Consider the following 72,089-nt stretch of genomic DNA (forward strand, 5'->3'; position numbering starts at 1 on the left):
ACGTAACATAACGTGGCCGAGATGCGAAGACAACGATCCGCACGGCGTAACCACTGAGAATACTCCGCGAGACCCTATCGCCTTTTACGCTAACCTAACGTAACCTAAGCTAATCTAAATCTAACGTAACGTGTACGCGACGAAAAGCCAATAATCTTCACGGCGTGACGTAAGGCAATCGCGTTCAACCCTCGTTGCTAAGGCCCTGTGCGCTTATTTCACTCAAACGGGACCACTCAAAGATGCTGCTCCCCCGGGAAAATGAATGCTTTTTTTTTTCTTTTGAAGGTAGAGTGCCTTACGGCACTCTACCTCCAATGTCATACCTGGCATGACCTACTGACCTACTGACCATATGACTGACTGTAGGTCAGTAATAACTGACCTACAGAGTCATAATCTGGCATGACTGAATCAGCACCGGCACCACACGCATGAGAAAGTCTATTGGCGTTTTTCACTGGTCGATTCGGAGCAGGATTTCTTGCTCCGCGGCAACGAATCCGAATTTCACTGGTCGATCTGGAGCGGGTTCGCGCGTTCCAGTGGTCGTTTCGGATCAACTCGCTCCGCGACGGATCGCTCTCACTTGCTCCGCTGCCGAGGCGCGGATTCGGGCGGAAATAGCTAGCGTCACTTCCGTCTTCAAGCGAAATCGGTACCCGGTTGGTACGCACAACATTGTGTTGCTTCGCAAAATGGCTACGTTCGGTGCTGCTGCAGCGCTCGCGTTTAGCGATGAGAGCTCGGACGACAGCGATTAAGAAGTGACGCAGGTGCTGTACGAAGCCTTCTAGGCACGTTGTCCATGCACAGTCCTTGCGGGCGCGACATGGAAATGACGGACTCTGCGACTGCCGCGGTGAAATTACGCACGGGGGACGGCGAGTTTGGTTGCCGTGGAAACGTACAGAGCGGAAGTCGGGCATGGTTTCCGGAACCGGTTTGTGCGACGCTTACGCAGACTTCCTGTGCGATCCCACGCGGAACGTTTTTGCGCTCCGCTGGCAGATTCGGATTTGTGAAATGCGAGCGCTCGCTCGAGGATTTCGGCGGCCGCTCCAGATCGACCAGTGAAATATGCCACATCCCACGCACCTTCACACAAAGCAGACGCGTAGTCAGCGCTTGTAGAGCTTCAGGCGCCCCCCCCCCCCCCCCCCGAAATTTTTTCTTTGCTGCCATGCGCCGCCGACCAAAACAACCCCCGGCTCCGGAAATCATGCTGGATTTTGTCTAGAATGTCCTTTTCATGCTCGAAAAGGCATTTTAGCGCGAACATTGCAAAATCGGTACTGGACTTCGCGGCAACGCCCATGCACAGGGAGTCACATATCGGAACGTAAGAGCCCCTTCCGGGGAGCTTCAAGGTCGTTTTGACGGCGAGCGGGCTCATCGCGGCGTCTCGCAGAAGCCGCGGAAACTACGGCGCGCATGGATTTCAATTCTGAAACTTCATGGACATAAAATTCTTACAAAATTGTGATGCGAAAGGTGCACTGACATTTACAAAGTCGTGCTTTAGATTTTCAATATGGGAACTTTGTGGGTTTATCGTTAAACATTTGACACCAAAGGTACATTGACTGTTATAAAGCCGTACATCGGACCATATATTGGCAAGCCAGATCAACACACTATCAGTCAAGTTGGCAAAGCACGCAGCGAGGTGCGATGAGACGAAGCGTTGTGGGGGTGCATTTGTGCCCTCATGTCACAGAAAATAATATCAACATTTTTTTTTTCACCTGCGCCAACGCATCCATGTCAAGACACTAAATCCAGCAAAGGTAACTACATTCTAATTTATTTTTCTACTTTGGCTTTTGTTCGCGAGGACACATTGACCCTCTCCAATTTTTTTTTTCTTTTCGCTACCCGCTGGCTTCCGGAACAAGCCAAAGAGCAGGCGTTTTCTCGTGTTGCCCTGACCACAGGCGCGGCGCACTCGATGGGCGTTCGTTTTTCTTTGGCCGAGTGCATTTTCGCCTGGCAGAGTTTTGGACGCTTTCTCGCTAGCATACCACAGAAAGAAACAATGCATTGTCGCTCGTCACCATCACTGCGGGGACTCGACGGATTGCAGCGCGTTTGCTTGAGCGCAACCTCTCCGGAAAATTTTCTCTCGCCGGTGTAGGATACGGAGCAGTATGCGTATGGTTCTCTGGACCAAGTGGCTCACGTTTTCTTCGATATTCCTTCGGTAGACACATTAGGTGCCCCAAGTAGCCATTCCATTGTGGCCAATATGCTTTCCTTGCGCTTTTTTTTTGTTTCCCTGCCCCCACCCCACAAACGAAAGATATTGTGTAAAAGTTCTATATTTTTCTTCTGCGGAAAGCAATGGGACACGGGACGCCTCAGTTGTCGGATACTCTTACTATATTACTGCGATAGCAATTATATGGACACTTCGGGCGCAGGCCTGCCGTCGCCCTCATGTTCCGTATAAAGTCCAAGGGCGATAACATCGTCACCGCGGGCCGCATGCTTCATTCACCTCACAGAAAAATTTGAACACGCGAGTCGAACCGACGACCTCGCAGTCGTGGAGCAATGATTTCGCGCGACGCCAAGGAACCCAGACAGTTTATCTGCCGTGGTGCAGTGCGCGTATCAGCTCGGCTGGAGATTTGTTCTCGCCGCCAGACAAATTGAGAGTTGCGCGCGGAGGCACATGTCCCAACGTTTACAGATGTTGAAGCGCCCGCAAAATGAAGTTGAAGGACTGTGTTGAAGCGCCCGCAAAATACCCACTGGTAATAAAGTGCCGGCTGCCAGCCCATTATATAGAAATGGTAAATGCCACGCAAAACAAAACACACTGCCATTTCCTCATCAATAGTTTCTTTATAGTTGTCGCGCACCAAGATCAGGTATTCTAGGCGGTGTCATGCGGGACATGCTGCACGAGACTTGGTGTGGTGGCGGAACGAGTGACATTTCGGTTTCAGCTGTTGCGAGCTCTAAATCATAGACACGACACCGGGACCCGTTTTACAACAGTGTTGGAAATAGCATAGGCTTTCAGTCGACGTGTAAAAGAGAATAATTAATTTTTCAATGATTTTGCATTGCGATAGCTTTAATATTCAAAAAGTGTTCATCTTGTAGTTGCACGTGGGAGTAGAGCAGCTAGCGCCTCTTTGTAAACGCCAAAGCATCCTTCGTTATATTTAGCAATATTATTTAAAAGAAAGTTCTAACAGGGTAGCAAGCAAATAAATGTGGAATGCGCGACAGTACACAAAGAACCCACGAGGGCTTAGCTCATTGGAATATAACCGTAAAATAGAAAGCAGGAGAAAAAGAGACGTAAGACAAATTAATAAGCGCTACGAAACAAAAAACGGTCGCATACAACTAGTCAAAATATGTTACCTGCACCGCGTGCAGGTTCGCCGCATTAGGCCTAGCTGGTAAGATGCGGCGCAGCGCACGCGGCAGCAAAAATAATAAAATAACAAATATGGTAACAGGAGAAAGAAAAATAGAGTAGATTATTCAAGGTACGTACACGTGTGATCCGGATGACGTCGGACCGAAGGTATTGAGCTTAATGGAGCTCAATGCATGGCAGCGGTAGGCATGTAGTCCCCTTGTTCCGTGCACCCTGGCGAAGGTCGACTGTACGCGCACGCGTAAATTCTCTAACTCAGCATTAGAAACGTCAGCCACTCAGCGGAAGGAAAGGCGACACTTCGACAGCGTAGCTGATTGGTCTAGTTGGGGTTGATGCACCTTTCGTGAAACCACAAACGTTTAACAGCGAGACGAGAGCAAGAGCCGCACGGTAAAGGCAGAAGGGGTGCGTCGGGGGGGAGGGGTGTGGGTGGAGGGTGGGGGTCAGAGCGTGTATATACCGTATATACTCGTGTAATGGCCCTACTTCTTTTTTTCGAGATATGGGGTGAAAGTTGGGGGGGGGGGGGGGCGGCCATTACACAGACAAAAAAACGCAACATTCCTTTTTCGTAAATATTTCCGGTGGTACGTGCCGTTCTTGAACGACAGTACTCATTTGTACTGGCGCTGGCTATTCTTGGCTGTTCCCGTCACCTGCCTGCTGGAATGAATCGTGACACCCCACGGACCAGCGAGGGCAGCATCTCGTAGGCAGCCGATAAATGCTGGAGGCTGTACTTTTGCGACCTGGAAATGCCGAAAACTAGGCACGGTTTCCCTGTTTGGCCACCATTTAAAGAAAAAGAAAGCTGCGGAATTCTCGCAACACACAACAGATAACACTGCCAACTTTCTAAAAAAATCAAGTGTGTGGCTTATACATGGGTAATTCTAAAATATATATTTTGGGGGGGATATTTTAGAAAGTTCTCGATGCGCCTTTTACAAGGTTGCGGCCATTACGCGAGTATGTAAGGTATATGGCAGGCGCGTGGCCGAGAGGGAAGTCGACTCAAGAAACTGGTTTTGGCGCTTTCACCGCGTGCCGTATGCACAATGCCGTCGGGAGCTCCCTGGTTATGGCCAGATTAGCCTACCCACACCTGTAACGATCCGTGACACCCCTCGGAAGTATTCCAGGAACTGCGTCTCTTGCCATTGTGCGCGTAGTGCGAGCCGAAGGGCGCTCCACTGGTTTCTGCTCGAGGTCACTAACACCAAAACCTCTGCGCTTCGTCGTACCCCCCCCCCCCCCCCGCCTCCTTTCAACTGCAATCTCGGGAGTCAGGCCGGTCATACTCCCCCAGTGTGAGTCATACCAGCCGAACAGCGCCCTTGCAGCCATCCCATCCTTTCACCACAACCCCCATTCCCGTCTGTCAGTTGTCTCCCCACGTGCCGTGCCGTACTCTCCCCTCCTTTTTATGAAAGACTTGAAGAGCTGCACACCGCAACGCCCAAGAAAGTAGCAGTACCCCCTGAAGAAGGAGCTGAACAGGCTACGAAACCGCGGGCTAATAAAATTCACTTCTTTGGTTGCAGTCAGTCTGAAAGTCCTAATAAATGTCCCAACCAGACAGGTAATTCTGTGGAAATGTTTAGCTTCAAGCTTATACGTGCACACTTCGGACTAGAGGCAGTAGAACTTGCAAGGAACTGTATAAAAGCCGTGAAAGGAATATCCATCTTTAAGACTCATCTAGACTTCACCCGGAAAAGTCTCCAGCTACGCCGACCGATCAACACACCAGAAGGCCGAGACATCATCAACAAGGCCCAGCAAAGCTTGGTGACAGCACGGATAAATGAGTGCCACACAGTGATTCGGGAGAAAGAAGTCGACGCGGTCTTCGCCAGAATGCAGCTTGAACAGCAGGTACCCCATCTCTTTTTATCAATTGATTCGTTTGTAAAGGCCATCGCTTCCTGAGAGGAAATGAAACATCGTGAAACGCAGAAGAAGAAACTGCCTTCCCTAGTCAACGAAACCGAGAAATTAGGAGTGTTAAACAAGCACACAGTAACCAATTTATCATCGAGGAAGCTCACGACCGAAGAAATTTCAATCTTGGCAAAATGTCACAAATTCAATGTTACCACAGACAACCCAACCCTCCCCAAGATGATCGCCGCCCTTGAGAGCGGCATCCAGCAACTGGACCCCAAAGTGCGGGAACAGGTCAGACTGAAAACAACCAGCATAGTAAGGTCCAATAACAACCGCAGAAGCAAACGAAGCTTGTCTTCCTACGAAATAAGAGCACTGAGAATACTGAAAGAAGGTACAAACATTGTAGTCCTACCGGCGGACAAGGAGAACTGAACCGTTGTTTCGAACACACGGAACTACGAGGAAATAGCGTCCGCCCTACTTAACAGTCATGACTAGGAGAAACTAAAGAAGGACCCCACCACGAGAACCCAATCGGTGCTGAATAAGACGCTGGTTGGAATATTCCGCAGCCACCCAAATTCTCGAAATCTCTACTAAAATAAATGTGTAGGAACGGATCCACCCCACATTTTTATGACTTGCCAAAACTGCATTAACCCGGAATCCCCTTACGACCAACCGTAGACGTTTCGTGTTCTCAAATACGATCTCTATCCGTGTATTTGCACCAGATTATATCACCACTCACCGGAAGTAAAGCATCCCACGTGCGCCACTTCGAAAATATAATTGGACTCGCATCAAGAATACATCTCAAAGATGATGAATGCCTAGTCTCTTTTGATGTGATCTCTCTGTTCCCCAGAGCAACCATTAAGTTGGAGCTAGGGATACCCTGGAACGCGACGATACACTCGGCAAGAGCATCTCCTTGAGTGTAGGCGAGACCGGCCGCCTTCTCGAACTGTGCCTGTCAAATACGTATTTCAGCTTGCAAGGCAGCTACTACCAGCAAGTGAAAGGAACTCCCATGGGGCCTCAATTTCCGTTGCCATAGCTAACGTGATCGTGGAGAATATCGAAGAGCTCCGAGTACCTTTTTCCCGGAATCAAAAGTCTTCCTCAGGTACGTCGATGATTTCTTCTGCATCGTGAAGACGGGGCGAGTTGAAAACCTGCAGAGACACTTAAACTCCATAGACTCGGGTATACAGTTCACATATGAACGCGAACAGAACGGATCGCTCCCATTCTTAGATGTGCAAGTTACACGAACAGGCGGCAGTCTAAAATTTGCAATCTACCGAAAACGAACCCACACGGGCCGCTACCATCACTTACAATCCAACCATCCGGCAAACCAGAAGACGTCTATCGTAAATTCTTTATTCAAAAGAGCCGAATCTCATTCCTGTTCAGAATCCGATCAAAAGAAAGAAAAGAGAACGGTTCTAAACGAACTTAAAAAGACTAGCTACACAGAGGACTTCATTGGAAATACAACCAGACAACAAACAGGAAGAAACAAACTACGGGACATTCAACCGTTGACTCCTCACCTACCCCGAAAACGAGTGTCCATCCAATATTTCAAAGGTACTATCTAAGCTCTCAGCCGTGTATTGAAAAAAGAAGGCCTCAAAGTTGCGCACAAACCGATAAACACTTTCAATATCCTCCTCCTTAAACCAAAAGATCGCCCACCAAAACGACAAGCTCGAGGCGTCGTCTACAAAATCAGCTGTGCCGACTGTGCGGCGTCGTACATCGGGGAAACCAAAAATCTAAAAAAAAGCAATCGGACTTCGGAATTCGGAAAATTTAGAATACGGAAGAAGCAATCGGAATTCAACTGAATTCGCAGCGCCGTCGCTGAACACTCTGAAGACGCCGACCACAAAATTGCTTTCCAAGAAACCCGAATCCTTCAAACACATACGAACTCGCAAAAAAAAGAAACTACTGCTGGAGTCATGGCACATTCAGAATACGCGCAGTAACAAACACCACGCGAAGGGCAACGTACCCTTGGTGTATATCCATGCCCTTGGCGACAGGACGAAAATAAGAAAAGGACGCCCAGCCAGATAGCTTCCCGCTCGAGGTCACCAGCAACGAAACGTCTGTGCTCCCCCGTGCCCCCCCCCCCCCCACCGCCTCCCATCGACGGCATTCTCGCACCCTTGCAGCAATCCTACCCTTTCGCGCTCCCCCGTTTCCCGTCTGCCAAGTATCTCCCCACCTTCTGGACACTCCCCTCCTTTTTAAGAAATACCCTTTCAAAGCTGCACACTGCAACCCCCAAGAAAGAAAGCAGTACCACCCTGAAGAAGCTGAACAGGCTCCGAAACGTGGCGATAATAAAATTCACTTATTTGGTTGGACTCAGTCTCAAAGTCCTAATATTATATCTTGTAAGACACCTCAAATCCATTTCGAATGTTTTGTCTTTCAAATTACAAGTGTTAACGGTAGTCTTTAATAACCATGTACATGAGGAAAAAAACTACATTTGACATACAACACTCATATGGCCAAAGCCTTGTTTGAGCTTTATGAAACGCTTGAAAACAGTTGACTGGGCGGATAGCTAAATTCTTGAACGAAACCACGCAAACGCAGAGGGCGCCGCGTTATTTAGTAGTTCGCAGGTGCCAGGTAACATATGACTGGGAGTTGTCCCCGTTGTTGCAGTGTTGTGGAGTGGACATGAAATGCAGAAGTCGTTCAGACGCGCGCGAACAGACCCCGAGTTCTAAGCCTACCGCTGACTGATATTATCCCACCGATAACAAAGCTGAGGGGATTCGTGTGCTTCTACTTTCCCTATTGTACTAAAAAAAGCTCTGAGACTCAAATACACACATTTTAGCTTTCACCAGCTACCCGCGCCGAGAGCGGTCCCCACCGAAGCTTAGGCTTAGCTTATCCGCCGAGTTCGTCTTCACGCTATCGGCGCGTCTAGGCTCAGGAATCAAGAAATCTAACAAGGATAAATCACTCTATGTTTCAGCTTTCGCATCGGTGTCCTTAAATAAACAATTTTTTTATGTCTACAGTGCCAGCACAAGAAGCGATGACCGCCGATGTGACGCGTCATACAAACAGGTATACGTGCTATTGCCGAAGGCTCCCAGCACTAGCCTGTGCTTCTCTGACGAAGATATATGACGAGACGGACGTGTTGACTAAAAGGCATCACTGAACTAAGAAAACGTTGCATATCCCTCGCGTGAAGAACAAGAAACGGCTATCGAAATCGGCAGTAACAGCCCATACAGAGTCCCGGGTCGGCGGTTCATTTGGGACTTTTTTCGAAGTTGCAATCGCAAGTGAAAATCGATATTGTGGCACTTCAGAGCAAGCTACTGAATACGGACAGCAATTTTTTCTTTGTAGTACAGGCATGAGTTTTAGTTGCTGGGCGATAGCACATCTAACATGTCTGTGCGAGACGTATCTCTGCGAAACTAAAACTGCTTTTCGATTTCGACATGGCAAGTTGTCCGTTGATGTTCATGTGCTAGCGTGGCGTAGCGGTAAAGTAGCGGGCTTGGGATCTGTAGGTCGGACTATGGAATCCTGATGGGAGCAGTTTTTGTTTTACGCTTTTTTTATTGCACTAAAACGCTATATGTGGCTTTTTGTTTTCAAAGAAATATATATACGGTGTCCAGGCACCGCATATTTAACGCAGTATAGAGCTGTTTTTCGCACCAGTAGCCAGCGCCACCCAGTAAGCCGCACGTGCCCAGCGCCCCAGCATTCAGCGCGCGGCACTGGGCCCATAATCCGGCGCACTGAGTCCCAGTGGCACTGGGTTTTGCATTAGGGGAGTACGGCTGAGGTGTTGCTTACCTGAGGATTCTCATGGCCATGTTTCTAATTTCGTAAATACTTAGACATATGCATGTTAGCTCCACAGCCTGTACTGTAGCACAAAAAATAAACCAGATTAACCCAACAGCCCGTATATCATCCTCTTAATGACTAGAAATACAAACTATAGCACATGGTATGTATTCATATTATATGCTGTTTGTATGTATGGTGAATTGCACGAGGCATTTTTCTCACCCTTACAACCTTGACTGATGCTGTCTTTTCTTATAGTAATGAAGTAATAATCCTACTCAATGCATTGCTGTGTGAAGGATAGCTGGCTTCATAGTAGCACTGTACACGTACTCACATGCGGCATCATATTCGTGCATCTTTAGATATTATAGGCTAGCCACAATCAGCATGACTTTGAAAGTGAGCTTAACAGGGTGCGAGTTCATGCATATTAAATAAATATCTGTTCCATTTAGAAGCTGTATGTCTGTCTGCGATATTATTATCAATTCACAATTCGTATAGCCGAGGAACAGAATGCACAAGACAACACAATCAAGTTCCCTCTGAAACGCCATTTCTTGCCACTATTATATGCAGCAAAGTGAGACTTCAGAAAGCACGATTGCTTTTGTGCATCTTTTTGCATTGTGTAAGAAATAGAAGTGGGCGAATGTAATATTTTTCAAATATGAATTGAAGAAAAACAGTAAGTATCAAATATAGACTAGTCATAGGACGACGTACGTACTTGTAGTAGCAATATTTCTTTCCATATAATAAGGTAACACACCTTAATTAGCTAGTGCACAACAGAGTTAACTATTGGGGACAAAGGATAAGTTTTGAATGGAAGAATATTAATTGTTATATAAAAAACTACATTAGTACTCTATCAGCAAATTTAGAGCCTGGTTGCAAAGAAGCTTTCCAAGATAGAATGGCTGCTGTAAGAAAAGCTTTCAAAAATGTGCAGTAAATAATTGGAAAAAACATCAAAGTTGAAAAAAACTGATGAAATACCTACACCTCGCTCACACATCTAAAAAGACTCGTTGCAAAGAAAACAGCACATACTTGTAGCATAAAAGATAAACCTGCTAGATTTAGAAATGTGTGGTCGGCTTTTGCGCAAGAAAGCTTTATTGCCAATATGACTGAAATATACTTTCGTCAAGGTGTTGCTTATGGGAGGCTACATACGCACGTGCCTAATGCGAATTCATGGTTACAGAACGTCAGTTCATATAACATGGAAGCCTCCTTTGACCAGGAAAATATAGTTGTGTTGCTATATATACATAACATTTAGAACATCAACGTGCTTTTTTCCACGTTATGCGAGTACTCGTCAAACACAAGACTGCAAAGATCAGAGTAAAACTTTTGCACAATCTATAACTGATTATGTCAGTGAGATTCCCATTTCATGTGGCAAAGTAGTATTGCGTAGGGCAGGTGGGATGTGACATCTGCGATTCAGAGATGCGTCATTGAGTCTAGGCACAAGCATATACAGATGATCATTTTGGGACTAAAAATAACAAACATTAATTCCCAGCATGTCGTCATCCACTGGTATCTGAAAACTAACTCATTTAAGTGATCGAACTTGCACTTGGCATATTTGTTTATGTTTGTATGTATGTTTATGTATGTTTATGTGCCCATACATGCGTACTCCATCTATAATGAACCGCTGCTTGAAGTTATGACCCACATCATCTCACTCTTGCACACATTTGTGGTTTTTCTAGTTAGGCATCGATGTTTGTAGTTTGCGGTAGTGGTCTGAGATGGCGCCCCTCGGTGGCCCGAGTATCAACAAGGGACTGAGGAAGGGGTGCCCTTTATACCCAAAGTGGTGTATGATGTACATGGTGAGGATCGAGAGGGCGCTAGAAGGAAGTAATACCGAGTTGAATCTCTCATACAAAGAAGTGGGTACAGCAGTAGAGCAGCAGATTCCAGGTTTATTTTATGCGGACGACATTGTGTTGCTAGCAAACAAGCAAAGTGATTTGCAGCGTCTACCTAATATCTGTGTACTGGAAGGCGAGAATGCAGGTATTAAATTAAGCGTTAGAAAATCGCGTGTTGTGGTATTCAATGAAAACAGTGAACGCACAGTGGCAATACAGGGCCAGAGAATATCTCGGGTGAATAAAAATAAATATAGTGGTATATGGATAAACAAAGGCAATAGATACAGAAACACAGGAAAAAACAATAACAGTAAAGGGGAAGAGAAATGCGGCCATAATGCATCACGAAGGGCTATGGGTTTACAATAGGTTCCAAGTGCTAAAAGGTATGTGAAATAGTGTAATGGTTCCAGGACTTCCTTTTGGAAAGGCGGCTGTTTGCTTGAAATCAGGGGTAGAATCATGACTGGATGGCAACCAAAGGTCAGGGGGACTCATCGCAGTGGGCGCCCACCGGAAGACTACAAATGAAGCTGTGCAGGTTGATATTGGCTGGACAAGTTTTCAATGGAGGGAAGCTCACACTAAAATTGATTATGAAGAACGACTGAGGAATGTTGACCCAATCTAAATGGGCTGGGAGAGTGTTGAGATATTTGTACAGAGAAAATATTGATTCACAGTGGAGGAAAAGAACTAGCAAGCTTATCAGCAAGTATGCGGCATGTGGGGTGAGCAACACAGCAACAAAGAGCGTCAAGCGGAAAGACAGAGATTCTGAAATTATCTCACGGGTGGCGGCGGCAATGGAAAAGAAACCTGCCATGAGTTGTTACATAAGAGGAAAAAAACGAAATCAGGAAAAATACACAATTTATGGTAATTCAAATGGAAGCTAATTACTTTTCGAAGCGAGACCAGGATGCCTTAGAACATGTACCTTTAAAGCGAGATACAAGCACGCAGAAGAAGCATGTGCTTGCTGCGGTAACGCTGGGGAAACGATGGAGCATGTTTTATTACAATGTGAAGCTATCTGCCCAGCGCTCAATTTAAGCATCACTGGTCTCCTTGAAGCCCTTGGGTTGGTGCAAGAAAAGTAGGGTAACGACAAAAAAAGAAACGGATACGTACAAAAACAATGTTCCCAATACGGGGTCAGAAAATTGGGTATGGGAATTCATCGTGCGTTCTTTTTTTGGCCTAGGTAGGACATTAGACACTATAATAGCAAGAACTTGGTGGCTCAAGCCACCGTCTCGTTCCAAAGCGGACGCTTATAACATCCATCCATCCATCAATCCAGTACACGCTAGCAACGCGAAGGAAGTGACAGGGTTTGGTTTAGGAAAGTGCTTGTTTCCGCAGCAAAGCGTCGGGCTGGGCTGCGCCCGGACAACGTCCCCCGTCCCATCCCGAGCGCCCATTTTTTAGAAAAAACCGCAACAAAAAAGCGTACGTCTTCTGACCGTCTCCACTTTCCCCGGCACCTACAAGAAGATCATTCACTTCGTCAAAGGCCCTAGGCGTTTTCTGTCACTCGCTGCCGATTAATTGCCCCCCCCCCCCCCCCCCCCGTCGTGTCCGCTTGAGCATACCGCTATCGATTGGTGGCCCTCTGCAGCAGCATGGGTTGAAACAGCCACATACAGCGAAATCCGCCTTTTTCGTTTTTCTGTTCTACCCTCTCCGGCACGCCGCTGAAAACGTTTTGGAAGGGTGCCGGGGCTTTCGCCGATTGATTTGTGTACCTGCGCCCACGTTGAGTGCGCGCAGGTATTAATGGCTTCTTCGGGGCAACATTTCGTTCCTGAAGGCCATGTAGCACTCACCGACTACTCGGTGAGGAGGCCTCTGTTCGCTGTTGTGCAAACAGTGCAGCCGGTAAAGGCATGCTGAGTTCCGTTTGCCTATATGGATGTCTTAGAGTTTGTTGTCGCTGATTTCTGCACTTGGAGCTCGCTTCTTGTATTCGTTTTTCAATTATTTTGACATTCCGGATTTACAAGAAGTCTCCGAATTTTAATAAAGCGTGCATTGTTTACCCTGACATCTACAGCCAGAAATCGTTGTTAGCTTCAAATTTTGGAGAAAAGGTGCATTGCTGATGTTAAATAATGTCAAAACGTAGTACAACATGCATATCTGCGCATATTCGCCGTGTCACTCCACCCTGAGGGAAGTCAATATGAGCGGCCAAACCACTTTAACAACGGCAACTGTAATCCCGATGGAGATATCACGGGCTGGTAATTTATTACGGATTCTCGCTTTTTTGAGCCACTTCATACAAACAATTTTCGCGTGCCATAAAGCATTATTAGGGAAAACTGTTCGCATCAGTGCTCCGTGTCGCTTCCTCGCGAAAACGCGGATGCCATAGCTGACACCGTTGGTGACTGGGAGAGGTGGTTATTTATGCTGCTGTGTGCAGAATGCACTGTCTCTTGTTTCCGATTTGATGTCAAGGTGAACACTTCAGCTCTCAAATTGCGAAATGTGTCAGCATAACAACACGTACAGACCCACCCATCTATGTAGCGAATGCGACCGGTAGCCTACGGGTACGGTGATGGACACATTTCCAGTTTGACGCCAAGGTGCACACTGCAGCTCTCAAATTGAGAAATCTGTCAGCATAACAACACGTACAGACCCACCCATCTACGTAGCGAATGCGACCGGTAGCCTACGGGTACGGTGATGTACACGTGTTGGTAGAGCGCTGTTTGGCCACTGGCCGCATATTTTGTACGTGCCGTACGAAGTGAACTGTAGTTGATTTGAAATGGGTAAGACCAGAACTGAACTACAAAAGCAGTTCGCGTCTTTCTAATTGCTTACATTGCGCACGAACAAGACGGCGCCAGGTTTAACCTTCGCTGAATAGGATCCACATTGGCTAAAACTTATGTCCGTGGCTTTAGAGGGTTGAAGCTTGTGCATTTCAACTTGGTAGGCCCGTTTTGAACGCGATTAATTACACATTCAAGCGAAGACGCTTTCGCTATCGCATTGTCAGTTCGATGGCCGGTCGTGCGGGATTCGGTCGAACGATGGTCTGCACAGTGATCTTGTCGGTGTCGTCAACAAGAAAGCCCGTCGCTGTACGACAACTGCACTCACTAGCTGCGTCGTTGTCGGCCTGGTCTAATAAAATGGTTTCAGTAACGTACAATAGTCAATCAATCGTTGGCGTCAGCGTCTTGTCGGTCTCTTATCGACCCAGTGTTATCGTACCTTAAACGAGTACGTGAACTCAGGTACGCGCTACCACCACTTGCAAGAGAGGGTCAACGCTGCAAAAGTATTTCTTCAGCAACGTGTTTTTAAGTGTGGCTCAAGTGCAACGCAGGTGTTTTTTGTTAAATTTGATAGCTGTCCATCCAAGCCAGCAACTACGTGCTTCACCATGCAGTTGGCACGAGGCGCTGGCTCTTTTATGTTTCAAAATGGAGTTGCGGCCTCACGCTACGCATGTTTTCAGCACCGAAGCGACGTCGAGCTACCAGCGGAGTTTCAACGCGGTGCCTCCGCATTGCGGGAGCATATACAGGAACACTACCTCCGCACATCTCGGGCAACACGCTCGCACGTTCCCTTTCATAAAGGACCCCCCTGTACAAGGAAAAGTAGTGGGATACCGACCAAAAGTTTTATAGTTGTAGTCAGTTTGTGAGTGAAGGAGTTGGGGCATTTGCTACGGTTCGCCGTGCTCTTCTCAGCTTTCTTCAACACTGGATGCAGCTGCAGTAGACTTTGGCTGCAATGGCGCCGAGCATTCAGCAATGCACACGGAGGCCGTCAGCAAAATTATGTTGAAAGCCGTGACGGCGTCCCCCAAGACGGTGCGCAGAGAGATGACAAAGCAGGCGTGGAAAGTGTGTTTCGTGGAATTGAGCCGTGACAGCGAGTCCTTAAGCGAGACCGTTTTCATGGCACGACGGCGCATGCCCACTGCCCCAGCGGATTAGTCGCCAAATGTTTTGAAAGGGGTGCGTGCGTTGCCGCGCGCCGAGAAGTCCCCCGAAAGAACAAAGTGCTCGGACGCGCGCTGTTGTGACCTTGCGCGGCAGGCCGCGCTTCTTGCGCGACCATCATGCGATGTGTAGCGGAGGGGGGTTCCAGCGAATTCTTGCAGACTCTTTCCTATCGGCCGTACCTCGTTATTCTGGCCACCGATAGATGACGCCACAAGCGGACGTGCTTCTCCTTGCTGCCACTTGCTGGCGCTCTACTGGTACGTCCACACTAGCGACAAAAACGCGCGCGACACGCCGCGCGCGGCGAGCGGTGCTGTCGCGCGCGGCAAGATTCACGAAAAACGGCAGCAACGCGCGGCAAACGCGCGAATGGGTGCGAGACCCATTTTTCGCGGCAGACGCAAAACGACCACCAATCAGAAGCGAGCCGCTTTACCAGCCGCGCTGTTGCGGCGCCACCTGTGGCATAAGCCAAGAATCATAATATGTGGGCTCCGTGACACGCACGCCGTAAATCTCAGACACGCACGCCGTAAAATCTCAGAGGCCATTTCCAGTCAAGGCGGCTGTGTTTGTTAAGCCTTCCCACACTGCCACCGAGCAACGCCTCCTTTATTATAAAGGAGGCGTTGCACCGAGACATCGTCGAAGAAGTCGCAATGGAAGCGTTTTTGGAAACTGTTCGCGACTACCCGTGCCCGTATGATGAATCGAACGTCGATTTCAAAGATAAGGACCTGCGCGCCACCCGCTGGCACATTATTGGACAACAGTTTGGGATGACAGGTGAGTAATTGGTGAAATTTTCTTAATGTTTCGGGAACATGTGTGAGCGTGTCATTGTGTTTGTACATACCATGCAGGCGAGCAGGCAGCGGGGAAGTTTAAAAACTTCCGCGACCGTTGGCTTAACGTAGCGGTGGAGAAAAAGAAGGCCTACAAGAGTGGTGCTCCCTGCAAGGAAGGGAAAGCGAAAACGGAGTGGACGTACTAGTACATTCTTGACAGTTTTCTGCCGAAGACACCCTACCACGCGGAAAAGTAAGATTCACTTGTGAAGTCTGTTTCACCTCTGTTTCCGCTCGCACAGGGACCTGATCTGGTGCATATATGGGAATATTTGCTCCCTGAGTAAATGTATGCTCGCTAGTGCATGGGTGCATTTACTACCGTATTCAGAAATGCGACTTAGCTTTGCCGTGGCTCACGCGAACGGCTGATGCGCCGAAGGAAACGAAATGACCCTCTCGGGCATGTTCATTACAGGCGGTTCTTTAATCTTATGTTGACCCAGTCCAGCCGCGACATTAATTTCTGAATACGGCCGCTCTCTTATCTTGTTCAAGAATGGCGCTGTTTTGTTCGATACATTGAAGAGGCATGTGCCTATGCGCCGGGCGCGAGGCGCATTCGTGCGGCGCACGGCCGGACGTATTTCTGTATTTCTTCGTTAAATAAGGAGTTTTCATCCTAGAACACATTCATGCATGTCATTTTCACGTAGAAATAATAAACTCGGTTGCTCGCGGTTTTGTTTCCTGCCGGCCGTGCGCTCGCCCTTTCTCCATTTCTTTCTCCTCCTTTCTCCCAAAAGTGACTGCATCTGTTGCCACATACCTACCTCTCCAATTTTCAATATTTTCCTGCCCCCGTCTGATGGCTGCGATATCCCGTGCTTGCAAACTCATATTTCACTGCTCACGCATAGGCGACATTATCGAAGCAGTTATTATAAAACTATAAAATTGCTCTGACTTTTACGTTTCATTATTTTGTTGCTCGGGGGTTTTACGGTACGATGCAGGACAGCGTTTGTTATTTGCATATAGCCGCATAATTGAGAAATGTTAACCTATGTGTGTGTATCGTGGAATACAATATTCGCTGTGTGGTTGCTTTCCAGATTAACCACGAATATCCCACTGCCACAAGATGGGTAGGTGCTAATCCTATATTTAACTATGTTCTTGAATGCTTAAATTAGGTGTTTGCATAAGGATTCCTGCCCTCACAGACACCTGCAGCAGGCCGAAGAGGCACTGTCAACCAGCAGTGCTGCAGGCGACTGGTATTTTGTTTCTTTCTGTTTACGTACTGGGACCTGCATGTGGTAATCTGACAAATATTCATTCAACATAGATAAATCTTATATGCAGTTGGCCCAGCCCATCGCCAGCTGAAGAAGTGCTGGATGAAATGTATGCTTTGTCACATTTTGTTAGCACTACCATGTATCACGTCTACGTACTTCTGTTTATTATTTGTTAATGTCAATGCAGATGCTCTGGGAGAACACCTATGTTCAATTCAGATGATGAAGAGAGCTGTGGGTGGGTACTTGTGAATTTATTGTGAATGATCAATCATAGAACACACATGCATGAAGCACACTTGCTAAATGAAATAGTTTATTACTTACAAAGACGGATAATGTATTGCATAAGTTGTCTTGCTGGCAGTAAAATGCTGTGCACCACATACTGGACGTTTCATATCCTGTTGTCTTATCGAAACACACACTCTATGTATTTCAGCTTGCTCAGTCCAACCCCGACTGAGGCTGCAGCATCTTCCGGGTGAGCTTGTCTCAAGGAATGTTACATTGTATCTCTCTTAACAGATGATATTCTTTTTTCATGCGTCACCAAGGTCCAGCAGTGGCACAAACAGAGCCCAGCCGCCAGTGCAGCCTCTCCAAGTGCGACTTTCCTCGGCACCACAGTCTCGGTAGCTCTGCTGTTCATTTTTCCTGCAAAACATTTTATGTGTGTGTAACTCCCCATGAAAACTGCGGCATTGTCATTACAGTAAAAGAAGAAAGAATGACACATTTGAAGAAGCTGTACAGTAAGCACTGGGTAGTTGCAGCAGCACACTAAGCAGAATTGAGAGTACTAGGAAGCTTGGAGTACCCAGGACCGAAAGCCCACCAGACGAATGCCAGGAGGCGGCCAACTGGATGGCCACAAAGCTGCGAAAGCTTCCGGCAAGGAAACGCTCAGAGATGCTATTTAAGATCCATTCAATTATTTTTGAGGCCGAAATGGAGCTGCCCGAATGAATACCGTGCTACATTCCGGCAATAAAGAATGCTCTCCAATTTGTGCAGCATTATTGTGAATTTTCGCGCCTGCAAAATATGTTTTGAGCAAATGATTGAAAACTGCATCATTACCTGTATTTCCGCGCGGGTCACTATCCTCTCCTGCCATGGCACCCGTCCTTCATTCATAAAGTAGTTTGCCAAGTGGTTGCGCATATCCATAGCTGTCCTGCAAAAGCAACAAACTGCAACACCATCAGTGGCCAAACAAGAGAATCCTGATTGTGCATGCTTTCACTTGCGAGATAGTTTACCTTGCTGAATTATAACCAGACATAGTATTGAGGTCCCCCATGCCCAGCAGGCTGTCACTGCCAGCTCTCCAGGATCCTTCTACAATGTTGCCTTCCCAGTCCTCATGATCAGTGAAACCCGGTGGGCTGTATGCAGATCGTGATTGCGGCGCACTAAGCAGGAAGTTGTGCAATAAAACACATGACTTCACAATATTTTGTGTCGTTTCCTCCGATGCCCGAAATGGTCGCCGCTAAATTCTCCATCTGCTTGACATGATTCCAAAGGCATTTTCAATCAACCGTCTTGCTCGGCTCAAGCGATAGTTGAATGTGGCCCTTTTCAGGTACTCTTGCCGCTGAGCTTGGTCATTCCTGAACTTCTGCAGCTCTGAGAAAAAGGAAAACAGTACACCTCAAGCAATTCTTCATTTTACTATATGTGCGAAGTGGCTAAACCAGTCTTATCTATCGTGCAGACTTATATCTCACTGATTTATGTCAACTGAAAGGTTTGCAATTTACAAGCAGAGTTCATCATCATCAGCCTAGTTACGCCCACTGCAGGGCAAAGGCCTCTCCCATACTTCTCCAACTACCCCGGTCATGTACGAATTGTGGCCATGTTGTCCCTGCAAACGTCTTAATGTCATCCGCCCACCTAACTTTCTGCCGCCCCCTGCTACGCTTCCCTTCCCTTGGAATTTAGTCCGTAACCCTTAATGACCATCGATTATCTCCCCTCCTCATTACATGTCCGGCCCATGTCCATTTCTTTTTCTTTATTTCAACTAAGATGTCATTTACCCGCGTTTGTTGCCTCACCCAATCTGCTCTTTTCTTATCCCTTAACGTTACACCGATCATTCTTCTTTCCATAGCTCGTTGCGTCGTCCTCAATTTCAGCAGAACCCTTTTCGTAAGCCTCCAGGTTTCTGCCCCATATGTGAGTACTGGTAACACACAGCTGTTATACACTTTCCTTTTGAGGGATAGTGGCAACCTGCTGTTCATGATTTGAGAATGCCTGCCAAACGCACCCCAGCCCATTCTTATTCTTCTGGTTATTTCAGTCTCATGATCCGGATCCGTGGTCACTACCTGCCCTAAGTAGATGTATTCCCTTACCACTTCCAGTGCCTCGCTACCTATCGTAAACTGCTGTTCTCTTCCGAGACTGTTAAACATTACTTTAGTTTTCTGCAGATTAATTTTCAGACCCACCCTTCTGCTTTGCCTCTCCAGGTCAGTGAGCATGCATTGCAATTGGTCTCCTGAGTTACTAAGCAATGCAATATCATCAGCGAATCGCAAGTTGCTAAGGTATTCTCCATCAACTTTTATCCCCCATTCTTCCCACTCCAGGTCTCTGAATACCTCCTGTAAACATGCGGTGAATAGCATTGGAGAGATCGTATCTCCCTCTCTGACGCCTTTCTTTATTGGGATTTTGTTGCTTTCTTTGTGGAGGACTACGGTGGCTGTCGAGCCGCTATAGATATCTTCAGGTATTTTTACGTATGGCTCATCTACACCCTGATTCCGTAATGCCTCCATGGCTGCTGAGGTTTCGACTGAATCAAACGCTTTCTCGTAATCAATGAAAGCTATATATAAGGGTTGGTTATATTCTGCACATTTTTCTATCACCTGATTGATAGTGTGAATGTGGTCTATTGTTGAGTAGCCTTTACGGAATCCTGCCTGGTCCTTTGGTTGACAGAAGTCTAAGGTGTTCCTGATTCTATTTGCGATTACCTTAGTAATGAACATTATAAAAGGATCAGAACACCATACTTTACTTGAAAAGCAGCATAAAGAGTGTGTTAAAGGCGGAGATATGAAGTGGAAATAACTTCCAACTGACCTCGTCTTGGATGGGGCCTCATCATGAATGGCTTCAGCGGAAAAGCTTCATCGCCAGCCATGTGGTATGGAACGGGACCTATTGAGCCAATGCTCCTAGGCTGAGGAATGCCCAGCAAACCCTTTTCCAGCACTTCCAGCAGAGGTGATTGCTGAAAGATCCCGCTGTCACCTCCACCGCCGTAATAGCCAATGTCTACATAGGTGAACCTAGAAGTAGACTCACATTAGTACAATAAAGAATACACCCCTGTACATCCTCTATTTATTTTACAGTTGCCTACGGAATTGGGTACTGAATTTGTTATTCTAAATTTATAATAAACACAAAGTTTGCAAAGGCTTCTGTTGCAAATTGGAGCACACTGACAGTTGAGCTTGCTGTGGTGACATAAGACCTCTTGAGTGCAAGCTGAGGAAATCAACACAGTAAAGTTCCAAGCATTCAAAGAATTGACCTACTTGTAATGTGCATCACACACAGCTAGGAGGACCACACTGAATGTTTTCTTATAATTTAAATTAATTGGTCTTGAGTTGTCTGGGCATTGGATATGCACATGTTTACCGTCGATGCTTCCTATGCAATCGGGAAAGTGACAAAATTCTTCCATATCTGCAGCGATCTGAAAATAGCAAAGGCAAACCTATCACCCATATTACGTACTCGGCCATTACAAACTCGTGATACAGAACGATGTCATATTGAACTATTGCATGATATCCTTAGAAAGCACTGCTATACCTTGTTTACTCACATTTCAGACAACATAAATTACACAGCTTCTCTGCTTACCTTTAGCCACTCCTGGGAAGTTGCCGGAAACCTTAAATATGTTGACTGAAGAACGTCCTAAAGGGCGGAATTTGTTTGTCTGACAATTTCACATGCCGTGGACCTCCCTGTGAGAAAAGTTTACGATAAGCTCCTGAAGGTGTCTCCGTTCACAAGGAACCTGTAAAAAATTCATATAAACCTTTATTTTGAGATGAACAATCAACACTGTGTTCTACAATATATTATCTGGGTATTCCACGCTAACAATGCAAATTTAATTTCAATAATAACATAAACACTTAAGCAAATAATTGCTGACCAGCCTGTTCATTTTTGCACAAGCGAAAATACCGAATGATGTTAAACTCGGGCTTAACGTGCGAGAACAATGAACTGATAATGTGGCACGCCATAAGTAAGCGTGTGCGTGCGTGCAGAAGAGGGGGGGGGGATTTTTGGTCGCGTACGGTTCTTGAGCGTACACCAATGCACGGGACAGAGGCATTTCGGTGCGTTGATCTCGCACTGAAACCACGGGCTGTGCGCTAAGCTTCCCGTGCGTAAATAGGATTTCATTTAGGTGTCGGTACAAGTGTAGCATAGACATTCGGTATTCCTGCATTACAGAAAGAAATAGGATTGAAATAAATCTTACCGTATCGTCATTGCTAGTCGATCATGAGCAGAAATGGGATCCCGGAACGGTGTCGCCTGCCGCTCAGTCAGGGGCCGCACGACACCGAGCAAAGTGTCGAAGACACTCGGCGGCATTCGCAGGTAGCTACAAGAAACGGCACAATCATTTGTGAGACTTTACGATCTGCAGGTGGCACGCACCTAATAGAAGTAGTTATCGATCCCACTTACTCTCTGAAGTATCCTTCGTCTCTCGCGCGCAGGAGTACGCGCCTGGCCCTCGGTGTCCCTGTACCACCATATAGGGCGCATCCAAAACCTTCTCGTCCGCTTTCTGGCACGTCGGCGTCACACAAGTAAAGCACAAATAAGTATTATAGTGTTCACAGTCACGAGTAGCTGCTCGTCCGTATCCGACATGCCTGAGCGTGGTCGGCAGTGGCGCAAGAAAACAGAGACTTCCGAGGGAACACGAAATCGGCAGAACGAAGAGCGCGTTGTCACGAGAAGTATCGAATGGAACGAGACAGTGCGTGACTCCACGCGCCGTTGCCGCGTGCCGCAAAACGCGACTGTGGACTTGCCTGCGCGTGTCGGCCGCGCGTGTTTTTGTCGCTAGTGTGGGCGTACCTGTACACGGCACGAGTGCTTACAGCACGCGTCCGAGCCCTTTGTTCTTTCGGGGGACTTCTCGGCGCGCGGCAACGCACGCACCCCTCCCAAAACATTTGGCGACTAATCCGCTGGGGCAGGGGGCATGCGCCGTCGTTCCATGAAAACGGTCTCGCTTAATTAAGGACTCGCTGTCAACGCTCAATTCCACGAAACACACTTTCCACGCCTGCTTTGTCATCTCTCTGCGCACCGCCTCGGGGGACGCCGTCACGGCTTTCAACACAATTTTTCTGACGGCCCCCGTCTGCATTGCTGAATGCTCGACGCCGCTGCAGCCAAAGTCTACTGCAGCTGCATCCAGTGCGAAGAAAGCTGAGAAGGGCAACGCGAACCGTAGCAAATGCCCCAACTTCTTCACTCACAAACTGACTACAACTATAAAAATTTTGGACGGTATCACACTACTTTCCCTTGTACAGGGGGGTCCTTTATGAAAGGGAACGCGCGAGCGTGTTGCCCGAGATGTGCGGAGGTAGTGTTCCTGTATATGCTCCCGCAATGCGGAGGTTGCTTAGAGCGCCAGCAAGTGGCAGCAAGGAGAGGCACGTCCGTTTGTGGCGTCATCTATCGGTGGCCAGAATAACGAGGTGCGGCCGATAGGAAATAGTCTGCTAGGATTAGCTGGAACCCCCCTCCGCTACACATCGCATGACGGTCGCGCAAGAAGCGCGGCCTGCCGCACAAGGTCTACTGTTAGGAAACAGCGTTGGGTACGCGAGCGCACTGGAAATGTGGAAGCACACACATAAGGCCGGTAGTTATCAGGTACCCCTGGCTAGCATTCGAGGGCAACTTCTCTCGTTACTTTGCCCGTCTGTCCGTGCGTTTTTCTGTCTGTAATGCGTGACACGATGCACTGCATGCATAGGTATACATAGTTCGTATGGATGTATACACGAGAGTGCCTTATGACTACGTATGACTAATGATATTTATGATTATGACTACATATACTGAGTACTGAAAGGTATAAGTGTAAGTAAGGTTAATAAAGACGAACAAAGTCAGTTAGGATAAAATTAGTTGAACGTAACGGTGGATAATTGAGGGTAATTAGGAATAGTGAGAGTTATTTTAATCAATGTATGTTAAATTATTACACTAATCAATAGTTACTAAGGCTAAATTAACGGAGCCTTATCAACTATTAAAGGTACCTTGAGATTAGTGAGACCTAAGTAATATTTATTATTTACAGTTACAAAGTTTTCGTCACAAATTTAAGTAGGGCCAATTAAATAAATAAGGAAATGCCATTATCGATATCACAGGCCTGAATAATTAATATAGAAATAGGTATGTTTATTTACCTAAGATAAAGTTTCACCTGAGTGTACTTCTTTCCTAAGCATCTCCGAATCAAGTAATGTTTATTCGTGCTATGGGGGGAGTGGGTAGCCACATTCGGTCAATGCAGCGACGCAGACGGCGCTACGCGGCCCTCCTACGAAGCAGTCACGCGGTGATAGAAATCGGCGACGCAGTTCGGCAGTTTCGTCATAGAGTAACATAGTAAACGACAAGAGTGGACACTCGAGCCGTTTCGCGGCCGAGCTATGGAGCTTCGCCGATTCCGCTAGGTGGCAGAGCATATCAAGAAAAATGCGGCTAGCAGCTTGACAGTCGGCATGACCCAACAAGTGCAAAACATAGTCAGGTCCCTTCGCCGGGCTCGCATTTCTGTTAAATGCGCCCGAAGATCGTTGTTACGTTCTTCTGCCAGCGTCTGGCACTACTGCTTCGTGGCCGTTTCATGGTAACGTCACAAGAAGTTCATTTGCATGTTGTTAAAGACTTATTCTTTTCGCATTTTGTTATGTCACATTATGAGACATGCGGTGTCTGGAGCGGCGCGGAACCCAGTTTGGCGGCGGCCAGATCCGCCGGAATAGCCCCTTCCGCGCCGAGCGCTCCCGGACCGATTTTTGCGGCAGCTGCCGCCGGATTGCCTCGCCGCCGCGCGGCGCCGACCAATCGGGGAGCGCGAAACAGAACTTCCAAAGATGGCGGCCGAGTCTCACGTCATGTCGCAGTCGTCGCAGTCATCAAAGTCCGCCGCGGCATCCACATCCGAAATCCTAATAGAACTGGTGCGCAACCACCCAGTCCTTTACGATAAGCGCCACTTGAAGCACAAAGACAACGCGCTAAAGGACGACTTATGGCACAAGTTCGGTGGTGAGCTTGGGTTGAGTGGTGTTCTGAGATCTTTGTTTCTTGATCATTTACAAGTACCAGCTGCGCATAGCGATGCTATAGCTTTGCGCTAGGGTATAAGAAAAGTTCTGAAATCGTCCATAAAAAGTCGCAACGGTTGCTGCTCGGCTAGCGAACGCGTTTGTTTTTGTTCGACGGCCTGCCAGCCGAGTGCACAAGTGCGCTGTTTACATTCTCTGAATGTAAACAGCGCAGGGCCACGATATTGTAGCGATTCCTTTTCCCGATGCTAATGCCTTTCAACGCTTTTCGCGTTCGCGAGTGGTCAAGAGATGCTCCGACCCCGGCGGAGCGTCGAACGAGACATTTGGCAGGCGAGTCATAGGGCAATATAATTACATTGTGCGCTATGGTATTTTGCTTTAGTCTGTATTTTGAATATATATTCTCCAAGGAAAATACTTTTCAGTGAATGTGTAGCCTAGCATTGCACGCATAGTATTGCACCGCTACATTATTTTATTGGCATGATAACAGAAGTAACAGATAACAGATATAAGGAAGTGTCACGATTTCACTTGTGAATGGCTAATTACATCTTTCACCAGAGCTACACCTCTGCACGCATGTGTCAATAAAAATGAAATATTTCCAGGAATGGCAGCTCAAAACAAAACTAAGAACATAAAGGACACGGTTCCAGAAGCATCGGAATAAAATAAAAGACTCTATGAGAAGTGGAGCAGCTGCGGCTGACGTGCCAACAGTGACGCGGGTTCACTTCGAAGCATTGTTGTCTCTAATGGGCCCGGTGATGCAACAACCGATGTAAGCTCAGCATGACTGTTTTGGCCTGCTTTTATTACTTCAATTTCAGTCAACTACAACAGGATATGAACAAAGTAATTACAAAGAAAAAAACACATGCATAAGTCCTGTAGACACAACATGCTCTCTATTTTACATACACACAGTTGGTCTACTAATTTGCAAGCAAAATGTATATTGAATGCACTGCAACGGAGGGAAAAATGAATGACTTGGCATCAAAGTACAACAGTAGTACACAAGTGGTGACGCAGTGTTCACAGAGAATAAACACTGTGACCATGTAAAGGGAAGAATTGTAAATAACTGTGCAAAGATTGATGAACAACCTTTATATAAGTGGCGATGTGAACATGTGTCAATAGTCATGCAGTTACACTTTTAGGGTTTCAGAGCAACACGCACACGTGATGCGATGGCAAAGCTAAATGTTTCCTAAGTATTGATATGTTGGCCACATCCTCTCTTTTGCATAATATGAACATAACACTTAATGAGTAACTGCTTTGATGAACTACACATGCAGGAACAGCGAAGTACTACAATATGATTTTTGCATGATTGATGATAACAGTAGCATATTTTCTAAGCTGGCTATGAAATGATTTCATTAACCTATGGCATGGTAAGCATATGTATCATGTGTTTCTTATTATTATTTCAGCATCTGCACAAACATTGATTTCCCGAGCCGTGAAGGCTAAGTATGGAAGGCACCTCTCACAGCACTTGGACAGAAAAAAAAAAGTTGAGAAAGCTTGCAATGAAGCCCGAATTTTTTCTATCCGGGCAAACAATTTTAGTGGTCATAAAAAACAACAATGTGCAGGAACTTTTGGCCAGAATGATTTAGCTTACTTGAAATATAAAATATTATCCACTCAACCGAAATGGGATTTTACTGCACACCAGTGTAGTCTGATGCCAGTTGAAAATCGCCTGCAGCTGAACAGGACAATGTCTAACAATAACCACGTTTACCTTTCAGCACAAAAGATTTGTCAGCAAGGTGTAGGCTACTATAAAAGGACAATTTTTTAAAGTTCGACAAGGCAGACCTTGTTGTCCAAGGCCAATTCAATCTCTCTGGCTGGAAGAGGCTAAACTCAAACATTCCTCACATTTCCTTCTCATCGCGACCTGAAGCGCGCACTTGTATTACATAGGATCCCATTTTCATGAAGACGGAAAGCAACAAAACGGTGTCTGCAGTGTGAACATTAATTACTCTTCAGCAGGTCCTGTCACATAGAAGCATAAAACGCATGCGTACCTTCTGGACGAAGCGCAGACCATTACAGGAGCTCACATAATCTGCAAATCTCCACGAATAAAATAGCACTGGACGAACTATCCTCGTGATTTATCTTCCTTTGCAATTATGCGCTCCACGAGTTCAGCTCGTCTTCCCTCCTTAAAGGGCCGCTGAAACGGTTCGGACAAATTTTATCGGTGCCTAGGGTACAGCTTAAGTAGAACATTCGCACCACAATTTAAGTGAAGCGTTACGTATTAATGGAGTTACCAGCGATTAGAAGTTACCCTCCTCCCTAGCCATGCCTTTCCTCCTCAACTCGCTCGCCGAGCGAGCGGCGCTAAGTTCCGCCTTCACTGGTCCTGCGTCACGATGCGACGTCACATCGTCCACTTCCGGTTGTTGGAGCACGCCTCCTCCCGCGCGAAACCTCTCCGCTGGCCGCTTGGCCGTCGACCGAGAGCCATCGAAGCAGCGTGCGTTGCGAGCATTCTGTCGTAGCGCCGAAGGTGTCCGGTATTCCGGTAACCACAGGCAAGCTGGTCATTTCGACAAATGACTGGAGGCATAAACTCAAGCTGATGAAGGAACTTCACAGTAGACGTACGTGAGCAGCCTGATCGGTCTGCACGGTCCAGACACTTGTTGGCGCAGCGCTTAACCAGTCAAACGAAGCGCTAATGTTGCTCTAACCAAGTGTAAAACATTTTAAACATTTATAAGAAGAACGTGTTGATGATTACACTCCTGCGAAAAATACACACCAGCAGCAAAGAAGAATGCACTTCGTTGCTGCTACTGTGTATGGTTGAGCTATGTGCCACAAGGTGGCTGCACCATGCAGACCATTCACATTTACCTTTCTGGTCATCTCATGGCTCATCCCGGCACAGTCAAGCGGCCAGACCCTGTCCCCTTGCGCTTGTGTTTGCCTTAATACCGGGCTTGCGAAACGCTATTGCGTTAGTAATCTTCCGCTGTAAAGTGACGGCCACAAACGCGCAAATCCTGGCGCCTATCGGATAGCGGCAGTCAGATGCGCAGCAGCCAGTTCGCTCGTATGCTGCCTTGCAAAGGGACACGATGTCGCAGCTTGACATATATGCCAGTCGCTAGGTTCGCAGTCCACAAGGCAACAAAGTCGAATCATAGTGCTCGCGAAAAGACTGAGACCGACTCTGACCGCGGAGCTTTCGTCAAAATGGAGTACGTGTAACACACGACGCTTGCTGTGTGCCGGAAGTACTTAAGTGTACTGAAAAAGTGTTCTTGTGCATTCTCTTTATGTTACTTTCTTTTTATAAAAACAAATGAACTAACATTCCAACTATTACAAAGATCATTGTTTACCATAATGCTGGAAAAATTATCGATCACGCGCCCTGGTCAGCCAATCGGATAGCTCGCCCCACTGACGTCATATGGGTGATTGCCGTCATATGGGTAGGGGCGGCTTAAAATTCCGCCGAGCAGCGTGCTGCGATCGGCAGCGATGTGCATTTTGAAAACCTTATAATAAATTACACGCTTTACACGGAGCACTTATATGCGTCAATTAATGATCAGAAGGACCTACTCTAACGACTCCGTACGTTTGTAGAAAATCGTCAAAATCGTTTCAGGGTCCCTTTAAAAGGTAAATGGAGTCGTATGGGAACAGAACCAAATAACTGCGCTGGAATTGCACTGAGTTCAATGTATTGTGGCTTCAGTGCGTATTTGCATTACTGCATGGCACATATTTTGAAAATTCAACTGAAAGATCTTATTTCTCAAGTTGTCCTACGTAATTTTGCGTTGCTTTAATAAAGCAACAGCCCATGTTCATTTCATGCAAACAATATTCTACAAAGCTGTGAGGAATATTTGAAGCTCAAAAGTGTTTCGCGTGCTCTTTTTTTGGTGAATGACACACACAGAACACCAGTCGTGCATCGACAAAGCACAAGCACGGAAAGCAGCACGGAGGTCGTCGAGCCAAGCCAGCTGGAGGATTCCATTTGTGATGCAAGTTCAGTGGACGAGTTTTCTGGAGCAGGATCGTCGCCACGTTGCGTGACACCTGCAGTCATCGAACCAGATTGGTGAAAGTATTCTTTTTAAGAGGTGTTGACCTGAAAATCTCTGAAAATAAGCTTGACTTCATTCTATATGTTTAGGTTCAGTGCAATCTATATGTGGTAACAGCAATTTCTTCTGCAGGTCAAGATACAGCGAGGATAGAGACCAAGATGCAGCGTTTTATGCTGAAAGGCAAGTAGTCGCATCAGGATCACATAAAAAGTCCGCATGCATGCGTGCTATCCTATCCGCAGATATTATGCGACTTTGTAGCACAACCTGTGATTGACAATGTAAACTTAAATTTTCTCCTCTGGATGAACAGGCCAGAGAAGATCCCCAGGATTTCAACCACTGATTCTCTAGGCAAGATAAGGACACACATTGTGTGAGGATTATGTTGCTAAACTATACACTATGTTTCTTTTTTTTCAGATCTGCACAATCAGTGTTACATGTCGACACTGCCTCAGAGTGTCTACATCAATTGCGTGCAGTAAAAGCATCCCAGTCAACGAAAGAAGCGCACGACATACGGTACTTCTTCCGTATGACAATCGCACAACAGCTGCGTTTACTTAATACACATCAGCAAATACACACAATAACGGCATTAAAAAACATTATGCACGAAAAAAGTGATGGAAGCGAAGCAGCAAAGGGGCATATGCGAAAATGAGCTTCGTCGCTGAATTTCACCATATCAAGGACCCTCTGTATGCCAATAAACTTTTTACTCACCACTGTACAGCGTTCTGTCCATGATCGTGGACTCTTCCTAAGGGATCTGGCCATCAGTGACGAAGTACTTGGCATGGTCGTCCCGCATTCTGTAGGCAGCTCTTAAGAAAGAAGTATCGCACAATTATGCATATGCAGGAGTAGCAGTAGCAGGTAGTGGGCTACGCAAAGGCATGGTATTGCATGCTTCCTGGAAGTTCTCCATAATCATGTATTTTGCAGGTTGACTATGTGAAAATAATGCTATTGATATTGACCGTTGAAGAAAACCACTGAGTGTGAACTTTGAATGACCGCATTGTAGCATAACACTGTGTTCCCGTGGTTTACTTCGCGTTGATGCGAGAGTAGTACGAAGGTCAAATCGCTCGCTGCTGCTGTCGCTGCCTTGCTCCGGTATTTTCACAGCGAATTTCCACGCACATCGAGTGAGATGTGTGTTCATGTTTGCTTGTGCGCGCGTGACATTATGCGTGTTAATTTAGTTAGTATGGCTATATTTACAAGGTTATACGTCCGAAAAAGCTGCAATCCTTAGTTCGTACAGCTATCGATTTATTTGCTATGTAAAGGGGGGTTTATTCGGGTCGTAGAGAAGCAGCGACCAACGCGGCAACAGCAGGTAGGGCGCAGCCAGCGTGCGAACTGGGCACGAGCCACGCGATGTCAATGGGGCTTTTCAGCCTGCCGATCTTCTTCGTCACAGCTATGACAATCCTTGTTTTACCTTTCGGACGAAACTGAGACCTTTTTTATTATTGCGAAAGCAATACTGCTCGCATTTTCGGCCCGTCGGTGGTCGTGGCGCCTCCTTACACCGCTGCGCATCACGTGACCATGTGACGTCACGCCAGACCGAGAGACGGGGCCCCAGCTCGCGGCATCGATGGTGGAGGCGAAGCCTTGCGCACCGCTGCTGCGGCGCTACCGAGAGGGGCGCTCGCTGGTGTGACGTAACGCCCGACCGAGAGACCGGGCCCCAGCTCGCGGCATCGATGGTGGAGACGAAGCCTTGCGTGCCGCTGCTGCGGCGCTACCGAGAGAGGGCGCTCGCTGGTGTGACGTCACGCCCGACCGAGAGACCGGGCCCCAGCTCGCGGCATCGATGGTGGAGGCGAAGCCTTGCGCACCGCTGCTGCGGCGCTACCGAGAGGGGCGCTCGCTGGTGTGACGTCACGCCCGACCGAGAGACCGGGCCCCAGCTCGCGGCATCGATGGTGGAGACGAAGCCTTGCGCGCCGCTGCTGCGGCGCTACCGAGAGAGGGCGCTCGCTGTTGTGACGTCACGCTTGGAGGATAAATGGGGCTACAGATCGGCTCCTCGCAGTGGTCGGCGCGCTGCCTTGCGCTATGTCGGATGATGTATAGCCATAAGTTTAACACAGGGCAACCATGTCCACACCATCAGCCGAACCAAGGCGCAGCCAAGGGTATTGCTTTCGCAATCTTCCAGGCTTAACCAAGCTAAGCCTTCAGGCAATTTTTTAGTTGTTTTCAAAAACGGGTGAATATGGGCAACCTGGGTTGCAACGTCACGTGCCAGTAGCAGCTCCGCAACATACAGCCTACCGAGCGGTGGAAACAGTATTCAGTAGGACATGCTGCAATTTCGCATTATCAATTTCACCACTCATCTTGAGGCACATGTGCCCGGATTACGACCTGACTGGGAACCGGCGCGCTAGAACGCATGAAGCGCATGCGCTTCTCTAGCGCTCATGGGTATGTATGGCCGTGTGGCCACAGCTTGGCTGGATGCATATAGCAAAAACAATCTTTGATACCGACGCGCGTCCTTTGTCATCCAAAATGCTGTACAACTTTCATGCCATCCCTATCGGATGGTTTCAGCATATTTCAGATGCGCAACGATCCCGCCGTAGCACTTCCTGGCCAGCGCTCGTTCTCCTTGTAGGCCCATGCGCAGGACAAACTTTCATCCCCGTATATTTCTACACGCTTATCGTAAGTAGCTGTCGTGCACGCAATTTGTTTACGTATTAGTACGCTACAGATGTGCGCTAACGCTTTCACCCTGACATTCTGAAGCCATCACGAAAGCCCCAATACAAACTCACTGGATCTTTTCACATGCTGCATGATGATCACTTTATAAACTGATAGTAAAGGAATGTTTTCGAAATTATTACGTTGTCCAGAACTTTTATTTATATATGTGTCGGTCGCGCCCACCTAGTACCATTCACAGGACAGAAGGATTTCGATTGATCACAAGATAGTCCATAATGCAACCTTGCAAACTTGGTATATTGAAGCGTGCGCTACACCAAGGATACACGCCATAATTACTGGCGTGTCTGCTCCCTCGTCAACAATTTTTCTTTCCAGTGGCTTCAGGCCGGGGCTTGTCTGATCTATGTGCTGGCATAGGCATCAGTGTCACATTCCTTATGATTTACGAAAAGGGAGCTCTATTATTTCTGGATCAAGAGCTGCTACGAGCGACCCACTCCGTAGAATAAAGTTTTCCCCTCCCTCTTCTGCCGAGGCAGTTTGCGACGGAAGACGTGCAAACTGCACCCAGACATGAACCTGCCAGATACGGGCGATTGCGCCAGAATGTTTGGGGCAGGAGAACCCGCGTTTCGAGCCCCGTTTAAAAACCCTTCTACAGGGGCGGATGAGCGCTTGGGTTAACCCTGCAAATTTCTTGAATACCAGTTTATCCACAATGGCTTGTGGGCACAAAGGCATATCATGTCCCTAGCTGGCCTGCACTCAATATGTAACCTTAAAGCCATACAATTGGCAGGATTGCATGTCTGATTGGATTAAATACAATTATGACTCTCACGTGGCCCCAGCCAAAAAAATAGGTTTATTTTCCCGACGCTTCGGAAGCAACTCGGCTCTTTCATCAGGGCAGAGCGATGAGGGGGATATCGTCCTTTTAAGTTTCTATAGCCGAGGTAGGGTAAGGGGGCGGAAGGAAGGGGTGAAAGAGATGCTGCTCAATTCTTCTTGACTTCTTGGTTGTAGGCCAAGTGCGCTGCGAGATGATTCTTTGCTTACACCGTGAATATAAGATAACACAGGTGTCCTTTGGAATAACTTAAGCCTTCGTTTTTTGTGGGTCTCGGTTGCTTCACCTTTTATTCCCTTTAGCCCTTTCGCCAGCACAGGGTAGCCAGCCAGTACTTGCACTGGCTAACCTCTCTGTCTTTCCTCCACTTTTCTCTCTGTATCTTTCTCTCTCGGTTGTAAAAATTTCGGTTTATTTGCAAGCAATTTGATTCCCCCGCCCCCAACCTAAGCCGGACACTGTGAAGACAGGGGTCATAAAATTAACTTCGCAGAAATTGAAATTTTTCCGCCTCCCGCTTCCCCCCCCCCCCCTGTCGACTATAAAATCTTAAAGGTTACGCCCTCTACATCGCCGTCGTCATTCACCCCCCCCCCCCCCCCGAAGGAGTCGAGTTCGTTCTGAAAGGTGCGGAAAATAAAACTTACTTTTTGCTTGTAGCCACTTGAAGGTCCTAAGATGCACCCTGCATAAAAGGCACAACTCCCCGAGTATATCCCCTTATAAGTCTGGGATGTCATTATTAGCCCTATTAATTGTATTGCGGACAGCAGAGTCGCGTAGCGGGCGCATTTGCCTGTTTTTCGTGCATCGGCCAGTGAATTCTCCCCTTCCTTTTTTGCTTACAACAGGTACAAGAACAGTGGCTTTTCTCCTACCAGGCTTCAGCTCACGCGAATACGCGTTCGGAATGCGCCAGAATGAAAAACGAAAGCGTCATGGTCCTGGTTTCGCTCTATAGGGTGTCTATGGTCTAGCTTGCTCAGCTTCATTTATATCGTTACTTTCTTTAGGTAGGTGTTCTATCAAGATTGTGGCAACCATGCTCGAAGTGAAGGAACACCTCATGTGACGTGTACTTGTGGAATGCAGAATTTTAGAGTGCGCTGTGGAAGCCAGCGCAAGAAAACGCCAATAACCTGCAACGCGCCTGCTAACATTTTATTCTGCCCATGAGCTGCAGACCGGTGTAGTCATTACGCTGCGGACTGGACTGCATTGACTGCAGGCAGGTTTTGGTTCATCCGCAACGGAGAACTATACTGCGCAGCACAGAAGCCCCAACCGATACAACGACGACGAACTGTGCCAGAGCACGGTCATAGTACTCACGGTCGATGCTGATGCTATAGGAAGCTCGCCCCAGCCTTTTTCAGCGTTTGCGATGACGCAAAGAGACTTGGAAGTGCTTTGCGGTGTACTCGCCCGAATGTCCACGGAAGAACTGCTGTCCCTGAAGGAAGCCGACATCTGGTGGCTACCAGACCTGACGGATGTTACGCAGATGCAGGCCACTCACTCCATTCGACTTGCCCTGGAAGATTTTTATGCGGATGAGACCCGTACCTTCCTCGTTGCCTGGCTCTACTGCTGCCTCGCGGAAAGGGAACTGCTGCGCTCGTGGCATTCGTATCGTGTCACCAGAGCACCCACTCCCACGGCGACGCTCACCGCCCACTTCATTCTGCATGAGCGATTGGCGACTGTTTTGAAGTATCCGGGTTGCCATACCAAGTGCGCTAAGACCGAGAGTGCAGGTGTCGTCTACGCCTGCGTCATGGCCACGCGTCCCGGAGACGTGCTATTGGAGCACGACGTTATCTGCTTGTGCGCTCCGCGTTCGCTGCCATGTCTGTTGGTCCACGCCACGACAAGGTGCGAGTTGCGCCTCGCTGCCGCTCTCCATGTCGCGCTGCAAAAGAAGCCCGAAGAATTACTAGGAGGTCACTTCGACAAACTCGGTTTAGCATTTGCCAGTTTCAGTGAACCCAGGGCTGACGTTTGTGGATGGTTTATGAGTAACGCGCCGGACAAGACAGGACGCCTCTTGAAGACTTGTGACCGGACAGACCAGACACTGGCCGACCAACCTGGCCATCCTTTTGGTAAGATACACTTTTGTTGGGGCCAGTGTTTCCGAGCTTTTTGCCTGTAATAAGTGTAGAATTCTGTTTAAGCTTAGTGGCCCAGCTTGTCTGAAATCCCCAAGTGCCCACAGCATTTGGGCCACTAATAATCTAATCCTTGTCGATCTAAGGGCATAGGGTACAAATTTTGCGCGTCCAATGGCTGTCCTACGTGTGCTGCTATGAATGCTTAGTCGAGGGATAGCTACCTGTGCTGAAGCCATCAAGCATAACCTCGCGACTTCAAATCCCATCATTCATTTTTTTACACGCGTGCACGCCGGGGAAATTAGTGAAGTGCAATCATGGCTTGAAGGACACGTACCAGCAGTGTCATTGTGCGAGCTTTCCGCGAACGGGGCCTTGTAATCAGTTTTGTTTGCAGCTTCAGCGGGGCATAAACTCTCTTTACTATAGCCTTGAAAGTATTTGTCCTGTGTACATCTTGTATCTTGCCTATGCAGTTCTTTTGCTTATGTTCGTCTTTGTTAAACGCGTGTACGCACTTGTTGAGCGCTTAGCCTTGATTCCAGTAGTAGTCCCGGCCAAGCATCACTTGTCAGACATGGCAGAATATTGAAGCACCCCGAACCACCTTCGATAATTCAATGAACGATCGCTTGCGCCTTTTCGGGATTTCTCGGCCATTTCTTTTCACGTTGTAACGCTGACACGGTCACGCACGTAACGTCACCCGGGCAAGCAATGTCGACTACTCTACATACAGGGGTGATAAATTCCCATAATTCTACTAGCATGCCTTGGCCGCCGAGCCATATGCGCTCTATTTAAGCCGCGGAATGAGGTTAGCCAGGGTGAGCCGGGCAGCGGTTAGTGAAGCCTGATTTCTCTTGCCAGTGATGCCCAAAAGACGGAACATTCCATCGTATATTGACTCTTTACACGGCGATCCCGTGTGCGCCACCATGTTTGAAATGGTGGTAACGCGTCCATTGCTTGACTGAGGTATCTCCGTTGCTTCCTAGTTTATAGCGGCTGTGCATGACGCCTGCGGCGAACAGTGAACTTCTGTTTCGTTAAGTTCTGTTTCAGTAAAGTTTATCGATGTGGGCACCGTCTGATTTTTTTTTTTTTTGCCTACTCGCTCGCAGGTGCGCTCAGTTGCGATAAAGTTGTTCTTGCCGCGCACAAGCGAGTTTGCAACGAAAATATTCAATGCTGTGTTAAGGCCAGAATACATGGAGCGAATATGCGACGAATAGTCGGCGTTCGACGCCCGGCGGCGTACGCGCGACGCGCGGCGGCGGAGAAATCGTCGTTCGCCGCCGATCCAGCTGGCGCAGAAAAGTTCGTCGGGCGTCGGCGATACCGGAAGCGGCAAACGAGCGGCGCCCCAAAGCGAGCCAATCAGGTCTCACTATCCGCCCCGACTTCCGACCTGGCTTCCCCGCTTGTCCGTGTATGCCGATCCCGCTCTATCGTTCACGCTGGTCTCCCGCTTTTCGTGTTCGTGGTATTCAAAGAGGCGCGGCTGGAATTTAACGACAAATTAATTTCGGCTGTTCAGAAGCGTGCCATCCTGTGGGACATTTCTAAACAAAATTTTACGCGTTTTTAGAGTGTTCCGCAATTCAAAAGCAAGAATAGTTGTCGTTAAAGTTTTTTTTTTTTGTCATGTGTTTCACTACAGCGCTTTTGCCTCATCTAGCCACACTGATAACAACGCAGCGGCTCGCCGGCGGCGGCCGCCGTGTCTTCGCTCCATGTAGCGCAGCCCGACGAACATTCGGTGTCGCGCCGCGGCTGATTTTCCGCCGCCCGAACATCGTCGTGAAAGTTCGCTCCATGTATTCTGGCCTTTATACCTTCTTGCAAAAATGTGTTATCGCTAGCCACCAGCTAACTCTGGGGGTCATCACGTTCAGGTATGAACATTAGTGGATTGTCGACGTAGTTACCGTCACCGATGCTTCAGTCGGTTGACTCAAGTGAGCGGCCATTCACTTTTTCTTTATAGGTAGCTGTTAGAGCGGGCGTAAGTTTCCGCGTGTTGGGGTGGTTCTGTGTATATAAAGTGCGATAAGCTTACTATGCCACGAAGCAGTGCTACTAGCTTTATCACTGTTTATCGAAGGGGCCTCACTATTTACGAAATTCCGGGGAAGAAGTTTGTTCTTGCGAGGTCAGCGATAGGACGCTGGTATATGACTTCATTTTGTTATCCTCTAGAACATCATGAATCGCACAGAGCCGGCCACACAGACAGTCCGTAGGAAGCAGCGCTCAGTGTACTAGATCACACATGTTTATTCCATTCCACAATATGCCAATTACTATTTCTCCAGCCAACCACTGCACAGGGCTTTACTCTACCACTCCACATTTTCAAGCAGGCATGAAGCTCAGTGCGTTAGCAAACACACATTTTGCGTTTCCGACAGCTGATCGTACATAAGCAAGGTAGAAACAGCAATGGATTGGTATTGGCGCACTTTTGCTGAGGCAACGTGCAGCGCGCCGCCGAAAGCTTTATCCGATTCCGGTAAAGTAAGCTGCTCAGGGAAAACGGGTTTATACACGCGAAGTGAGCGCCGAAAGATGCGCCACTGGTAGCGGTCTCGCTAAATGCACTCGGGAAAGAGGCAGCAGTCTTCCGGGATTTTGGCGTCATTGATCATACTTGTCTGTTTGATTCGCGTTTTCCGATAGAAATAAGCAATCCCCGTCCCATGTGTGGTGGTGTAAGCTTCAAGGCATGTCGAAAAAGAATTGTTCCATAGCAGCAACAGTTCAACATGCGCGAACACATCCATGAAACGAATACAAAACATCAACTGCTCGACAGCTTATGCTACGGTTTAATGGGCAATAGAACAAACTAAATCAGTCCTTGCAAGCCTCAGCAGCTTGTACATACAAAAGGAACTTGTTATATATACATGGTAAAGAAGTGGCAAACGGCATTTAGAACCCAAGCGAAATGCCTAGCTTTGACCCGCATGCTGCCCGGCTGACAAAAAAAAAAACATGTATAGACCGTATCATTTCCATCGGTTGCCCGTGAATACATGTTCAAGTGCTAGAGAAAAAGAGAGGGAAATCATAAGGAAAAAGTGGGGAGGTTAGCCAGGCTGAGCCCGGAAGGCTACCCTGCACTGGAGAATGGTGAAAAGATATTGAAAGAGAAGAGAAAAAGAACGTTACACTTTGCATTTCAAGAAACGCACCAGCACCGTCTTGGCCTTGCACATAGAAATACGAGGCCACGCACCCAAGATCTTCTTTGTGAAAGGCCGGTTGTATAATTGACCCAAAGCTGTCCGAAGGGCACTCCTCTCATCTTCCATCATGCATGAAATGCCCTTTGCTTTTTTTACATATGTAAGCCACCAAAAATGAGGCATCAAACATGTATATAAAAATCTAATACTTGCACCTTATAAACTCTACAAACAAAATATAACCTTAAATGATGTGCTCAGCGAGGAAAGAAATTCTCACTTTGTGCAAAAAGGTTGCGCGTAAGTGGTTAACTTCATGCAGCAAGGAATTGAAGGTTAAGCAGTGAGTGTAACGTTCATCACCAGTGGCTTAAAAGCAATTTGTATAGCGGTGACCTTATGCAGATATATACTCATGAGATGTTTCCAATAGGAGTATTAATTTGAAATCAAATAATTTATATTGCTGATAAAAGAACTTATTTTGACTGAAACCAGACAATTGCATTCTTTCTAACTGTAACTTTCTAACCTGTGGCACTTATTTGTTACTTGTTATTGCTTGTCTTACGTTCTCGTTTTTTACATTCATATTGCTTTTTGTCAGCAAACGTATAATTTGTACTTAATAAGAACGAAGTATCCAGTTCTTGCGTATAACGTTTTCATCTACCATATCACTGGTGTCTTCACACACAGACTCGGTGCTTAGTCACCAGCCAAAAACAAGCAGTTAGGATTTTTGGGTATGTAAGCCGCTTGCACCCCAAAATATAAAGCAATTAAGTTCGTGCAATCTAGAAATTCTTGCTATTCACACCAATGTCCACAGAATAAAAAGCAAGCCTGCCCGAAATTTTCTTTCATGACATTGGCGCTGCCAGGCGTGTGTACATTTCAGGACAGCGTGGTGTGTCCTGTCGGACGTAACTATTATGATATTCCCAAAAAAACCCCACAATAGAACCACCTTCAAAAGGGCAGTAACTTCTGAAACAAGCGATACATGCACGAAGCAGAAAAGGCTGGTGTGATAGGCCTTATCTATAAGGGTACTGCATATGAAAGCGTGATCGGCAACACTTCTGCACAATTCACTTCTGAGCATGTGCACATCGCGTAGAACGAGCACTCCTACACAACGCTGTGACACATCGCACGTATATATTACGATTTGTAGCTTGAAACACACTTTATTACAGCAAGGAAACAGCTCGAACGTGGCGGTAACCACGGCGCATCGCAGCCGGCAAAACAGCTCCCACACTGTATAGAACACGCGGAATGGCATCGATAACGAGGCAATAAAAACTTATCGCTACTGATCGTATCATTACTTCTGAAAATTGCGAAGGGCAGGAATTCAGCACTTCGCGGCAGCGAACCGCATACACAGCACACATACCAATCGCGTACGCTGGGTGCGCCGATCACACACTACTTATTTCGCCACGCACTGAACATGTGTGCCACTCAGATTGCACATGTATGCGATAGACTTCTCGTTTGCGACGCGCACGCGAAGCATGGCACAAAAAATTACCGACGATTACGTTACTTCCTAATGCGAAATTTGAGCGCAGCAAATAAGCTGTTTCACCTTTTCGATAGATTGAGGCAAAGAAATCGAGCAACACATGTATGCGCTATCACAGAATTTTTTTTTTATTTTTCACACGTATTCCTTTAACAAAGACTCCACTAACAGTTCTTGACAGTCATGAAGGAAGCTTTGTGGTCGGAGAAATAGACTGATATATGTTCGACTTGGTACACCAATGCTTGATTCTCAAAGACGAGATCTATACAAGTGCCTCGCGAGGTTGTCACAGCCGTGGGACGCGTTACGAGCGAGAGGAACGGGATGTTCTCCCGCATAAGTGTTAGGAAATTGCTGTTTGTCTTTAGTCAACATTAAAGTCCCCCACTAGTAACATCGGTGTGGATCGATGGACGGTTAATGCGAGTTGCAGGAAGTGCACGACGTCTTTCGTGAGTGCGGTAGCGGACTCACGAAAGCGGTATCAGTCGGTCGCTGCTAGCGCTGGGGGGATGAAAGGGGGGCGGAGCTGGTTACGAGGCCGACGACAACGCCGACGCGAAACCCAGGAACGGACGCCAAAGAGCCATTTGTGTAGCCAGCCCTCCTCCACAGTCTCTCCTCCTCCCTTCCATCATCCTCCCTCGCCCGGAGAGCCGACAGCGCGCATGCGCGGCGGCGGGGCAGATTCGTCGGCGACCTGGTTACGAGGCCGACGACAACGCCGACGACAACGCCGACGACGACGCGAAACCCAGGAACGGACGCCAAAGAGCTGCGCTCTAAAAATCACGAAGTTCACTTCAAATATCCCCCCCCCCCCCTCGACGATCTCGTAAATACAACACACTTCCTGCGCTCCGTCTGTTTCTGTCGCCGATGTCACGCACTGAGGCCTGGAAGGGTGCACCGGCTTGCTGCCTTCGGTGATTCTCTCCGTGGGTGCCAGGTAACTCTAGTAAAAATCATGAGAAGGCGAAAAATAGACTATTTCTGAGGCGGCTGTAGCGTATGCCTCGCGTCCCCGCTTCACTTCGAGCAAGCACCAAATGTTTGCTGTGTCGACACCCGTCACCGTCCGCCTCGCACCAGCCAATGAGAGGCGAGCAGGCGTGCGGACGGGAAAGTTGCAACCGCTCGTCCCTCTCCGCTAGAGAGCTTCCGCACGCGGGCAGACATGGCGGATCGGACGGGCGGACTGACCATGTTTGGGCCCTTAACTACCGCGTAATTCAGGCTAGTGGCTTCGGCGTGAGATAGTACAAGTCCCGTTTTCGGCGCCCGCCAAGACATGCATAGTACGTCGAAGGTCTCCGTTCACGCTGGTTCCGCTGTGACTGGAGACAGTAGATCTCGGTCTGCTGGTGATGTCGCTCCGCCAAATTTACGAACCAATTTGGAAGTGAGGAAACGACGGAAATCGCACACACTGATGTGTCGCTTGTCGAAGGTCCAAGCTCTCTCGACCCTTTTCTAAAATGACACGCGGGTTACTTCTATCAGCACTACACCTGGGGCTATCGTAGACGGTGTCAAATTGAATCATGATGACCAGGAAGTCGAAAGCTTCTATGAAGACGTGGAATCTGCGATGGGTAGAGTGAAAATTAAATACACTATACTAATGGGCGACTTTAATGCCAAGGTAGGCAAGAAGCAGGCTGGAGACAAGGCATAGGCACTAGGAATATCAGGGAAGAGTTATTAGTAGAGTTTGCGGAACAGAATAATATGAGGATAATGAATACCTTCTTCCGCAAGCGGGATAGCCGAAAGTGGACGTGGAGGAGCCCGAACGGCGACATTAGAAATGAAATAGACTTCATACTCTGCGCTAACCCCGGCATCATACAAGATGTGGACGTGCTCGGCAAGGTGCGCTGCAGTGACCACAGGATGGTAAGAACTCGAATTAGCCTAGACCTGAGGAGGGAACGGAAGAAACTGGTACATAAGAAGCCGATCAATGAGTTAGCGGTAAGAGGGAAAATAGAGGAATTCCAGATCAAGCTACAGAACAGGTATTCGGCTTTAACTCAAGGAGAGGACCGTAGTGTTGAAGCAATGAACGACAATCTTGTGGGCATCATTAAGGAGTGTGCAATGGAAGTCGGTGGTAACTCCGTTAGGCAGGATACCAGTAAACTATCGCAGGAGACGAAAGATCTGATCAAGAAACGCCAATGTATGAAAGCCTCTAACCCTACAGCTAGAATAGAGCTGGCAGAACTTTCGAAGTTAATCAACAAGCGTAAGACAGCTGACATAAGGAAGTATAATATGGATAGAATTGAACATGCTCTCAGGAACGGAGGAAGCCTAAAAACAGTGAAGAAGAAACTAGGAATTGGCAAGAATCAGATGTATGCGTTAAGAGACAAAGCCGGCAATATCATTACTAATATGGATGAGATAATTCAAGTGGCTGAGGAGTTCTATAGAGATTTATACAGTACCAGTGGCACCCACGACGATAATGGAAGAGAAAATAGTCTAAAGGAATTCGAAATACCACAGGTAACGCCGGAAGAAGCAAAGAAAGCCTTGGGAGATATGCAAAGGGGGAAGGCAGCTGGAGAGGATCAGGTAACAGCAGATTTGTTGAAGGATGGTGGGCAGATTGTTCTAGAGAAATTGGCCAGCCTGTATACGCAATGCCTCATAACGTCGAGCGTACCGGAATCTTGGAAAAACGCTAACATAATCCTAATCCATAAGAAAGGGGACGCCAAAGACTTGAAAAATTATAGACCGATCAGCTTGCTGTCTGTTGGCTACAAAGTATTTACTAAGGTAATTGCAAATAGAATCAGGAACACCTTAGACTTCTGTAAACCAAAGGACCAGGTAGGATTCCGTGAAGGCTACTCAACAATAGACCATATTCACACTATCAATCAGGTTATAGAGAGATGTGCGGAATATAACCAACCCTTATATATAGCTTTCATTGATTACGAGAAAGCATTTGATTCTGTCGAAACCTCAGCAGTCATGGAGGCATTACGGAATCAGGGTGTAGACGAGCCATATGTAAAAATACTGAAAGATATCTATAGCGGCTCCACAGCCACCGTAGTCCTCCATACAGAAAGCAACAAAATCCCAATGAAGAAAGGCGTCAGGCAGGGAGATACGATCTCTCCAATGCTATTCACAGCGTGTTTACAGGAGGTATTCAGAGACCTGGATTGGGAAGAAATGGGGATAAAAGTTAATGGAGAATACCTTAGTAATTTGCGATTCGCTGATATTGCCTTGCCTAGTAACTCAGGGGACCAATTGCAATGCATGCTCACTGACCTCGAGAGGCAAAGCAGAAGAGTGGGTCTAAAAATTAATCTGCAGAAAACTAAAGTAATGTTTAACAGTCTCGGAAGAGAACAGCAATTTACAATAGGCAGCGAGGCACTGGAAGTCGTAAGGGAATACATCTACTTAGGGCAGGTAGTGACTGCGGATCCGGATCATGAGACGGAAATAATCAGAAGAATAAGAATGGGCTGGAGTGCGTTTGGCAGGCATTCTCAGATCATGAACAGCAGGTTGCCATTATCCCTCAAGAGAAAAGTGTATAATACCTGTGTCTTACCAGTACTCACCTATGGGGCAGAAACCTGCAGGCTTACGAAAAGGTTTCCACTCAAATTGAGGACGACGCAACGAGCTATGGAAAGAAGAATGATAGGTGTAACGTTAAGGGATAAGAAAAGAGCAGATTGGGTGAGGGAACAAACGCGAGTTAATGACATCTTAGTTGAAATCAAGAAAAAGAAATGGGCATGGGCAGGACATGTAATGAGGAGGGAAGATAACCGATGGTCATTAAGGGTTACTGACTGGATTCCAAGGGAAGGGAAGCGTAGCAGGGGGCGGCAGAAAGTTAGGTGGGCGGATGAGATTAAGAAGTTTGCAGGGACGGCATGGCCACAATTAGTACATGACCGGGGTTGTTGGAGAAATATGGGAGAGGCCTTTGCCCTGCAGTGGGCGTAACCAGGCTGCTGCTGCTGCTGCTGCTGATGATGATGATGTTCCGATCCCGCCGTGTAGGCGTTCTTTTAACGCGATAGCGTTAAGGAGCTCGTGTCGCAGAAAAGCCGGTGTCGGCGTTTTGCGGCGTTGACCGTGAGCGATAAATCACGGCAGGCACTCCATAAATAAAAAGCAACTTCCAAGATGGGCTGGGTGGGAATCGAACCAGGGTCTCCGGAGTGTACGACGGAGCTGCTACCACTCAGCCACGATTTCGATTACAGAGGCTAGAAGGTTTTCCTAGTGTCGTGAACGGCCGCCATTTCAAGGGGCCCCTGTGAAACCAGTTTGGGTGCACTGCGTAGGTGGCGCTGCAGCTACCAGGCGAGTTTTGGCCGCGCTGTTCTAGGCGCGTCGTTCGCCCAGCCAGTTGGCAAGTGCGCGCGGGCTGGGATTTGTGCGTGATTTGTTTGTGCCTCTAGATGCACGTGTAATAATGCCGACAAAAAAGGTCGCACGTGTTTCGTGCCGCTCTGCAAAGGTGGCTACAAGTCGTCGAAAGAAAAAATTACCGACGATTACGTTACTTCCTAATGCGAAATTTGAGCGCAGCAAATAAGCTGTTTCACCTTTTCGATAGATTGAGGCAAAGAAATCGAGCAACACATGTATGCGCTATCACAGAATTTTTTTTTTATTGCCGGAAAGCATTTGTTGCACCCTGACTGTTTGCGAGCCTTTGTTTGCGTTTGGCCTCGGCCTCGGCCGCGCGAACGGTAGAGTCTTCTCTGCGACGGCGATGAGCTTCTGCTTCAGCCTCGCTTACTGCTGGTTGCTCTCGACGGCGGCGATGAGCCTCCGCTTCGGCGGTGCGAACGGCAGAGTCTTCTCGGCGGCGGCGATGAGCTTCTGCTTCAGCCTCGCTTACTGCTGGTTGCTCTCGACGGCGGCGATGAGCCTCCGCTTCGGCGGCGCGAACTGCAGGGTCTTCTCGGCGGCGGCGATGAGCTTCTGCTTCAGCCTCGCTTACTGCTGGTTGCTCTCGACGGCGGCGATGAGCCTCCGCTTTGGCGGCGCGAACGGCAGGGTCTTCTCGGCGGCGGCGCTTAGCCTCTGCTGCGGCGACGCGTACTCCTGGATCATCTCGACGGCGGCGACGGTAAGCTTCTGCTTGGGCGGCACGCACCTCTAGATTCTGACGGCGACGGCGCTGGGCCTCTGCTCTGGCAGCTCGTTTAGCAGCAGCAGCAGCAGCAGCAGCAGCAGACGGAGGACTTCCATCGGTCGTCTCGCTCATGGCTCAGAAAGAACTGGCAGATAATTTCGCAGTGGCGAACGGCAGCGGCAATTTCGGCTCCGGCGGTGCACATATACAGATCCGCCGCCACCGATCTGGCTCTCTGATTGCCACCGCACAGGGCGAACGGCAGCGGCAATTTCGGCTCGGGCGGTGCACATATACAGATCCGCCGCCACCGATCTGGCTCTCTGATTGCCACCGCACAGGGGTTGCATTGGAGGAGGAGCGAAGAAAGGAATTAAGTTCGAGCCGGCGCTTTGACAACCGGAGACTCGCAGGAAGAGGGGGGAGGGGGGCGGCGTGTACACCCAGCGGCAAACGATGGGGGCAGAAGCGCGCGCAGCAAGCGGACAACACGATAAAGGGAGGAGGGAAGAGATAGCAGCGACTGACTGATGCCGCTGACGCCGATAGTGAGTCAACCCCAGCTGCGGAGTTGGTTTCAGGGACAACGCCGCCGATGCCGACACAAACAATATGATACCCTCGCTTCCGCAGCGCTAAGAACCAGGTCTAGCCGTGGGAAGGTGGTCACGTATTCGTCGACGTGCCGGGGCCTACGTGAAATAACCGGCGCGTCGGCAACTGAGGAGCACCCTATCCGCCACACAAGAACAGGGGGGAGGGGACCCTTTCCTCCTCTTTCTGCATGGCGGTGACGGTGTTCTATGCAGTCACGTTATCTTGACTCTCTAGCGGCGTCAGCGGCATCCAGCGGTATCAGTCGGTCGCTGCTAGCGCTGGGGGGATGAAAGGGGGGCGGAGCTGGTTACGAGGCCGACGACAACGCCGACGACGACGCGAAACCCAGGAACGGACGCCAAAGACCTGCGCTCTAAAAGTGTGTCGTTCCGCGCCCCGTCCGGCCCTCATCGGTCGCAAGAATGGGCTCGAAACATAACGCGAGATGACAAGGCTCTCGACGAAACCTGTGTCGTGTGCTCAAGGCATTTCAACGAACGCTACGTTCAAAGCACGAGATAAATTGCTACTTTGTCCCGGCTGTTGGATTGAGCCTCTCTCACCTGGCCAACATACACAGTATGGAAAAGCGTACTTCTCGAAACCGTGCACTGTGACGACGTCCGATATGCAATACTTGCCTACGATGCAAATACTCAAGAAAGCTTATCTTGAACCAGTTCAGCTGGCAGCATAAGAAATGACTAACGACTTTGAAACAAATAAATGCAAGGAAGCGAAAATCCCTTGACTTATACCGCCCCCCCCCCAAAAAAAAAAAAACTTTCAGCAAGACCGTCAAAGACCTCCGGGTACTCCCGCAGTCCATCCCAACTATTGTGCTGGAGGAGAAAATCGGAGGCCTTCCTCCAAAGCAGCGCCGCGCCTTGGTGTGAAGGCATGTTTCGAGGCAGCTTCCAGAAAGTCAACCCGGGGCATGCGGTTCAATCAGCTGTGGGTGTTGGAATGTATCCTCATGCGGATGAGGAGCCCACAGCTCCTGATCCGTATTTGCAAAGGGACAACGTCTGAAACATCGACACGACAGAACGCTTTCTAAAACTAATGGAAAGACAAATTTTTATAATGTCGTCTAGAATCCCATCAAAAAGCCTTCGTGCTGATTCAAGAAGTGCAGTTTTTTAATGAGTTTATTGTTTTTCTCAATGAATGGGAAGAATATGCTGCACAGCATGGTGGCGGCTTTTTAAGTGCAGGAACTGCCCTTGGGCTGCGTGTAACGCTGCAAAGCACACTGCCGCTTGTAAAATACCTAACCACGTCCCTGCAATACAAGTACTTGTTGACCGCAAACCTAAGCCAAGACAGGATGGAGAATGTATTTGGTATTGCGTGCCAGTGCTTCGGTTGCAATGATCATCCAATAGTGGGGCAGTTTTTGATAATTATCAACAACCTTGCTTTCTACAGCCTCGCAAAGCCTCCAAAAGGAGCAAAATACCTGCAGAAGTAGTGACTGCCCTCTTGCAGCCATCTCATGTCCCCAAAGAAAAAAATGCGCGAATAACTGAACTTGTCGATAATTTACTGGATGGCGGAAACTTGGCTTCTGCTGCATGCAGAGCTGCTCGAGGAGCACAGCAGCCTGAGCGATCCTCAGGGCTATGTAGACAAAAAAAAAAGTGACAGCAGACTAATCTTTTTATGTAGCTGGGTACGTTGTAAGAAAAATCCTTAAAAGATTTCCTTGCCCTCAATGTGCAACTTGTTTCAGCACTTTGTCTTTGCAAGCCGAGTCAAACAACAATACCTCGCTTACTCGAAATTTTGACCATGGAGGCTTAGTTTATCCATCAAGGCCAATTGAACAGCTCATAGCAAAGCTTGAGGACGCATTTACGGTGTTTTTCAGTCGCAATAAGCTACACGCAGATAGCATGGTCAGCTTTCTGCATTTTCTTCAGGGACGTGAGCTTCAAGGTGAGAGCTGCGAGGAGCATGGACGTCGAATTACGACAGAAGTGATGAAGTTTTACGCCTTGACTAGGATGCATTTTCTTGTAAAGTCAGTAAACAAAGCGCGCAGCGATAAAAGAAAAAGCTGCTGAAAATGAGGCGCTGTCGGTAGCCTCGCACAGGGCACTTCCCACAAGGAAAGGCATTAGTATATTGTTGCCATGGGACCTTGTGTAATAAAGACATTCCACCCTGCAATTTGTCCCGCTTCATTTTCTCGTTTCGGTATCATGTACAAGATGTGTTCTTACGCTTCTTTACGGCGCAGTAGGTCGGGCCCGATGTGACGCTTGCATTTGCTCCTGCCGCGGCACGCTCTCGGCGTTACAGCTAGTCCGTGTCGAATCTAAATGACAAGAGAACCTGTGCCAGAGTTTGCACTGTCTTTAGCACTTTAACGCCTTGTCAAAGCAGTGACAGCAGCACACACACGATCAACCGACTGAACCAGAGAGCACTAACCCCATGAGAGCTTCTTGCGCCTGCCCGCGCGCCAGTAAAGTCCCTTGATAATTTGAAAGTACCGCCACTCTTTGAACTCTGCCGCCGCCACGCGACCTCCTCGCCTCCTCCTCGCCCCTTGCGTGTCCCCCCCGCGGCAACCAGTTTTGCCCCCGTTTTTCTGCACGATGATTGGTCTCCCTGCCGTTGCCCTTGGAAACGCGCGGATCTTGAGTTTTGCTTGGGTTTTTCTTTTTCGTTCGCGCCATTTTCCTCCTGAGCACGGCTGGCTCGGTGCTTTAGCTCGGCGTAGCGAACGTTGTGCGCAGTGTTTCTAGTCTATGTGCTAGCGCTATGCCTGGCTGTTGCGCATATAACTGCAGCAAGAAGCCTGAAGATGAATATGCCGTTTTTATGATACCACAACGAAAGCGTAACGGCTTGCGTAGGAAGCAGTGGCTGAATGACATTGGCCGAAGCAACTTTGTTCTGACAAAGAACAGCGTTGTTTGCGAGCTGAGGAGTCTTTCTTATAGCTCGTAGCAAAGCATCCCGTAATGCTGCATTTTTTTATCATTCTTCCGGCCTGCTCACCAGCGTTTTTGTTGCGGTTGTCCTCAGTATGCTTAATATTTTGGGGTGGCTCCATCACTTCGCACGTCGCTAACTGTTGTTATTCAGTCGGAAGCGCAGTATTATTGATTCTGCTTTGCGCCCTGAAAAAATTAGTGGCAAGTATCCCCGTAGTATTGTAGGTGATGAGCGTTCACTAGTCAAAATTGAGGTTTTTTTTAAGTTTTAAGGCGAAAGCCTTTAGATCTTTGTTTCAAGGTCGCGTTCTAAACTGGAAGTATCACGTGACCCAAGGAAGGCCAGAGGGGACGCAAATCATGTCCACCCCTGTATGAGAGAATGATTACCCAAGTTAGTTAATGAATCATTAGTGGTTGACATAAGGTGGATTAGGGAGGATTAAGGTTGATTAGAGTGTATTAAAGGAGATTAAGGTGGATTAGAGTGAATTACGAAGGATTAAGATGCATGAATGAAGATTTAGGTGCGTGGAGGAGAATTAAGGCGGATTATGGTGGATTAAGGTGAAGTGTTGATGAAAGGGTATTAAGACCGATCGGGGTGCATTAGGGTGCATGAACAACAATCCAATCACTAATCAATCATTACTTTGGTAATCATTAGTCATCTCTTATACGCGGCTGCATATGCTTTGGTTCACTTCCCGCCTTCCTTCGGTAACGTGATATTTTCTGTAGCTCACAACGGGACCTTGAAACAGAGGTCTAAGGCTTTCGCTTAATAAGCCACACACAAAGGGATGTGTCACAAGCAATACTAGACCAGACGCACGAAGTAAAGCATCTGATCATGTGGCAGAAAAATTGTCTGGAGTATAGAACTCGCCTCAAAGCTCCCTTTAAATCAGTATACCCCGTTCATACGGCTTTGAGAAAAAACCAACCTCCTCATAAACGTTGCCTCGAACATTATCGATGCTGTTATTAGCATTTATCAAAATTTTCAACCCCACTGGGGCGCGCAACTGGCCCAATACAACACGCCTCCATAGAATCCTGCGGCCCGTCCGCGGGAGCCCAGGAGGAATAGCGTGCCGTGCGCAGCCGGCGGGCGAGGAGAATCGAGGAGGAAAGCGCCGTGAGGAGGAGAGTGTCGCTACTTTCAAATTATCAAGGGGCTTTACGCGCCAGCGGGCGGTAGCGCCATCTGCCTTGCGCATAGCAAGTTATTTCAGCTGCGCCGGCTCGGTCGCGACACTAGGAAAACCTTCTAGCCTCTATAATTTCGATGCTTCCAAAAGGTACAAACGCGCCTCTAGTGAATGCGGTGTTGCCTTCGAAACGAGCCGTGGAAAGTTATACTGTGGTGTATATCGGTAATTATGAACATGTAACTTACAGAAGTCGCAATTACACGAGTAGCGAAGTGAGTTTCGCTGCATTTCTTCTGCGCTTTCCGCACACGGAGAGCCATCTTGCTGCAAACACAGAAGACCCCCTCCTCTCCATGTACGGCGCTGCCCCGACAGATGGCGCGCCACGCGCGCATTGGAGCTGTCGCGGCTCGGACTCTCTCCCCTGACAACGCTTCGCCTTGCTCCCTCTGTAGAATCAAGCGTCCTTCCTTTCTTTAGATCACTATCTCTCTATCTCTCTGCCCGTGCCGATCACGACGTTTGGCTGGCGTGCATCATTTCCCCCTCCGGGATACCGAGTTCTTTGGTTCGCTCCGCTTGCTCAGGCGCACGTTTCGTTGCTGCGCCGAACGCCGCGTTGCTCGACCATACGGCTCGACGCTCACCGCGTCTGATGCGGGGCGCCTCGTAAGTGATGGCTGCCCTGTAGCCCATTGTCTTACACCCATTGGCGGGTCGACGGGAACGCTATCGCGTTCCACTCTTGAAGGCGAAGCTTAAGCGTCCTCCAATTTTTTGTTAATGACGGATGCCTCTGCCGCCTCGCGAGCAGAGAGGCTAATGGCTAATGGCTAATTTGACATGTAACTGAACTTGACGGATGCCACTGTAAAACGGCTGCGACTAACACAGCTCGCAATTTATATTGAGCGTGATACCGCAGGGAAAAGAAAGCAAGAACATGTCTTGAACTGGGTGCCATAGTTTCGTTCATCCGGTTTCGTTTCGCAATCCCGCCCAATATGCTCACCATTCTCTGGCGACTCCCCAGGTGCATTGCAGTTCTATTTAAAGGGGGAAATTGGGGAACAAGTGGTAGACTATCATTTCATACATCCAGTGTCCTGCTAAAAAAATACCACACGAAAGTCTGCGTGAGACCGCGCTACGCTTTCGTGCGGGATTTTAATACTTCAATGTTACCATCAATTTCGGCGCTTCCTATCGAATAATGATTTATATCGCCGAATGCTAGCGATACAAATACCCCTGCGGTGGCTTATAGATGTAGACTGTGGGTGATATAGGATTCATATCCCCATCCTTCATGATATGCTTGGAACGGGCTGACGAGATTTCGATGTTTTCTTGTTTATACAAGCGTCTGAGCTGGCACAAAGTGTTCTTCATAAAGAGAAGTAAAACCCATCGTGGTGTTTCTTTGCCGTTTTTAGCCATGTCAAAAGCAATTGTGCCATGTCCAACAAATCATAATTAGCACTATGCACAGTAAAGTAAGCGCGGTTTAGGTCTGTTCTCTACTGCCTATTCTGAGAGTCAAGAAGTGAAATGAATCCAAAAGTAATTTTTGCGTGCAGCGCTTTATTTATGCTTCTGCCTAATTCTATGGTCTTTAAAAAGGCGATAAACCAATTTCATTTGCATCTGCAAGCAACTAATTCCATATTGGTGCAGACCAATAATTACACTTGGAATTCTTTCTGAACATTGTGTTACAGCGAGGTCGGTTTATTTAGGAGATAGTTGATGCAAAGACCAAATCAGAAAGAAAAAAAGTACATAAAATACGGAAAATATCGGTATACTTATGTAGCAATTACTTGTGGCACAATTTTATTCTCTCAAGTAAGCATAATCAGAATGCGGCCAGCCACATGCGACATGTTGTATGTCAGAGTGATATGGTCCTCAAAATATACCGCCGTTTTATTTTCATTATAGCTGAAGCAATTATCGTGGATGATATAACCAGCGCATTGCTTCTGACGCCACCACCCGATGACTCCGCCACCGACGAAGAGAATACCCATTTTCTCAGTGGAAACAATGTTGGGGTGGGACCGCCATCAGCCAGGTAAACATCTTATTATTTGCGTGTTCAGGCTACACATAGTACGACTTACAATGCTTGAAATAGTAATTCTACATCTGGTCCTTTTATGCTGTGACGTTTGCGACCAGTAGTTTATATTGAATTGAATTCTTATTTATTTATTTATTTATTTATTTATTGTCATACTCTCAAGGCCCGGAGGCATTACAGAGAGGAGTGGTGATTACTGCAAACAAATTCATTAACAATATTCTTGAAGTTGGTGGCTTCAGAAATGGCAGTGATGGCCAGGGAGGCGGTTCCAGTCATTCGTCGTTCTTGGTATAAAGGAATCAAAATAAACGTTGGTGCGACAAGTTGGAACTTGAACCTTAAAACGATGATCCGTGCGTGACGATATGTATGATGGCGGGGAGATTAGTTCATCCTTAAGTGTTTCGTTAGAGTAATAAATCTTGTGAAAAAGGCATAGGCGAAAGTACTTACGACGTAACTCTAGGTTAGGCAAGTCAAGGGTTAGTTTCATTGATGAGACACTTGCATGACGAGAATAATTCGAAAGAATAAAACGAGCAGCTCGGTTTTGAATGGATTCGATGGTGTTTTTTAGCTTTAGAGTAGAAGGGTCGAAAATGGAGCATGCATATTCAAGTTTAGGCCTCACTAAAGTTTTGTACAGAAATAACTTGACAGCTGCAGTTGCCGATGAAAAATTACGTCGTAAAAACCCAAGCATGCGATTAGCGTTACCGTAAATGTAATTTATATGAATGTTCCATGTAAGATTGTGTGTAATGTAGATACCAAGATATTTATATGATGATACATTTTCTACAGGTATGTTGTTAATATTGTACGTAGGAAGGGTGGTATTTCTTACAACACGGGACACACGCATCGCCTTACATTTATGAGAATTGAGCTTCATTTGGGATCTAGCACACCATGATGTTACTATGCCAATGTCTGATTGAAGAGTATCGCAGTCGTCAAGGTTAGAAATGACACGATAGAGAACACAGTCATCGGCGAATAACTTAATTGATGATTTAATTTGGTCGGGGAGGTCATTAATATAAATTAAAAATAATAATGGTCCCAGAACCGAGCCTTGCGGTACACCGGAGGTTACTCGACCAGTGGAAGAGAAGTATTCGTTAGCATAAACGAATTGGGAACGGTTAGACAAAAAACACTTGATCCAAGCAAGCACGTTAGGATCAATGTTGAGGTTACTTAATTTAGTTAAAAGTAATTCGTGTGAAACAGTATCGAATGCTTTGGCGAAGTCTAAAAAAATGCAGTCAATAATAAAGTTAGCATCCGTCGCCTGGAATAAATCATTAGTGAATGACAAAAGCTGTGTTTCGCAGGAATAGTGTTTTCTAAATCCGTGTTGGTAGGGGGTGAAAAATAAGTTTGACTCGAGAAATCAAACCAGGTGTGAGTAAACTATGTGCTCCATTAATTTGCAGGGAACGCTAGTTAGGGATATAGGTCTGTAATTAAGTGGGGAGTACCGACTGCCAGACTTATGTACGGGAATCACCATCCCTGCCTTCCAATCATTCGGAAGGATGGTAGTTTGAAGTGACTGAGCAAAGATTTCGCTAAGAATTATAGATGAATAAGTAATAGTTCCCTTAAGAAACTTCGTGTTTATACCATCTACTCCACTGCATGCAGAAACTTTTGAGGTCTGTAATAGCGGTGCTTATGAGAATGAACTAATGATAGCACAAATAAAAAACTGCAGCTTTTGAGTTGGCCACATTTTAAAACAGAATAGTAAAAGAAATATAAATTATGATATTAGGATTAAGAGCCACACTGAATAGGAAGGTGTCTGGTGGGATGTGCAATACTTTCAAGTAATTGCTGTTTCGAGCCTGTTCAATGTTTTGTAGACGCCGCTCATGAAAAAAAGGCGTTTTACCGAAAAATATCTGCATGCTAGGGTAAACTGTTTTTCAAGCCTTCAAGAAGATTTCACAAGAAGCGTCTGCATTGTAATTATAAATTTAGTGTTTCCAAACTTCATTCGTTCTTTTCCACCCACGAATAAAGCGTTCGGTCTTCGCAGACGACTTTCCTCTCAGAAATTGTGATTCTGGGTATATTGTCCCCTATAATGACGGTGAAGAAAGCAGCAAAACTGGGAATGACGAAATTAGCGTTTCACTGGGCAAACTTGTGGCCTTGCAAACAGGTTACACTCAAAGAACGAAAGCAGCGAACACAGTCTGCGATTGTCGAAAATTTGATCGGCTCCTCAAACACGTCAGCTTTTATACATGAGCCATCGAACGTTCCAGAGTAATCGCTGGTGCCTGCGTGTCTTTCAGAAAGTTCTACACCATTAGCGTCGGGTATGCATGAAATCGGATTACACTAGGTTCGGCGACAACACACAATGGATAGAACCATCGATAACATTCCAGAAACTTCTGATACACGCAGGCGCGTCCTGCGCTGAGCGATAACATTTGTTAGACGATGAAATGGGGTCATTCGACAAACAAGTACACGTGCCAATACCCCCCCCCTCCCCCCTTCTTAAAGAGAGCATCGTGCCATTGCTGTAATCATAAAAGGAGAACGAAAAACAAAATCACACTAAGAAAAAGTAACAAAACAGAGAAACAAAGTCCAAAGGAAGTGCAAAGACCACCAATGTAAAGTCCCAAAGTTTGTTAGCGCTGGTAGAATGGCTTAAGTCGCACAACACGAACTATTTCAGGTCATTAGCGGCGGCGCTGTGATAGCCAAAATGCCGTATGGAGCGATCTCATAGTCAAGTGCTCCAATGCGTCGGATAATCCTTTAGTGTCCGAAATAGCGGCGTTTTATAAGAGGTGGGGGGGGGGGTATTCACACGTGTACTTCTTTATCACATGACTGCGTTTCATCGTCTCCCGACACAAACGTTATCGCGCAGCGCAGAACGCGCATACATGGAATCGGATTACACAAAGTTCGGCGACAACACACAACGGATAGAACCATCGATAATATTCCAGAAACTTCTGATCAATGCGGGCGCATCCTGCGCTGAGCAATCGCACTTGTTAGGCAATGAAACGCGGTCATTCCATAAACAGGCACACATGCCAATTTTCAGGCAACTTTGTCCCCATAAGCTACCACGCTGAACGGCGTGCAGGTGATAGCCATGTCACATTTTGGCACTAAATGCTGTGGCTCTGGAATTTACCCGCAAGTTCTGTTAGCGTAACTAAAGAAATGCGTATATGTTCAGAATCTCGCCGGGCTTACTAGAGTGAGGGAGTGGTCTAAAGATCCCATGCATGCCATACCCCCGTATGCAGAAATGCAACTCAAGTCGAAGCACATGCTTGACTTAATTTAGATGACGCCTGGCGTTAACGTGCCCATAGACGCTCACTGCGTTTCTTTCGGCGCGTTCCCCATAGGCGTCACTCGGATCAAGTCAAGCATGGGCTTCACCTTAAGTTGCATTTCTGAATACGGAGGATCGTCTCTGCTGCGGCTTCGGCGTTCTTGGAAAGCCTTGACGTGTTTCAAGTATGCAGCAGGGACAGCTTTATCATATGAAAATTCTTTGTAGCTGCTACAAATATACATAACATCTTCGACTCCTTTATTTGCCTATCGTATTGGTTAATGACTTGAAAAAAACATTTAGTCAAGCATAGACGACGTACGCTTTCGCCGTTTCAGCGTGATGAACATACTGGAATTCACGTCCTATGCTTTTAATTCTGATGAGTATTACTGAATTGATGAATAGTATACGGCGTTATTTTCCGGGGAAGAAACAAGATAAACATGCGATGTGTTTGTAATTTTGGACGGTAACCTACCTTGTTATTCTTGATAATGGCGGCCACGACACTCTAACGTAGGAATAAAACTGCGTCCGATGTTCTATAAACGATATTCTGCGCACTCTTCAAATATTCTTGATTTGATCTTAACGAACAATCCAGATATATATTCTGAAATAGTAGGGAAATGATCAACTCTCTTGAATGCCTTTCACCTGCCGAAAAATCACGGAATCAGATGTCCCTACGTACGCAAGTCGTTTTTCTCCAGCTGCTTGATTACCACGTGACTTGCATTTAAATTGCAACCGCGGTCGCAGATACCAGCCAAATGATATGATACCGCTTCCCAAAAATGGCGGAGCCCTTTCGCAAATTGTCTACTTGTTCAAAACTCTTTTTGGAAACTGATTACAATAGTTGCGGGAACTTTGCATTTCTCATAACGACGCAGTTTTGTTCCTACGTTACAGTTGCGAAGCCGCCTTTATCAAGAATAAATAGGTAGGTTACCCGCCAAAATCACAAACACATCGCACTTTTTCTTTGTTGTTTTTTAACGGATAATAACGCCGTTTAAGTTTTAAAAAATTATGGGGTTTTACGTGCCAAAATCACTTTCCGATTAGGACGCACGCGTAGTGGAGGGCTCTGGAAATTTCGACCACCTGGGGTTCTTTAACGTGCACCTAAGTGCAAGTACACGGGTGTTTCCGCATTTCGCCCCCATCGAAATGCGGCCGCCATGGCCGGGATTGAAAACTACAATGCAATGGATGCCACTACAATGTAATGCAACTACAATGCAATACAGTGGATTATGAAACTACAATGTGCAATTCTACGGCAAGTACGCAAAGCGACTTTGTCACGCATGGGATATCCTCGCCACCAAACAGTCCGAGTCAGACGTAACGCTGTTCATCAACGGCTTGTTGCTCCGGCCAGGGCGTTTTCTTGCTTGCATTTGTATGCAGTTATCTCCTGGAGCTACCCAGGAACCGTGTATTGTACGCGCAAGATGCGTGCTGTTGTTGCCATGGCTTGACCCAGTTAAAAGCGAGATAGCTTCCCGCCTCTGGGCCTATGAGATGTTATTGCACACAGAACCTAGTCACAGGTTATTGCTGGTACTTCACGATAATTATCTTTCATTGCAAGAAATAAACATACTACGCCTACCTACAGAGAAACATCATTTTGAAGTTTCTGATGACTCTGATTTAACTCCATGGCTTACAGATTGGCTGCTGGCAAAAATAAATTATGAAGTGAAGCCATTACCTTGAATACACTCTTTGTATTAGGAAATAAAATTATTCCTAATTTCTCAACTGGCCTCAGAAGCACCGAAAAACACCGTTCAGAACAACTTGAAGTCCGTCTAAACACGTAGTATGCCTTATTTGCGTGGGTGGTCTCATTAAAGCTTCGTTCATGATAGCTAAGACCAGCTGTATGTAATTGGGCTTGAATATTTAGAAGTTTCCTTGGCGCAGCATAGTGATTTTTTCCCTCTCAATTTACTTAGGAAGCTCCACGCGTGAACACTGCTCAGTGAATGAAACGTGATACTCGGACAGCATTGCATCCAGCCCATTTTGCCACAACCGTGCGCGCTGGGTTGTATGTAGTCGTAGTGTATTACGAATGCTCGCTCTCCTTTGGTGCACAAATTCACCAAATTCTCGGCATGCCCAACGCCCACCGGTGGCACCAGAGCTCCCTGCCGTCGCCTACTTAAATATGGAATTTCAGTTGCTGAGCTTAAAAGGGTATGAATGCGACCTAGTTGGTGCAAAATTACGGGTGAAAACACCGGAAAATAAACACTGAGCAGGAAGGAACACAGTACGACCGCTGACTACCAACTAGTAGTGTATACTGTGCCCATACACCAATATACCTATGAAAGACAAGGAGTGGTTGCAAATTTTCACTATACTCGCGCATGCGTCAAGTGACAAACTGGACTCTTACAGATAAAACCAGATTAGTGGCGAAGATGCATAAACATTTTGTCTAGCAAACTTCAGTTCTCCGCAGCCAGCACTCGTCCCTTGTCCGTGTTTATTCTCCGCTGTTTCCACCCATCAGTTGCTGAGCACCTTACATTAGTTCTCCGTGTACCTTAATAATGTTCGCAAATTTTTTTAATCTGCCATTTTAACCGTGCATTTTCTATCTATGATGTTTCCAGTGGCAGGCGAAGTGAGCAGCAGACTTAATGGCATTTTCATCTGCCATGACTCCCACCAGGTCGTCTACGAGGCTTCCAATCAAACAAAGGAGATCTCCTTCGCTTGTCCAAGCCACGAAAGCGAGTGGTACAAAGAACGCGTATAGTGCATTTGTGAAAGGTGCCGGTACAGGCCACACAGTGCGAAGTTAATTGAGCACTACGAAGATTTGACGAAGCATGTGTGAAACTCCATGAAAGAAGCGTCACTGTAAGGAGGAGCCCTTCAATCCTTGCCCTGGACCTAATGATGGGCTATGGTATCCAATCCACACGACGTGGCCGCAAAATTCTGGCTATGGATATTGACGACCACAGATGTCTTCACTAACTTTAAGGCAAAAATTACCTTTCCACCCACGTTTTTTACCTCCGGCTTCGTTATTGACCAAATTACCTACTACTGCCATTTTTAAAAAGCGCGATGACGTGAAGACCATGAGTTACTGTATTTAAAACCGCGGAGTGCTCACTGCGAAAGTGACGTTTCTGGTCCGAAAACATTTAATGCAGTGTGTTTAGGCCCGTACTGCTAAGCTTTCTGCACAGTGTTTTTATATTTATGACGTGTTTTTATATTTATGACGTGTTTTTATATTTATGACGTGTTTTTATATTTCTGACGTGTTTTTATATTTCTGACGTGTTCTTTGTGAAATGAACTTGACGATTTTATCTGTAGACAGCTGTATTCTTATTTTTTACCTTTTGATTGCTCTCCTTGGATTCTGTCAATGTGGTAGATTTGGCCACAAACTCTTGAACGTTACTTTCGTGATGCAACACGAAGTGCTCGTCGTGTCCCCATTGCAGCTTCTCAGACAGCGTATTTGTGCTGTATACCTGGTGATATTTCGACGTTCTCGTTTTGCTGCAAAAGATGCGATAAAATTCTTTTTATCAAGTGAATAAAGAAAATGGGCCACCTCCATAGCATATCATTCACAATTTCATACCTAGTCATTTAGACTACAACATACACTTTATTCACGGTGTAAACATTGGTTTACGCGCCTATTCTTGCGTGCCCTGTCAAGCATTCGCAAGGACAAAAGCAGAAGTTGAGCCTTTTGTTTCTTTAGTCTGACTTTGTATGCTTGATTGTAGCGCGTAGTGCAGCGGAAGACCACTTTGCTTAAGTCGCTACCATGTTTCACGGTAAGTTTTATGCGCTGTTTTCCGTCATTGCCGCTTCTATGATTTCGTTAAAGTATTGGGCCCACCCTTCGCACTCTGTATCAGAGCCATTCGGTAGTGTCCATTCTTTGACAGTTTGCCAGATCGAGTATGTCCTCTAAGCGTTTTATCTGCACACACAACTTCTCAGCATTCGGCGGTCCTCGAAAATCGAACATTGCCTTCATCGTGACAATTTTGTAAGCGTAAACCATGAAAGCGCTGTACACACCCGCACGAAATGTGTTTGCATTTCAGCATGGTGTATCAGCATTGCACTACATAAACAAACATTGCAGTAAAGTAAGTTTGTGACCAATTTGGCACATAAACACACACATTTGGGAGAATACATGTTGCACGACATGAAAATATTCACTAATGTACACATAAGGTTAAATTTTGTAGCACGTAATTCGCTTCACAGCGACTCAAGCATGTGCGCTGAATCTAAATTTTTTCTGTGCTCGTAATGCCTAGAGCTAATAATTTCGGCAGGCTTTTTTGCGTAATTTATTCGAGTATTTTCATGAAGAAAAGCGAAAAATTTTCTTTATCAGCAGATAAGCATGATAAGCGCGAGCATGATCCTCGTACACAGCAGTCTCATTGCGATCGGCTCAAAGTGCTGAAATGCACTTCCACTGTGAAAGGCGTTCCGCTTACGGAATCCCACATAGTTGACACATTTCAGAACCTACCGCTGCTGTATGCCTCGTAATCGGAGCGTGTTTTTACCGCGTAAAACGCAAGATTAATCATTTTCTTACATTCCTACTGTCTCCATTTTGATGTATTTTATTTTGCTTTCAGCTAGTGCGAAAACCTCAGGGGCATGGGTGACTAAATGTGAATGCGTGTTGTTTTGACACACAATGAATATCAGCTTTCGGCTAGAAATAGACGCCTATGCAATGGCGCCGTAGTTCATCCGGAGTCGGATATGCCTAATCTCAATTCTACATAGCCAGCTCGAGGAACTTGTGTGCGGTGCGGAGGCCGTGTTCAATGCAGCTTTCTTTGTGGTTTCGGAAGCAGTCATTCTATAGCTGACAACTTGTTAGTATATAAAGTGATTTTCAATATTTCCTGGTGATTCAATACCAAGGAGTTTGATTCAACACTTTTTCCTCTGTCTGCGCAAACAAAAGCAAAAGGTGCAACATTTCCAGTACGAAGTTTCTTGTTATGGGGGGCCACCTGGCGATTGAAAAAAAACTGCCGGTTGCCTCAGAGTTTTATGAGCAAAGTTGCTGAACGGATGAGATGGCGAATCGGCGAAATTGAGCGCACCGTCGTAGCACACAACCATGAAACCACAGCTAATGACTCTTTCCCTTCGGCGCTTCCAGCAGCTGCCCCGTGCTTTAAGGGTTCTGGAATCCCACTAACTAGTTCTGAATAGTGCGGGTGGTTTCTGCTCGTGAACTGCAAACGCCACTTGAGATTGGTCACGTCATCCGTTGCGTCACATTAGTTCACGCATTGACCCGACAACTACAGCGTGCGCGCCTCATTTAGAGCTCACCAGAGAAGTAAAATCTGTATGTCTCGAGTTCTGGATATGTTAATGCTCGTGGTCTAGTGCTTCACTCGCTGCAGTTGCTTAGTGGCTCTGATGCTGCGGTGCTAAGCGCGAGATTTCGAGATCTACTCCGGGTCGCGGCGGCCGCATTTCGATCCGGACGAAATGTATTAACGATTGTCTACCTTGCATTTCGTGCACAATAAAGAACCACATATCTACAATATTATGAACTTGCAAATTACGGCAGGTACCATGGTGCTGTCGTGGTTCTGACACGCAAAACGTCAGAATGTTTACCTTAATCCCCGATTGACTGGGTTATCTATGCCAGAACTTGGCCCGGTGTAGAAATCAAGGCGTCACGCTCTATAAGTATCGACCAGCGATACATAGCGCTGATACCGCTCGTTGATACCGCTTATTCATGAAATTGTGTGTTTCAAATTAGCACTCTTGAGCCGTAATGAATTGGAGGTCTTGAGTGTTTTTAGATTCAAGCTTAAATTTGGCGTTCGAGATCCCCGGGTTCCTCAATAACATCACCAATAAACTCGTAGTCATTTTTATACTATTCTTTAGAAGCTATATTACTACATTAGGGTAATAGATAGGCACCATATTCATGGATACGAAAACTGAAGTTAAATGTCGAACCTCAGTACCTGCCGAATTTTGCTGATTCTTCTTGAGCAATGTTACTTTTCCTTGCGTCGTGCCAACAGTGTTCCGAAGGTGCACATTCTATGGCCTGTAGCGGCGCTGCGGCCTGTACTGTATTAATGGGATTAGCATCCCTAATGCTCTCCGTTACCCGCCCCCTCTCTACAGATTGTAGTAACGCTGTCTCCAGTCATATGGTATGCCCCTCCATTCCTTTAATGCTAATGTCATTAACGTCGATCGTCATGGTGAGATCGGTTCTGCCTGAATATACTGCATTCCCCCTACTGAAGAATGCGGCCCTAGCGCGGCCCCAAAAATAACCCATTCCCTCTGGCCCCACTGTCGCGTTTTGAGCCATTGTCGTGTTTATAGAAATCGACATTCGCGTGAAAGAATATGAAAGAAAGAAGATAGCAAAAAATAGTGCTCTGCCGTATACATTGGCTTGTTATGCGACGAACGTCGTTGGCAACGTCGTTACGTTGGCAAGTGCATGAACGCAATATTCAAGGGTTCGCGACAGGCAAGCCTTGTCGTACTGTCGCGTCGCGGCGTGTAGCAGACACACGAACGCGACGTTGAGAAAAACAATGGCAAAAAAATTTAAATTTTCTCCAAATATATACTATCGTGCACGCGTGAAGAATCCGCAAATGTGCCACGACTTCAATATATTGCTACGAGGCCCTGCAGGAGCGACACCTCGTAGTGAGAGGACTGCCGATGGCTACTATCGCCGATGGTCGTGCGCACGGGCTCCATCTTGTATGCCTGGCTTCTGCCCGCTGTTTATATATCGTAAATATATTGTCAAGCATCTTTTCTCCCCTTAACCATAATCACCAAGGTGTATACATCTAGTGTTAATATCCAGTTACCGCTAGTGAAAATCCGAAGGATACTGCCAGCGCGCAATATCGTGGGGCCATCTGGTGAGCAAATCTCAAAGTACTTTCACGACTCTCGGTAACGTCGCAGGCGTAAAAGCGTCGAGACAAACAGATCTCGACAATGACGACTAGACAAGGCCGACACTTTGGCCTATGCTTGAGACGAGACGATGCGACGGTTGATTTTGACGGATGTTTCCCTGTCCCCGCTGAAAGCAAATTGTAAGAGCGAATTGACATCGAAGCCCGCGGACTAGGGTCGGCTGCTTGCTGATATGTAGTTGCAGAATGACACTGTCCAGATGTCGCTTGTCGCCGTTGCTCGAAAAATCGCGTACATGTGCTTCAATCTTTAGAAAACTATAGAAATCCGCAAATGACAGTGTAGGAGTAGGTACTCCACGAATCTCAAATTGAGCGTTTCCTAGAAAAATAGAAATACAGTACACCGATTGCATTGTCATGATAAGGTGTCTAAAATATTGTGTGCCCTAAATGATGCTGACGTCACACAGGATGCGGTCGCGAGGAAGCAAGGCTGGCGAGTATAGCCAAAGAACAAGCCTTCTAATGCCGCTGCGCTGTCACTGAAAATACATAAAAGAGAACATACCATGAGAACCTAACAAACAAAGACACCAAGGAAAACATAGGAGAAATTACTTGTATTTACTAAATGAAATAAAAGATGATTAATTAAGTGCAATAAAAGTGGATAAAGAACAACTTGCCGCAGGTGGGGAACGATCCCGCGTATTCGCATTACGCGTGCGATAAAAATCGGGCCCCTTGGTTAACCCCCTCTCTTCTCATCAAAGAGAATTCATTTTAGTCGCATTAGGGAAGAAACTACCCTAAGGAACTAAGTTAAGTTAAGATAAGTAAAGTGCATGGTTGGGACATCGAGCACATTCGCGATTGGAGCTTTTGTACATTCCACACAGAAGAGTTTTATACGCCAGTGACATGGGTACTTTCCAATTCGTTTAAACCAAAGATTCTTTACTTTGGGGAAGGATGGGCGCTTTACCAAGGGCACGATAAAGGAGACCTCGGAGAAGCGAACATTAAGTCGAGGGTGGCCACATTTGTCGTTTGCAAACTAAAAGGGGTACTCTTGCATCTATAGAAGGCGTCCGAGAAAAGACAAGAACTTGTGTATAAATACGCAAATTCGCTTGTTACCTCTTATATAAAGACGAATTTCACGGTGTTATAGAAGTTCCTAACACAAGCGCTTTCGTGACACCTGGAATCTTAATCATTAACGTGCCGGTAGAGCTTCGCTTACCAACTCCTTACCAACTAGCTTTGCTTAAATCCTTACCAACTAGCTCAGCTTTCTGTCGTTCTGAGCTTCGCTGGCCTGGCTTGTTGCGAGCACCAACATCGACGTAACATGTGCGCCATATGCGATTTGGTTATCGGCTGATTTGCAACAAAGAGTCCTCGTTATCTTTTTTTTTTGGCGCGTCACCAGCTTCTTCCGTCCTACGTCACTTTTGCGTTTTGTAATACGTTGCGATTCCTGTTAAAGCAGCGGAGACAATTTCGAGACCGCGTGGAATGTGCACAAATCCCTTGAATTAGTATTTCTTTGTTACCTTCCGAGTACCTTCATGGTACTCCCGTGCGAATAGATTTTAGTCCATTCACTCAAGATTTGTTTCTTTTTATGTTCTAATAACAGTAAACATTACTCCATGTGTCGCTTACCGAGAAAGCCTCGTATGTCCATGGCCCAATAATCAAATAATTCCATGCAATATGGGAAAAACAGTTCCCTCCATGGGATCATATAACTTTCATATCGGATTGTTGGATCTAGTAGCTATGGGACATATGTGTCTTTCGATAGGTCACAACTAGATTTTGATTTCTTTTAGAGGAGTAAATACAACCCCATTCCTGTAGGTTGTTTCTCGAGATTTTGCGACTATCTTTATCCATATTTTTCGGACTGCACATCAGACGCAGCTATCGCGCCAGCAACTTAGCGACTTCAAATAAGAACTCCTAAGGTGTAACTAGAACATAGTGTGGAAATAAAGTACATTAAGAGCACTTTATTACATATTCACATAAACGCGCCCACAGCTGCACTACATATGACTAAAACACGGAAACACTCGCATGGAGTCTGACGCTGACTGGAGGACATTGGAAATGTGCAATGTTTCCTTCAACATACGATTCCCCCACTTGCTAGTCTTAATGACACCGAGTGTCACTTGGGCGTCTCATTCTGCATAACCTGCAATACTGCTAGCGTCCTTTATGTGGCAGCTCTCTTGTGGCCAACTGAATGACTTATACAAGTAAGATACAGACACATGAGTGCCGAAGGAAATACTCACAATTGACAGCAATCAACACACATTAAAGCTAAAATTATTTTCCACATCTTATTATTATTGTTCGTGATTGGATGTGGCGCGGCAATAATTTATCTTAATATGCAGGAACCAGGAGCGTAACGGTTACTTGCCATAGTGTCTTTAGCTAAATTCAGATGTGCAAATGCAATTTATCAGCCTTGTGTGAAGTTGCTTACATTACAGCGCGTGAAATTTGTTAGGTTATTTTTTTTTACACACAACACGGCGAAAAGATCTGTACGGGGTAAGCAATACGAATGCAAATTAAGGTTACTTTCTATGTGTCCTGGAGAAGCAACGCCTTAACAATGGTGCGGCGTGTTGCCTGCCCACTATAATGGCCTTCACGACAAGAAAAAAAAAGTCAGTGCATGATGCCTCATGAATACTTATATAACCGAAAACTACGCGGCGCATATGAGCAACGTAAGCGCGCTTGCTCAGACTTAAGTGCCGTATTTACAAAATTAATTTTTCCACAAGCACACTTCCTGAGCTTTTTCTATTTTTCTTGATCATCGCGAAAAATAAAAAAAACAGGAATCTAGTCACGGAGCGAGCCGAAAACAGAATCTCACGATGTGGCACTTCACACGAATGTGCCGCAGCAATGCCATTTTGTCTTCGCCGCCACCCGTGTAATGCGGAAGGTCACCGTACCTTTTACAGTTGCAGGTAAAGCAAATGGCCCGCGAATATGCTATCATAGAATAGTCTATAATAAAGAAACTGGTGATATTTCCTGAGAACTGGTATTGCTCGATGACGCTATGAATTCAGTGTAATAACTTGTCACTCTCCAATTCTATACATCTTCATTTAGGTGAACACGGTGATCGATTATCTTTGACCCCCAACTCATCGATGCTCAGATCGAACCAAATGTCTCGGAGAAAGTGAACTTGGTAAAAAAAAACGTAGGTCACGATGCGTTGATGTGCTTCACGCTTAGTGCTGCTTAGCAAAACAAAGTGCCACTAAAGAAGAAATAACTCTAGCCTAAAGCACCTAAACTGAGCCATTTTACGGCCGCAAAGCCGTAAAACACGGAGGGGATACACTGCTCAGCCCTACGCGGCTTGCGCGCTAGTAGTGCGCTGTACTCCAACCAGGCAACCTGAAGCTGCGTCTCTAGGAGTATTGGACGCAATCTATTTTTTGTCGCGGTCACCCCCTTTACAAGCAGCAGCTCTACAGTGGAGACGCCGTTTACTGTAAATTCAGAGGCGCGTCGCAGACCTCCAAGAAAACATAGGAATGCGAGAAACACTGAGACAATCACGATGGAGCAGTAGGACCAACACATCCAGCGACTTTGAATATATGCACAACGAAGTTTGGTGTCAGTGCGTAAAGGGTCGAAACACACACACACAAAGGTGTGTGCGCGAGCAAGAAGCCGAGCTTGAAAGTAGCCCGAGAATACAAGCCGAGTGCCTCCAGCGGCCCGTCGCGTGATAATTTTTCGTTTGTTCGCGAGCTTCTTCCAAGCTCGGGAAAACACTTTTATGTAGCACGTATTGGGCAATGGAAAGCTGTATGGGAAGGTCTTTCATGTTAGTTTACAATTTTCTCAAGGATCTTTTCATCTATTTGTACTATCCGGGATGTTGAATAACGAATTAAGGCTAATTACCAAATGAACAACATTACCTTGCTTCTGTCCAGCTACGTGGCATTTCCATATCTTTAAATCTTGGTGCATTATAGTTGGGGCACCTCGTGTGATGGTGCGCTTGTATGATGCCTCTGCTTCGTTGAATAAGAGCACTGGCCGATGCGTGCTGAAGGATGTAACGTAATCGAAGAGGGACACGTTTGGTGGACCTCGTACGTAGACGTGGCCAGTAAGACTGCCTCCTCTCGATGAGAAGCATTTTCAGCCGTGATCAAACTCTCTCCGGCGGCGGCTGCCTTTGGCGCTGCCGCGCGAGCCCTATCTTGCATGCGATCTGCGAAAGGGACTGACAGCTTCGTGACCGCTGTGTTCTGGCAGCTGAGTTCGGGTTCAAACGAGAGGCAGCCAGAAGCTGAATTCGCTCGCTGCTGTAGCCCCTCCCTTGAAACCGATCGCCCTATATGACGGACGAACGGGTTTTCTCGTTGGGTAGGCATCGAAATGCTTACGGATTTGTTAAATACTTCCCCGTGGGTTAAGTGTATGTTGGAAGCGCTTTCGTATGTTTGAAAATAAATCAAACACGTACGATGCACCAAGCACGTGTATGTACAATTTCTGATGCATAGCATGGAAAAGTTGATAAATTCTAATATTGCAGCAAATGAAAAGTGTTATTAAATATGAGGACGTTTCGTTGGTGCGCTGGAATGGTTTCACTGATACACCCTTAATGAAAAAAACTGGCAGTCAATTAGGTGTCCTTGCGTGATTTCGGAGCGAAAGCATTTTGACTTCTCTAATTTATTGGTTACATCCATGATACCTTAAGTACTATATTGTAACGTGTGCCTCACAAATCTGCCTGAATACAATTTAATGCACGTTAATCATCCTTTGTCTAATAAGTACCAAACCTAATTCACCTATATCACTTCGCTCTAATTTGTACAAACCTCAATCCACCTTACTCCACCGTGCTCTACTTTGTACCTACATTCACTTTACTCCAGCTTCATCCACTTTAATCAACATTGGTCCGCTTTAATGCTCCTTGACCCACCTTGATCCAATTTGTATCAACTTTTATCCACCTTAGCTCATTTAGGTCCACCTCAATACACCTTGCTTTATTTTGCAACAACCTTATTTCGCCTTAATCCGTTTTAATCATTTGTGATCCACTTTAATTTGCCCTTTATTCACTTTGCATCACATTAATTCTCTTTACTACACCTTGAGCCACCGTACACTACCCTCGCAGCCAGATGGCAACCACATGAAGTGTGCAGTGAGGCACGCACTGGAGCCCACCTCTGTCAACCAGAACCATGGAGAAACAGTCGCATCGGAGAATCGTGCAAGACTCGCGTTCCGGTGGCCCAGATTCGATTCACACCCACACCTAAATGTACCAAAGTTTTTTTTCAAAGCAATTATTTTACTTTGTTTACAGGAACCTCCCGGAGAAATTTGGCGTATACCAGAGGTATTGTGACTTGTTTTTGTTCTTTGTGCCATCGTCCATACTTTTTCAACCATCGCTTGATCACGTCGGATCTTATATATCATAGGACACTTAATGGCCTGTATAACAAAGCGGGGATTTCTGTGGATCTATTTCGCGGCATTAAATACGTATATCCTCTACTGACTGCATTTTGTTGGCATTTCTTCACTCGCCGCAACTGTGTTATTTTACAAAGCCTCATTATTTGCACTAGCCAATCGCAAAGCTCCCAGCTTGATTTTTCCTTAGGACTAGGTAAACAACCCAAGTTAAGCAACATTCGCTTACGCTTTTGCCGATAGCGGGCGCCTTTTATCCTAACGCTAACAATAAACATATGTAGTAGGTAGTGGCACAGAATAATCAAATCAATATGCGCAAGACTGCTTCTCACCAGCATTTTTCATTTAACACTCTTAAATGCTAACGGCAAAATACTTGAAATTTCCAACATGATGAAGCCAAGTGCTGTAGCCCTAATAATTATTTTTATTGGTTTCCGATATATTGCAAGAACACAACAAATGTTGGGTGAATTAAGAAGTCTGACCACAGCCACGGTAGAGGGCGCGCTAAATTGCTTTCTTAATGCGCAGAACCACTTTATCAACTCGTTTAAGCGAATCCGCATAATAACGACTTTTAGCTTACATATTTGGGCCGTATGGACCGATATTCCTTTCTATTGCCGGCTTGGTGGAGTGGTGGCTTTGCCGTTACGTTATTAATCCCGAGGGCACGGGATGGATTTTAATGAGCGCGGAATGCAAAAAAAATGAATCATGAGCCATATTATTTAGTGAGGGTGGTTGACCAGCGAGCTGTTTAGCGCACGCCACTGAACTGACACATAATTTTGAACAAATGTACGAACTCATTTGTATGAGTAGAAGTTATACACAAGCCAATGAAAAAAAAAAACGTTTTAAACAGGTTTGGCCAGTTATTCATGTTAGGAAGGCATATAGGGCTAGTACAATTTCCCCATAGATTAAAAAAAAATCGGAATGAATAAAAACCACGCTGAAAACAGTTGAAGCGTGCGATGGTATTTACGTCGTCTTGAGCAACCCTATCGTGTCTGATTCATGCCATTCGAGTTCCTCGCGCTTTGTTGACACTTGCCGGAATCATATGGCTAGAAATGCGATGTGATGTGCCTATCGTCACAATAATGAAATAATTACAGACACCCGTACCGGCATTAATGTCTCTCGCAGGCTCCCTTTTACGAGCATTAGATGTAGTCAACTCATCGAAGATAGTAAACCTTATGCAGAATTTCTACAGGAACGAGCAAAAGTCCTGAGACAAGGGATGCTGCGAAATTTCTCGTTTCGAATCCTAGACCTCTGAAATAAAAATGATGCGGCACAACCGATGTAGGACTGGTCTTCCTTGTCCAGTGGTGATAACAGAAACATTAAATATGTTATTGATATGGAAACGGGCAGTGGTATATCTTTATATGGGACCGTGTTTACTATTCAGAATATACACGTTCCGTAGGATCTTTAAGTGCTGAGAGACAGCAGAGAGCGTGATAATCCGTGGTTACAGTGAAACGTCAGCCGTACGGCCGGAATTTACTCACAGCCCATACGAGTGCGAGGCACTTGCGCTCTGTAATGAAATAATTGCGTTCAGCGTATGGAAGCAGGCGACTTGCGTACGCAGTAACTTTGTCATGCTGACGTTGACACTGAGCTAAAACAGCTCCGATTCCATAGCCACTAACATCCGTACGAACCTCCGTTGAGGCAGATGGGTCGAAATGAGCGAGAACAGGCGTACTATATAGTGAGCAATGTGATAAGGCGTTTCAAGAGAGCCACTTGGTCAGGGCCCCATGGAAAGAGGGTGCTTTCATTAAGAAGGTCAGTCAGGGACCATGTTAATGCACGAGAAATTTCTGTGAAACCGATTAAAATAAGAGCACAGACTTACAAAGCGGCGGATGTTTTTGGCACAGGTCCGTACGGGAAAATCGAGAACAGCACGAACTTTTGCGGCATTGCGGCAGATGCCAGGCGAGCCGACGAGATGAGGAGGCGAGTGCTAGCCTTGTCCTATCCTGCCCTAATTTTTGACGATTTACGCTAAGTGGCCATAGTTCCTATGGTCCATAAGACTGTGTGTGCAAGTGCGTGCCCATTATCTGCTCGTATGTGGCTCGAGCATCGCACAAGCCGAAAGGTATGACTCGAAACTGATAAACGCCATCCGGCATAACAAATGCGGTCTCCTCGCAATCCATGTCGTCGACGGCAATTTGACAGTAAACGGCGCGTAGGTTTGTTGATGATAAATACATCGCACCATGTAGGAAATCGAACACGCCGTCTATACGTGGCAGTGGATAGGCATCTTTCTTTCACTATTGTCAGTAATCTACACAGAATCTGCAGGTGCTGTCCTTTTTTACCGAGACAACAGAAGACCACGGGCTCGACGATGGTTCGATAATGCCCTTGGTAAATATCTTATCCACGTTCCGTTCTTTCACTCGGCGCTCGTCGTGGGACAAGCGATAGGACCGTCTGTGAAAAGGCGCTAGGTTTGTCCCAAAGTCCGACCCAAGGGAGGTTTGTCCCAAGGGAGGTTTGTCCCAAAATCCAACCGTCAATGTCAAAAATGTCGGAACAAGATACCAGCAGATGCCGAAGATCGTCAGACTGTTTGGGTGAAACGTCCAGGGTTACTACATTGGTAATGTCGTCGTGCATTGCAGGCGACCTCGTAGTATGAGCAGTTCAGGCTGCGAAAAAGTTGCTGAAAGACAAATGGGGCAAGAGGGTATACACTTCCTACTCGTGCGACGGGGACAGTGTGGCGAGAGTGATGCCTTCGGGTTGTACCTGAAGGCGGAATCAAATTCAGGAGCGGATAATAAGTTTTGTTAGCCGATATGATCACAACGTTGTGAGGTAACGACATGTCATGCGAAAGTAAAGCACTAACGCAGGCGCTGACGACATACCGTTCAATACACAGGGGTTGGGCACATCAGTGATACACGTTACTGTTTGCGGTGGTAGACGAACAAAGTCGGCACAACTCAGCTGGATCTGTACTGCGTCGGGAAGGTCCGTGACATTATGCAAATCAAGTTGGACTACACTAGCCGAGTAGTCACCTATAGTTGAGTAAGCAGATAAGAAATCAAGGCCTAGGTTCAGGTAGCGAGGGCAATGGTCAAGTACATAAAAAAAATTGGAGGACGCTTAAGCTTCGCCTTCAAGAGTGGAACGCGACAACGTTCCCGTCGACCCACCAAGGGGTGTAAGACAGTGGGCTACGGCGCAGCGACTACGCGCCCCGCATCGGACGCGGTGAGCGTCGAGCAGCGCCACGTTCGGCGCGGCAATGAAATGTGCGCCTGAGCAAGCGACGCACGCCTGAGCCTTATAAACAGCTCGTTTCTAAGGCAACACTGCATTCACTAGAGGCGCCTTTGTACCGCTTTGAAGCATCGAACTCGTGGCTGAGTGGTAGCGCCTCCGTCTCACACTCCGGAGACCCTGGTTCGATTCCCACCCAGCCCATCTTGCAAGTTGTTTTTTATTCATGAAGTGCCTGCTGGGATTTATCACTCACGGCCAACTCCGACACCAACGCCGACGACACCGGCTTTTCTGCGACACGAGCTCCTTAACACTGCCGCGTTAAAAACAGATGTTGGGCGACCGCTGACTCTGACATGAACGGCATACGTTCCCAGTACAGCGGGGGTCCGCCATCACTGACTCGTACTACGCGGGACTCGCCAGGTGTGAGCGCTTCATTGAGCCGCTTCCGGAGATCACGCTCATGAGTGAGATGTAAGTGGCGGTGTAAATCAGGGTGGCTACAGGTAGAGCATCAACTTCCACAGTGGTTAGGTTCTGATCTGTCAGCAGCTTTAGGAGAGGGTCTGCAGGTCAGAGGTCCAATGCAGCGTAACATCCGGGTGCTGCATTTGTCAGTTTTCCGGGGATGAGTACAGAAGTGTGCGGCTGTGAAAAAGACGTCGCAGAGGCAAGCGGTACCGACGACCATGCGGCGAGTGGCGAATGGCTCGAATGTCTGGTAGATGCAGAAGGGCCGCGGTCACCGTGTGTCGGGTCATGTGGGGTATCAAATGGCGGGCGCTGGTTGTCCTGGTGGTTGTAAAATGTGGAGCCTGAAGAAGAGGGCTGACGATGTGGGCATTAGCCGGAAATGCGCGCCATGCCAACAATGGTGTTTAAAAAGGAGCGCTGCAAAGTTCAACCACAGAGATGCGAACACCACATCTAAAACATGGAAAAAAAATGTAGGACGCTTAAGCTTCGCCTTCAAGAGTGGAACGCGAAAGCGTTCCCGTCGACCCGCCAAGGGGTGTAAGACAATGGGCTACGGCGCAGCGACTACGCGCCCCGCATCGGACGCGGTGAGCGTCGAGCAACGCCGCGTTCAGCGCGGCAACGAAATGTGCGCCTGAGCAAGCGACGCACGCCTGAGCCTTAGAAACAGCTCGTTTCTGAGGCAACACCGCATTATCTAGAGGCGCTTTTGTACCGCTTTGAAGCATCGACCTCGTGACTCAGTGGTAGCGTCTCCGTCTTACAATCCGGAGGCCCTGGTTCGATTCCCACCCAGCCCATCTTGCAAGTTGTTTTTTATTCATGAAGTGCCTGCTGGGATTTATCGCTCACGGCCAACGCCGCCGACACCGACACAGACACCGACAACACCGGCTTTTCTACGACACGAGCTCCTTAGCGCTGTCGCGTTAAAACTGGTTGAGTACTGGGTAGAGGTGGTATACAGTGCCCCTCTGTCTTGTGGAGCACTCAACATTACACAGAGGGGCACGTGCCTCCATAAGAGGGCTCCAAGAGCACAATAACCTGTGTAGTAGACTGGCAAGAGAGGGGAACCTTGGTCGCCGCTGCTCTAGCGGCGACTACCCCCCGTATATCAGGGACGCAACAGTTTTAGGAGGCAGCAAAAATTGCCTTAGAACGACAGTTATAGAAGGATAGAGTATGCTTTCGGGAAAGTGCGGTACATGCGTAAGTTCACCGCCAATCGCGCTCACAGACAGGCATTTGTATATGCTAAGCAACCAAGAAAAAAATCAGGAGCGTATGCACAACTCGGAATTTGCATAACCAGTTCTTTAGAAAAGTAATAACAGATGGGATGCACGTGTCAAGCTTATTTTGCACATGGCGTTGTTGCCAGCATTGTACACGCTAAATTTCTTTTAACAACCACTCGATAGATGCGCTTCAATTGTGTGTGCTGTTCCCGTCCCTGTGGTTCATTCTGCTGCACTGCTTTTTAAACACAAGTATGATATTCTAA

The 72,089-nt window shown here is 46.9% G+C and overlaps 1 protein-coding gene, 1 long non-coding RNA gene and 1 pseudogene across 2 annotated transcripts; 1 reads left to right on the forward strand and 2 right to left on the reverse strand.

The window, feature by feature from the left end:
- Positions 1-17,578: 17,578 nt before the first annotated feature.
- On the reverse strand, positions 17,579-22,080 carry LOC135921285 (uncharacterized; annotated as a pseudogene).
- A 5,737-nt stretch (positions 22,081-27,817) lies between these two features.
- Positions 27,818-33,674, reverse strand: LOC135921258 (uncharacterized). Its single transcript, XR_010570507.1, has 3 exons — positions 33,534-33,674; positions 29,378-29,478; positions 27,818-28,637 (listed from the first exon to the last, which is right to left on the reverse strand). It is a non-coding gene; the product is annotated as an uncharacterized lncRNA (long non-coding RNA).
- LOC135921257 (uncharacterized) lies at positions 33,095-57,584 on the forward strand. The gene is made up of 3 exons (XM_065455569.2): positions 33,095-34,306; positions 50,836-50,968; positions 56,957-57,584. Exons 1-3 carry the CDS (start codon positions 33,586-33,588, stop codon positions 56,982-56,984), a joined length of 882 nt encoding a protein of 293 aa, XP_065311641.1. The 5' UTR covers positions 33,095-33,585; the 3' UTR covers positions 56,985-57,584.
- Positions 57,585-72,089: the final 14,505 nt, after the last annotated feature.

This window comes from Dermacentor albipictus, chromosome 10 (genome assembly GCF_038994185.2).
Source record: "Dermacentor albipictus isolate Rhodes 1998 colony chromosome 10, USDA_Dalb.pri_finalv2, whole genome shotgun sequence".
NCBI classification, from domain to species: Eukaryota; Metazoa; Arthropoda; class Arachnida; order Ixodida; family Ixodidae; genus Dermacentor; species Dermacentor albipictus.

Coding starts and splice junctions, on each gene's coding strand:
- LOC135921257 (XM_065455569.2), top strand. CDS start 33,586: ATGACGCAAAGAGACTTGGAAGTGCTTTGCGGTGTACTCGCCCGAATG. Junction 34,307..50,835: donor CCAACCTGGCCATCCTTTTG/GTAAGATACACT, acceptor TTTTCATTATAG/CTGAAGCAATTATCGTGGAT. Junction 50,969..56,956: donor GTGGGACCGCCATCAGCCAG/GTAAACATCTTA, acceptor TGATGTTTCCAG/TGGCAGGCGAAGTGAGCAGC.